This window comes from Neophocaena asiaeorientalis, unplaced genomic scaffold (genome assembly GCF_003031525.2).
Source record: "Neophocaena asiaeorientalis asiaeorientalis breed wild unplaced genomic scaffold, Neophocaena_asiaeorientalis_V1.1 scaffold114, whole genome shotgun sequence".
NCBI classification, from domain to species: domain Eukaryota; kingdom Metazoa; phylum Chordata; class Mammalia; order Artiodactyla; family Phocoenidae; genus Neophocaena; species Neophocaena asiaeorientalis.
In genome coordinates, this window is record NW_020173116.1 from 6,976,236 (window position 1) to 7,036,115 (window position 59,880).

Sequence of the window (59,880 nt, forward strand, 5' to 3'; positions counted from 1 at the left end):
CAATTTGGGTTAAAAATAATTTCCCTCCAATCATCAAATAAATAACAGCTCTGAAATCTTGAATGCAACAGAGCAATGCTTCACATATACATAGCAGATATACATTTGATTATCATTATTCACAATAACTAGGTTCTATAAAGTCACCACAAACACTGGCTTGGTAAATACTGAACTACTGCTCCTAGGATAAATACAGCATCAGGTTCTACAAGCCTATGGTCACTACATTTTCACCAGCTGGCAAATACATCACCTTGTTTTATCTGTGTTTCTGTTTAAAGACACCTTATTTAATGTATTTGGTTGATTCATTAACACTGAATTCATGACGAACAGCACTATAATTCATTCCTGAATGAAGCTTACCTAACACAGGTATTTTCCCCATAAGGCACATTACAGCCTTTTTGCGCTTAGGGACACTAGTCAGCACTAAGTGTGCTGCACTAACTGTACACCATTTTAAAAAGTAAAATCACCAACAAAGAGCACAAAAATGCAAAACACATGGCGCTAAATAGACCGTGAAAAGGATACTTGGCTACAGGACAAGGGCTGAAACACGAAAGCAGAGCACCACCTTGTTCAACCTCAGCCAGAATGTGCACATCAGGCAACTCAAATTCCCAAGTACTCTGCCCATGTCCACAAATGACCCAGAAGTACCATAAGGATCCACTTCAGGGGTAAAATGAATATGAGCAAGTTGGCAAATTCACAGCACAGAACAAATAATGAGAAGCAAGTGTACGTATTGTCAGAGGGATGCATGACCCAAGTTGGATACAAGTCCTTTGTCAGTTATATGTGTTGTGAATATTTGCTCCCAATCTGTGGCTTGTCTTTTTGTTTTCTTTTTCTGTCTTTTGAGAAGCAGAACATTTATTTTTATGAAGACTGGTCTACCAATGTATCTTTTTTATGATTTGTTTTTGTGTTTCTAAGACATCAGTTATTGCCTAAGCTGAGGTCTTCAAGATTATCTTCTAGAAATTTTATTGATTTAACTTTTATATTTAGGTCTATGATCCATTTCGAGCTAACTTTTGTGTGTAGCCTAAAGTAAGGTCAAGCTTTTTTTTTCCATATGAATATCCAAGGGTTCCAGGCACTAAATGTTGAAAAGACTATTCTTTTCCTCCTTGAATTACCTTGGAGTCTGTCAAAAATCATTTGACAATATATGTGTAAGTCTGAAATTGCAGAAAATCAGAGAGTTCCATGATGGCCTAGTGATTAGGATTCCAGGCTTTCACTGCTGTGGCCTGGGTTCAACCCCTAGTTACAGAACTAACATCCCACAAGCCACATGGCCAAAAAAAAAAGTACCCTCTGAAATTTCAGAAAATCAAAGGTAAAGAAAAGCCTTGAGAGAAGCCAAGGGAAAAAATATCTCACCCATAGAAAAGCAAAGATAAGAATTACATCCATCTTCTCCTCAGAAACCATGCAAGTAAGAAGCGAGTGGAATGAAATGTTTAAAGTATTGAGGGGAAAAAAATCTCACCAAACTTGAATTTTGTATCCTGTAAAATTATCTTTCAAAAGCAAGGGAGAAATAAAGACTTTCTCAGACAAACAACAATTAGGGAACTTGTCAAGTAGACTTGCCTTGCAAGAAATGTTAAAAGAAGCTGTTCAGAAAGATGGAAAATGATATAGGCCAGAAACTCGGGTCTGCATAAAGAAAGGAAGAGCATTAAAGAAGGAAGAAGTGAAGGAAAAATAAAAATTTTTTCTTAGTTATCTAACATACAACAGTTCCAAATAAAAATAGTCACAGTGTATCACTGGTTATAAATTATGTATAAGTGAAAAGAATGACATTAAGGGACGAGAGGGAGGAATTAGAAATACTTTATTATTATAAGGTACTTGCACTACCCATGAAATGGTACAGTGTTATTTGAAAGTGGACTTGGATTAGTTGTAAGTTTATGTCGGAAACTCTAGGGCAGCCACTAAAAAAAAAAAGTATAATGACATGCTGAGAGAGAAAATGAAATCATATAAAATGCTCAATTGTAACAACACACACGCAAAGCAGATAGGGGTGGAAGACAACAATAGGAACAGAGAACAAGGGCAACAAGAAAGGGTTCTCAGAACCCTTTGGTTGTAGCAGGCACCAGGGATCGGTCTCCCCATCTGAATAACAACTGTGCTGGCAGAATGTGATGTGACTGTTTGGAACTGTGGAGTCTACTGAAGGTTTCTGACGTTCAGGGAAATGCACGGATGGTGAATTGTGGCTAATTTTGGTCAGCTCCATCCCTCAGCACAGTAGCAGCTCCCCACCCCTGCTTTAAGCCACCCGGCAGGCAGCTGTGCCAGTGTCCTGGGAGCAGCCTGCACACAGCTTGCTGAAGCCAGGGTGAGCAAAAAGGACCCTGTCCCCCAAATACCAGGGATCTCTGCTCTGATCACTGATTGTTGCCTCTGATCAGAGAGGTGTAGACAAAAAGGCTGGTGGCTAATTTTGTTGCACCTCCCACAACTGTTCGAAGTCCCTCCACCTCCAGCTGAAGTGACTTTAAGGGGATTTAAAGGGATGATGCCCTTTTCCCCTTCTCTTTATTTTTCTCTTTTTCACCTTTTGGGGGGTCACACATTAAAGAGTAGGAGGTTCAAAAGGAGCTGCATATACAAGGAACATTATAAAGTGACCATTCATACCCAGGGAAAGGCACGGACTCAGAAAAGACCTGAGAAGACCTTAAGTTTACATCTTGGCATATTCTTGACATAGAGGCAACCTACAACAATATAAATACATACATACATAAATTTAAAACATTTAAAAACATCAAACCCTGGGGAAGGAGGAGAATCTGATTTCTGGAGTTACCACATTATTAGATTAAAATGTCTACTTTTGAATCTGTCCCTGAGAAAGACCTAATGGCAGATCTAACAGACAAAGACATTAAAACAACTGTCTGAAAGACACTCAAAGAACTAAAGGAAGATGGGGACAAAACCAAAAAACACAATGTACGAACAAAATGGAAACACCAATAAAGATATCGAACACCTAGAACGAAGCAAACAAAAAAGTTCTGTAGCTATATTTTAATAACTGAAATGGAAATTTTTATTAAAGGGATTAAAAGGCAGGTTTGAGCATGCAAAAGAAAGAGCCAATTAACTTAAAGAAATTATCAATCTGAGGAACAGAAAGAAAAAGATTGAAGAAAAATGAACAGCGCTAAGGGACCTGTGGGACAGCATCAAACAGATCAACACGCAAATTGTGGGAGTCTCAGAAAAAAGAGAAAAGGGGAGAATAAAACACTTGAAGAAGTAATGGCTGAAAACTTCTCAAATTTGATGAAAGACATGAATATAAACATCTAAAATATAAATTCCAAGTAAGATAAACTCAAAGGGATCCACACCAAGACACATTATAATCAAATTTTCAAAGGACAAGCACAAAGAGACAATCTTCAAAGAGGCAAGAAGTAAATCATCACATACAAGGGATCCTCATTAAAACTACCAGCAGATCTCATCAGAAAATTTGGCTACATCATATGTTAGGCCAGAAACTGTCATACAGATTTTAAAAGATAACTATTATAAAAAGTAACTTATCCAACCACAACAAGAAGTCAGAAATCAATAACAAAAGGAAAACTTGGAAATTTACAAATTTGTAGATATCAAACAACACACTTTAAACAATCAATAAATCAAAAAAGTAATCACAAAGTGAATTAGAAATACTTAGAGATAAATAAAAAAGAAAATACAACATACCAAAACTTATGGGACACAACAAAGCAGTGCAAAGGGTGAATTTCACAGCTATAAATGCTTACACTGAAAACCAAGAAAGATTTCAAATTGAAAACCTAATTTATAAATTAAGGAGCTAGAATAAACTAAACGCAAAACGTGCAGAAAGAACAAAATAATAAAGATTAGAGCAGAGATAACAAAATAGAGAATAGAAAAATAATTGAAAAACATTAATGAAAGCAAGAGTTGGTTCTTTGAAAAGATCAACAGAATTGACAAACCTTTAGCTCGATGGACTAAGAACAAAAAGAGAGAAGACTCAAATTATTAAAAAATTAGAAATAAAACTAAGGTTGTTAATACTGACTCTATAGAAATAAAAAGGATTATAAGAGAGTATACTGGACAATTGTACACCCATAAATTGGGTCAGCTAGATGAAATGAACAAATTCATAAAAACACAAAACCTACCAAAACTAAATCACGAAGAAATAGAAAATATGAATAGACCTATAACTACTGAGGAGATTAAGTAGGTAATCAAAAATCTTGTGACAAAGAAAACCCCTAGACCTGGTGGCTTCACTGTTGAATTCTATCAAACATTTAAAGATGAATTAATATTAATCTTTCTCAAACTTTCCCCCAAAAATTGAAGAGGGGGGAATACTTCCTAACTCATTCTATGAAGCTACCATTACCCTGATAGAAAAGCCAAAGACACTACAAGAAAACTACAGACCAATATCCCTTATCAAATGGAAATTGCAAAAGCAATTTCATTTAAAATGGCATCAAAAAGAATAAAATACTTAGGAATTAATTTAACCAAGGAAGTGAAAGTACAATGAAAACTATAAAACATTGCTAAAAGAAATTAAAGAAGATGTAAATAAGTGAACACATACCCACGTTCATGGAATGGAAGACTTAATATTGTTAAGATGTCAATACTACCCAAAGTGATCTACAGAGTCAATGCAATCCCTATCAATATCCCAAAGATATTTTTTGCAGAAACAGAAATACCCATCCTAAAATTCATATGGAATTTCAAGGGACACCTGACCAGCCAAAACAATCTTGAAAAAGAAGAACAAAACGGAAAGACTCATACTTCCTGATTTCAAAATATCCAACAAAGGTATAGTCACCAAAACAGTGTGGTACCGGCATAAAGACAGACATGTTAACCAATGGGATAGAATAGAGAGCCCAGAAATAAACCTCTGTATATATGCTTGAATGATTTTTGACAAAGGTGCCAAGACCATTCAATGGGGAAAGGACAGTGTTTTCAACAAATGTTGCTGGGAAAACTGGATATCCACATGCAAAAGAATGAAGTTGATCTCTAACACCACACACAAAAACAAACTCAAAAGAAATCAAAGGCCTAAATGTAAGACCCAAAACTATAAAACTCTTAGAAGAAAACATAGGACAAAAGCTTCATGACACTGGATTTAGCAATAATTACTTGTACAGAACACCAAAGATACAGGCAACAAAAGAAAAACAGACAAATTAGACTTCATGAAAATTTTAAAATTCTGTCTCTCTTCCATCTGGAAGTTCATCTGTATCCTTTATCATATCCTTTTATAATAAACTGGTAGGCGATAAATAAACTGTATTCCTAAATTCTGTAAGCCACTCTAGCAAATTATCAAACACAATGAGGGAGTCATGGGGACCTCTGATTTACAGCTGATGAGTCAGAAGCACAGGTGACAACCGGACTTGCAACTGGTGTGAAGTGGGGTGGGGGCAGTCTTGAGGGACTGAGCCTTTAACCAGTGGAATTTGATGTTACCTCCAGGTAGACAGTGTCAGAATTGAGTTAAATTGTAGGACAAGTAGCTGGTATTGCAGAGGACTGCTTGGTGAGGGGAAACCCCCCACATCTGCTGTCAGAAGTGCTGGGAGTGTGGTAGTACTGTGAGAGTTAAGGAGACACACAGGAGGGGACCTTGGCTTTTCCCCACTCAAAATGACAAAAGGACTCTCGGAATATCAGGAAAGAAGAACAACTGAAAGAGCAAAAACATGGGTAAATAAAATAGGCTATTTTTTTTTCTTCTTTAGTTTTTTTGTTTTTGTTTTTTTTTTGCGGTACGCAGGCCTCTCACTGTTGTGGCCTCTCCCGTTGCGGAGCACAGGCTCCGGACGCGCAGGCTCAGCAGCCATGGCTCACGGGCCCAGCTGCTCCACGGCATGTGGGATCTTCCCAGACCGGGGCACAAACCCATGTCCCCTGCACCAGCAGGCAGACTCTCAACTACTGCGCCACCAGGGAAGCCCTGCATATTATTTTTTATTAGGTCAGAATAGAAGCCCTGCCTCCCTAATTTGCTAGTTTAAATGAATATTTAAAGTAGTTTTTAACTAAGATATGTATGTAAAGTTCCTATCACAGTAATTGGTATATATGATGTGCTCAATAAATTAAATCTATAATTATTTGTTATTTGTAAATAAAGAAATGTAAGGTTGGCCTTTCCTTTAAAAAAAAAAAAAGTGACAATCCAAAGTGTGAGGGGTTGAGGGCTTCCCTGGTGGCACAGTGGTTAAGAGTCTGCCTGCCAACGCACAGGACACGGGTTCGTGCCATGGTCCGGGAAGATCCCACATGCCACTGAGAGGCTGGGCCCGTGAGCCATGGCCACTGAGCCTGCGCATCCGGAGCCTGTGCTCCTCAACGGGATAGGCCACAGCAGTGAGAGGCCCGTGTGACGCAAAAAAAAAAAAAAAAAAAAAATCAACAAAGTGTGAGGGGTTGAGTCTCTCTCAGGTGCCAGAAGCAAGAGATACCAGGCTGAGCGAGGCCAGAGGGAGGCCTAGGTGGCGCCTCTCTTTAAACTTGACCACACAGAGCGCTTCATACCCTGGGCAGCCTTCACTTCTTCCCAGTCCAGTTTGATGTTTGGAACCTCATCTTCCGGCTCCGGATCCTTTCTCAAGGCCCCCTTGGGGGAGGCAACCACAATGGGCAGAGGGCCACATTCCTCCCGGAATTCCACAACATGGAGACTCTTCTTATCAGCCAGCTGTTGATGGGTTTCCTGGACACGACCAAATTGAGAACACGGGTTAGATCTATGAGGCTGGTCTAACATGGTCCAGCCCTGATACTTATCTTGCATGGCCAAAACTGTTTTGTTGATTAAAATGTAGCAACTCTTTAAAATTCATTAACTGAGGGTGATTATTACAGCAGGAAACATGGCCCAGGTAATATAATATCAAGTTTAGCTGTTTACTGAATTATTTAAGAGTGATTAAAAACAAGATCTTAGGGCTTCCCTGGTGGCACAGTGGTTGAGAGTCCGCCTGCCGATGCAGGGGACACGGGTTCGTGCCCCAGTCCGGGAAGATCCCACATGCCGCAGAGCAGCTGGGCCCGTGAGCCATGGCTGCTGGGCCTGCACGTCTGGAGCCTGTGCTCCACAACGGGAGAGGCCACAACAGTGAGAGGCCCGCATACCGCAAAAAAAACAAAAACAAAAAACGAGATTTTACTTTAAAAAAAAAACCCACAATAAACTTAAGTCTGTAACTTAAAAAACAGGGACTTGCTGTGGCTAAACTATGGTGACCTGCTGTGGGCGGAATCATGTCAGCCTCATCTCCCCACCCCCAAGTGGGATAAAGGAAGGGCCTTGCCCTCTGGTCTCTTGCCTTACTAACCCTCCTGATCATGTGCCATACTGTGCCCAAAACTGAACCTGAACCTCATCGTGTCCCAGCTCTAGCTACCGATTTATAGGACATGCAGGGAGAGATGTTAAGGATCCTCAGATATTTAGCACCAGACTGGGACAAACAACCTGATTTCTTCAACAATAAAAAAATGCAAGGAAAAAAAAGAGGGGAACTTACAGATTAAAAGTGATTTAAAAGACAGCAAAGATTTAAAATGTATGGACCTTTTCTGCAATCCAATTCTAACAAATTGTATTAAAAAAATTTTTTTAGGTCTTCCCTGGTGGCGCAGTGGTTGAGAGTCCACCTGGTCCCGAATGATCCCACATGCTGTGGAGCAACGAAGCCTGTGCACCACAACTACTGAGCCTGCCCACGTGCCACAACTACTGAAAGCCGCGCGCCTAGAGCCCGTGCTCCGCAACAAGAGAAGCCACCGCAATGAGAAGCCTGCGCACCGCAGTGAAAGAGTCGCCCCCGCTCGCTGCAACTAGAGAAAACCCGTGCACAGCAACGAAGGCCCAAAGCAGCCAAAAATAAATAAATAAATTAAAAAAAATTTTTTAATCTGACAAATGGATACATTTCTATGAACACTGACTAGATGTCTGATATCTCGTTACTGTTAATTTTTTACGTATGATATTACTATTGTTGGGTCCTTTTTAATCCTTATCTTTTAGAGATACATGATAAAATATTTATGAGTGAAATAAATTGATATCTGAGATTTGGGTCAAAATGACTAGGGCTGGTTGGGGGTGGTTTAGAGAAACAAAACTGGCCACGAGCTGCTAACTGTTGATGCTGTGTAAGAGAGCCATGGGGATTCATAACAGAAGGTAGCCATAAAAGTCGGAAAAAGGTGAATAAACTCAATAGATGGTTTATTGATAGTAATTAAAATACCACGAGAAATGTACAATCTCATGTTTCCAGACTTTATGCACACCTTGTACTATTCTAATTCTATATACCTTTGAAATTAGAAAAGAGAAGAGCTGATTCATAAAAAAGAACAACATAAAATAATTTAAATTGGAGTGTCTTATAATCAGTGGCATGTTGCTTACACTGGTGTCATTTTTTTTCTTTGAGTAGCACAATGCGACTTTCTATAGCTGATGGCATTTTAGAACAGGTCTACTTGACCATAAATATGACCTATCTAAAACAAATATCTTAGCTACATCAAACAGTTAAACCTCTTAACAGTAAGTGTAAATTTAGAAGTGCTTTTGAAGGGTGTTTTAGATAGTAGTAACACACACACACACACACACACACACACACGTTTTAGACAGTAGTAACACACACACACACATAAACACAGCTGTTCAGAAAAGGTTTTTTAAGCAAAGCTTTTTCTTTCAATTAATTTTCCTATTTTAAACAGAGACGGCTACAATTATTCCATGGATCACTTTATTCAGAAACAGCCATCACACTCTGTCAGGAAGCCTGTCAAAGTCCTCAGCAAGTGGAGGTCAGCAAATGTCTCTTGAACCTGGCTGTCTTTCTGCTCACCCAGCTCTGCTAAGGTCCACCCATCCTTTCAAGGCACAAGCCATCCCCACCGAGCTGGCAGAGAGGCAGCAGGCAGCCCAGAAGGGGGGGGCCCCGTGCAGCGACAGCCCTTCCTCCCTACCGCTGGAGTGATTGTAAGCCTAGCCGAGGCTGAGGGGGTGAGCTGGGCAGGGGCCCAGAGCTCCCATCTACGTGGAGAAATAACCTGAACTACTAATGTTCGTATTCCTACTGACTCAGATGTCCCTCTGAACTACCGATACAGGTGACATGAAAACTGACTGTGCTTCAGTTGAAGACCGCTCTCGAGTAGAGGTGCCCGAGGGGCTTCACCCCAGTTCCAAAGGAACGGACGAAATTAGGAAAGAGACTTTCTCTTTTTACTTTACATCTTTATGTTGTTGAAGCTTTAGAACAAGCGGGTATTCTTTCCATAATAAAGCAGATTATAATTACTGGCTTTTAAAAATACTTAATTTTAAAACACCCATAGAGTATCTTTTTACAGGATAATTCTCATGAACTAACTCGTCAGCTGGATTAACTAACCTGATGCAGCCACAGACAACAAAGAATGCCTAGTCCTCAGGTGGCCCGAGAGCAACTCCAGGACAGCCCAGGAGACGGTGGTCTCAGAGCACACAAATGACATACAAACTAGCCCTTCTGTTTCAGAGCCCAGGGAAGTTACCTGGCGGGAGAGCCCGTGGAAGAGGCCCCGGGTGAGGTTAAGCATGTTGACGGAGCCAGAGACCTTGGCATACATGTCTTTGATGCCAATGAGCCGGCAGATGGTGATGATGGCCCGGTGGCAGCGGAGGCCATAACCTAGAAAGAGGAAGAACAAGTCAAACACCTGCCCACTGCCCACGGTGCAGGCGGCATCTCACCTCCTGGCTTCGCACAGCTTCCAGTCTGGGTTTAGGGGATGCTGGTTCACATTCCCACTTCACCACTTCCCAGCTGGGGGACACTTCACAACTTACTTAACTTCCACAATGACACTTATTTAAATGAGATGTTATAAGGATTAAAGAAATAATATATAAGTTTCTTAAACATATGGGCAAAAAAAACAGGGCTGTTAAGATTAACAGAGATGCCTGAAGGTTCTTGGTGCCCCATGTCCATGTGAACTAAGACTCGAGGGACACATCTGTTCTCAACCTCCTTGAATGCTCAGCTGCACTGAGCAGAGACATCCACTTCCTCCCGGAAAAACTCTTTTAGCTTCAGGTAACACACCCTCTCCCAGACTTCCTCCTAGCTACTGGCCCATCCTTCTCACCTCCTCGCTGGCCTCTAAATCTTGGGTGGTTTCCCCTCCAGCCATTCGCCTACTCTTGTCTACCTGTAATCCCTTCCCTAGGGAGAGCTTTAAAAACACAAAGCAAACACATCACTCCCTATTTAAAGCCCTTCACTTCCCACTGTCCCTTGAATTAAAATAAGTACAGTTGACCCTTGAACAGTGCGGAGGTTAGGGGAGCCGACCCTCCACATAGTGGAAAATCTGAGTCTAACGTATAGTCGGCCCTCCATGTCCTCAGTTTCTCCATATCCAAGGTTCCACATCCATGGATTCAACCAGCCACGGACTGTGAAGCACTCTAGTATTTAGAAAAAAAGCCAAGTATAAGTGGACCCGAGCAGTTCAAACCCACGCTGTTCAGGGGTCGACTGTAACAAAAAACTCCATGGCCTTCAAAGCCCTCTGTGACGGCACCTCACCGACTTCATCTAGGGACACCACTCTCCGTGTGCTGGCCTTCCCGCCGCAAGGACTTTGCACTCAGTGTTTCCCTCAGCCTGCTCTCCCTGCACAACCCCTTCTTACCTTCAATGTCTCATTCAGATACGTCCTCCTCAAAGAGACCTTCCCTGACCACACTAGTGAAGGTGGCCTCCTTCCTCCCTCCCCACGCCCTCCCCTGCAAACCAGACCCTGATGGCTGCTTTCAAGCACTCAGCCGAACTTGTTATCCGATGTTTCCCCTCAGCAGAATGCAAGTTCCATGAGAGCCAGGATATTGTTTGCTTCCTGCTGTATCCCCAGAGCCTAGATCAGCCCCTGGCAAATGCAGGTGGGAATGATGCAGAGAAAAAGCCCAAATTTAGACTCTTAACATTCTGATTAACCAGGCATGGACCTCAGCACGTGCCTTAAAGGCAGGACTGAAAACTACAGCTTTGATTAGAAGACAGGGAAGATAAAAAAGGTAACTTCTGCAATTAAAATGGTAGCATTCAGATAAAGTAATCATTCAGATAAAGATGTATCCAAAGTGACATGTCTAACAAAAACACGACACAAGCCACAAATGTAAGCCATATATATGATTTTAAATTCTCTCACAGATATGTTTTTTAAAGTTTTTTTAAAAACAGGTAAAACTGATTTTAGTAATGTATTTTATTAACCCAATATGTCTAAAACATTATCATCTGAACATGTAATCAATACAGCAATATTTTTGAGGTATTTCTTATTCTTTTATACTAAGTCTTTGAAATCTGGTGGTATTTGACACTTGCAGGGTCTCTCAGAAGCCACATTTCACATGCTCCATAGCCACACAGGCCGCAACTACCACATGGGACACACCTTAGCACAGGTCTAAACCTTAATGTCTAAGTGTTCAACTCAATACTTTTTCTAATAATAAGATAAATGGTTTTTATCTGGCATATGAATGATTAATTATGACTTTAAAGCAGAAGGCAAGTTCTGGTACACTAATAAATAGGTACTGTATTTGATTTTTATTTCTCTTGGTTTATTTCCATGCCATAGCTCTAGCAAAGTTGTATGAGAAGCTTTGACATGAAAAATTTAAATACTGTTTAATATTTTATCTTCTGATCCAGACCTTGTAAGTATACCTAGAGTTATATGAGATCATTTTTACTGTAGAACCACAGGTGAGACACAAATCAGAATGTTCAAGAATTCTACACCTCGAGACCATTGGGCATGACTGGCATAGCTCCATGACCCTGAACTCTGCCTGCTTGCTCTTTCCAAGACAGGAAGAAGGTCCATCTCTGAAACCTCAGAGCTCAGTGTAGCACCTGGTTCACAGAAGATGTTCAGTCAATACTTGGTGATGAGAATAAATGAGTGAAACTGAACAAGCTGTAAGAAAAGAACCATCTGGGACTTCCCTGGTGGCACAGTGGTTGAGAATCCGCCTGCCAATGCAGGGTACACGGGTTCGATCCCTGGTCCGGGAAGATCCCACATGCTGTGGAGCAACTAAGCCTGTGAGCCACAACTACTGAGCCTGCGTGCCACTACTACTGAAGCCCGTGCGCCTAGAGTCCGTGCTCTGCAACAACAGAAGCCACTGCAATGAGAAGCCCGCACACCGCAACGAAGAGTAGCCCCTGCTCGCCGCAACTAAAGAAAGCCCGCGTGCAGCAACTAAGACCAAATGCAGCCAAAATAAACAAATTTATTTTTAAAAAAAAAATCCACCTGCCAATGCAGGGGAAATGGGTTCAATCCCCGGTCTGGGAAGATCCCACATGCCACAGAGCAACTAAGCCCGTGCGCCACAAATACTGAAGCCCACGCGCCTAGAGCCCATGCTCCGCAACAAGAGAAGCCACCACAACCAAGAGTAGCCCCCAGCTCGCCGCAACTAGAGAAAGCCCACGCACAGCAACAAAGACCCAACACAGCCATAAATAAATAAATTTTTAAAATTAAAAAAAAAAAGAACCAGCTAGTAGCATCAATGAATTGTCTAGGAGTAACCAATGTTCCCACTACAAACCCAACTATTCACTCACTCAGTTACTTTTTTTTTTTTTCAGACGCGGGCCTCTCAGTGTTGTGGCCTCTCCCGTTGCAGAGCACAGGCTCTGGACGCGCAGGCTCAGCGGCCATGGCTCACGGGCCCAGCCGCTCCGCGGCATGTGGGATCTTCCTGGACCGGGGCACGAACCCGTGTCCCCTGCATCGGCAGGTGGAGTCTCAACCACTGCGCCACCAGAGAAGCCCCAGTTATTGTTTCTTATTCATTAAGTGCTCTTCCCACATACAGTCACCCCTGGAAGTGTTTTAATCATGAGAGCCTGGGTAGGATGACTGCTTTTTATTTCCCCAAAAGCCTCAATCTTCTTAAATCTAACTTGGGCCTTTACATTTTGGTGTTTTCAAAATGAGTTCAGGTAAAGGTGAGCAAAAATAGAGGGCAGGATGAAACTGGTACAGTTTCTCTGCTTTATCTTCAACAAATTATGAGTTTTTTTAGTTACCTCTGGTTTGTTTCTTCATCTTGATATGCGTCCTTTTAAATCTTAAAGAAATATCATGGTATACTGGAGGGTAAAAACATAAATATAAGAAGGGTTAGGGGTATAGAGTTAATGCCCTTGCAAATATCACAAAGCAACCAATAATACCCTGAGCAGCCACCACATGTTGGCCAAGGATGAGTAACAAACTCCGATTTCACTCATTACTAATCTTCTCAGGAAAGAAAGTTTGTTTCTACATTTTATATACTTATGTGTAAGAATGCAGTAACAAGCAGGGAAACACAGAAACACCCACAGAGATATACAGCCACACATAAATAAAACAAATATAATCCTGCAAAGTTTAAAAGAAAAGATTAAAACTCACTTGTACGGTCTTCATATCGTTCTATATAATGCAAATAGTGAACTGCCTTGTTCTTTGCCTGAAAGAAAGAAGGAAAACGTTTTTCTTAAATCTACTGTTAGAATTTACATTTCTTCAGGGATTTCAAAAAATACCTTTCATAAAATATTTTATTATGGAAAATTTCAAATTTACACAAAAATTTCAGTATATACTTCTAAAAGCTAAGGATTTAATTAAAAAAAAAAAAAAAACGTAAGTATAACATCACTATCACACCAGAAAACAAACCCAAAACAATTCCTTAATATCTCTGACAGCGTTCAAACATTCCCTGTTGTCTCGTAATTTTGGTAAGCAATTACAAGTCTGATAGAAATGATGCAAGAATACAGGCACTTCTGAAATTGCTTTTTCTGAGGTAAGTAACCTTTGACAGTTAAGTATTTTCTTGTGGTTCCCACAATGTCTAGCATACAGCTTATTGGTCTTTTACTGTTAACAAAGGGAAAATGTACATACTTTTCTGAAAGCATCTGCCCGTTCACTGGCTTTCCCAATGGCAAAACCTTTAAAAGAAAAAGCATAAATATGAAAAGGGGCATAAATTTGCCACATAATGCCTTTTACCACATTTCAGGTTTCAGTTCCTACAACATTTCACAGTAGTTCATCTTTCTTCTGCCCACAGAAAACCCGCTATCCAAAACAAATGACAAAGCATGAGGCTACAGAGATTTGCTTCTTTGTTTTGGGGCATTTTGGAAACATTACATTTGAACGTACCTATGAAATTCAAGGTTAGATGCATAACATTACCTTTTATAAATTTCTAGATAAAACTACACTGAATAAAAAAACAAATGAAAAACCCAAAAAACCCCTAACCATGCTAAATTAATAAGGTAAATGGTTTTCACAAATTCTGAAAACAGATTAAAATAACCAGAACAGCTGGGAAAAAAACATACACTGCTAGACATACACGGAAATAAAAATCAATGATTCCTGAGTTTGTAAATGCTTAATCCTGTGAAATGAGGTTTACCACAAGTTAAGAAAATGTTTGCATTATTTGCTATCACCATTATTTATTTTGAAGAATGTATTTTGTTTTTAAATTATACACAGAAAAGTAACATAAGACAGTACTGTTCCACGAGATATGCAAGACATCTGAGAAGCTGGGGCAAAAGGGGCTGTGGATTACAATTACTAGTTTAAAAAAAATTAAACCATATGAGTCCTTGAGGAATATATGGGTGAACTTACTTGCTATAGAAAGGTATAAAGCTTCTGTGATTTAAAAACTTTCATGTGGAAAAAATTTAAAACTAAGTCAAAACATATGATAGATAAAGGGCTAATGTCCTTAACATACAAAGAGGAAAATCATTGAGGAGAATAATCACCCAACAGAAAGTGGGTGAAACACATGAACTAACAGATCTCAAAAAGGAAATTATAGCGGCCAACAGACATGCAAAATGGTGTCCTAACTCTCATAACTAAAGAAATACAGATCAAAACTAAGAGTTATGTTTCATATCGCCACTTACTTACAGCCAGTAAAGTCTGACTCTATCCAGGCCTGGCAAGGGTGTGTGGGTGCAGATAAACATAAACGGATGCAGCCTTTTGGGAGGGCAATCCGGCAACACTCATCAACATTTCAAATGCATGTAACTTAAGAGGCAATTTCACTGCAAGAAATTTCCCCCATCGATATGCTTGCAAAAGTACAACATGACATGTACAAGAAGCTCACTGTTTTCATAAATAGTAAAAAAAAAAAAAAAAAGTATAAACAACATAAATACTCAGCAATAGGAAAAAGGTTACAAAAATTACGCTATCCATACACTGGAACACGATGCAATCAATACAAAAAAATGAGGGGGAATCCACTTATGCTAATATATAAATCTCTGGGTATAATACTAAGCGAGAAAAACAAGCTATAAAATTATGGATATAATATGACCCTTTGTATAATTTTTTTTAAAAAGATATATGGTGATATTTGAACAAAGAATTTCTGAAAAGATATAAAAGTAACTGTTAAGAGTGGTTTCCTTTGGCAACATACTATCTACAGGTATTAATTGTTTTGAAAGTGTCAGTATGGATTTAAATAGGCAGTTTTCCATTTTTCTTTCCACTTTTCTTTCCCTTTTGAAATGTATTCATGTATACATTTCAAAAACAGATGTTCACTATGGAAACTTTAGAGAAAAGTATCAAGAAGAAATTTAAATGATTGGCAAACATACTAATTAAACATTTTTAATCTTTTCAGTGTATATCCTTCCAATCCTTCCAGTCTTTTCTTTGCATATAAACATACTTGTAAAAAACTGGGATTATATTATACAGTTCTATATGAAGTGGGTTTTTGTTTGTCTGTTCATTTGACTTACCATTATTTTGTAAGTAATTTTCCATAATTCTTTAATGGCTATAGACTATTACAATGTATAGCTATACTCTTCTTGTAACTGTGTCCCTACTGTGGAACATTTAGTGTCCACACCCCTTGTTTTTCACTATTATACATAAACAATAGTGTCTTAAGCCTTTTAAAATATTGTCTTCATGGAAAAAGGCAGATGTAGGAAGATCCTTCTTTTGACTCTAAGGGATTATATGGGTTTACCACAAGGTTTGTGAGCCCAAGCCGCTGAAAGATTTAATTAGTCAAAAAAGCCTGAACCCACTGACTCCACGGCTGAGCCCAGGCCACAGCTGTCCCTCCACCACCAGCTCTCCGTATATGATCACAGCCCCATTCACCTGCAGCTCCTCTGCCATTCCCCACAGCGACCAGGACACGGACTGATCTCTTTCTTCCCTCTTTTGCTGTCATGTTGAAAACATTCCTCACCTAAAAGAAAATGTTTCACAAATATTACACCTTAAGAAAATTCTGAAGAAGGGAACTGGAGTGACCTCCTCACACACACACAGGCACACGTGGTGGATACACACATCATCCCTCAATCCCACGAGCACCAACAGCACACTTTCTCCAATGGGAAACCTCCATCTGGACTGTTTCTTCAGGAGTAAAACGGAAGTAAGGCTTTCTCTTCTTATTTCACAGGCTTGTTAGAAAGTCTGACTGAGAAACCTTTTAAAGGATTTGAAACTGTAAAACTCAATGCACCCTATTTTAATGAACGCACCACAAGAAAGATAAAAAGTTGCCGATTAAACTCTGACATAGTTTATAACTAACTGATTATAAAAGCACATCCTTCGAATTCCCTGGAGGTCCAGTGGTTAGGACTTGGCGCTCTCACTGCTGGGGCCTGGGTTCCATCCCCGGTCGGGGGACTAAGATATAACCAGCTGCAGGGAGCAGCCAAAAATCAATCAATCAGTCAATCAATCACATCCCAATATCACAGATGTTAAAATATGAAAAAATGTGCATCTTAGAAATGATAAAATGCAGTGTATAGAAATAATTAGCACAGGACTGGATCTCTATGGGTTAGGCTCAACTGAAAATAGAAAATTTGGAAATACCTGCTTATTATGAACTACAAGAAAATCTGCATTTTTTGGGCATATTTATAAATTTACCAAGAACTATGAAACGTTAACTAAACTGCTTACATGGCAGCCCCTTTCCCATAAGGTAAGAAAAGGGGGCTCAAGCCCACTCCTGTGGATAATCCTACAGTAAATCACCCAGACAGACAAGAGTTCTTCAAAGGAATTAATTTCAAAAGGGTGTAAGCTAGGACCCAAAGACTTAAAATACTTGTAAATATATCTTAAACTCTGTAATGCAACTGATATTGAAGAAACAATATACACATTCAATCACAAACTCAATACATGATTATTGCATATGGCATTTAACACTAAGTGTGCAGCACTAGCTCAAAGGGAAGCTATTTTAGGAAACACCCTGGAAAGAGTGATTGCAATTTACCTGATACAGGCTTCAGTTTCAAGGGCCTACAAGCAGCCCAGCAGATCATTTCCCCACCAAGAGCTGGACATACACAGTAACTCCAAGCTTTCTACCCTTCCCCATGGCTCCCCTCAATCTCTGCCCGCTGAACTGAGCGTCAGATACACCAAATTCAAGGAGAAATTGCTACTGCAACCTTTGCTTTAAGAAGGAGGAAATTTAAATGCAATCTCCAAATTCTGTTACCAACCATACCACTGAAGTTGCTTTGTCTTGAGACCTTAATGGGTGGCCCCCCAAAAGGGCAGCAGTCAGAAAAGCCAATATGATCAAGTAACTGAAATTAAAGTTTCATTATTTCCTTACCCAAAGCAACTCTGTAGCTCAGAAAAAGTCATGCATCAAAGGCTTTTCCTCACTGTTCCTCTTACCCTCTCCACCCACCCCACTCCATCCATCCCAACTTCTCCGAAGGCTTAACTGGGTATTTAATTCAGCATGCCCACCTCAAGTATTCTGGTATCGAAATCATCATATGTTTCTGTAGGGAGAAAAGAAACAGGTATACAGATAAATGTGTCTATATAATTAGTGTATGAAAGTTTTTTTTGTTTTCTTTTTTGTTTTGTGGTATGCGGGCCTCTCACTGCTGTGGCCTCTCCCGTTGCAGAGCACAGGCTCCGGATGCGCAGGCTCAGCGGCCATGGCTCACGGGCCCAGCTGCTCCGCGGCATGTGGGATCTTCCCGGAGCGGGGCACGAACCCGTGTCCCCTGCATCGGCAGGCGGACTCTCAACCACTGCACCACCAGGGAAGCCCCATCACTGACTTTTAACTAAGAAAGAATCTCAGATATTTTGGTGCCACTATCAAAGCAACACCCTGGTCCTCCATCATCACCAGAAACTGTTCTACCACTAAATTCATAAACTCAACCATTATCTCCCTGACTGCATCCTCCCACCTCTCCAGCTCTCACTCAGTGACTGAAAGGTGATGGTCCTTGGGGCTTCCCAGCACCTCCAGACTCTTCACCACTGTTCCCCTTCCCCATCACCCCTCTGGTCTTCCAGTCTCTCCCACTCAGTCAAGACACCACAGTCCAACACTTCCACCAGGTCTTGTGAATATCCTCAACTCCCTCACCTCTTCCCCTCTCCACCACACTATCCAGGATGGAATCAATGCAGCTGTCTGGGCACACCTGACCTGCCAGGTGCTGCTGTAGAGAAGTCAAAGCATGGGACACACTTGGGCCACTAAAGACTCATGGTCTCCAACTCAGTCAAGTCCTCCCTGCTGCCTGCTGGCCTTTTACATCCTTTTAGTTAGGTCCCTCTCCTCTCACCACAGCAGCCATTTCAAACACTCTCTGTGTTCTTTTATTTTTAATGACTTTTTACTATAGAAAATTTACATTCATAGGCAAAAAAACACCCCCAAAAACAGTAAAACGTGAGCTTCTGTACCATTAGCTAGCTTCAACGGTTATCAACTCACAGCCAATCTTCTTTCCTCTAAACTCTGTCCAAGTCCCACTCCACTGGATAATTCTGAGGCCCGTCGCAGATACCCTACCTTTTCATCAAAATATTCTGGTGGCCATGCTCATCCATGCCCATCTCCCCCTCACAGACTAACTGAAGGCTCCAGAGAGACAGCATTCACACAGGCCCCACCCCCTCCTTCCACTACCAACAACACAGCTTACCTGGCTCTGTCCCCTGCCCTTTCTTCCATCACAAGTTCGTCCATTCATCTACACTCTAAATCTGCGCCCTCCCTAGGGACTTAAGTTCATGGGTTTTTTTCTCTCCCTCCCGTATCTTCATTCTCCCAGTGGAAGCATTCTGCTCAGTCCTAAGCATGCTGGCCTGAGGCTCTCCACCTCAACTTCTCGCCTCCTCTTTGAGCCAAACTACAGAAAGCAGCGCAACCCTTGTCTATTTCTTCATCTCCTATTCATTGACAAGAATGAATATTTCAGATGATTTTTACTTCTTTACGTACTCAGGAAGCAGTGGGGAGATGACTTTGTTTTCTAATTTACTCTGATAAATATTATCAACTTTTATTTCATGTGTACTTTTATGAGGCTTAATGACAACTATTTGGTTTCTTCTGTTATCAAAATAGCACTCCCAAGCCATGCTGCAATGACCAATAGCATTTGGGAAACTGCATCTCACAGATGACTTATATAGAGCCATATGCACACCACGAAGTTCAAATGCTCTGAGAAGCCACACAATAAACACACCAGAACCCAGTGCTTTGCCCCCTATTTGTGGATTACTTCTTGCCTTATAGGCCTCTAGTGCTCCATAAAATACATTTGGGTAATAATGTGAAGTTATTTCAATGATGCTCAAATCCTTTTTAGGAAGAAGGCAATCTAAACAGACGAGTAAATAAAATCATATCAAAGAATTTCAGAAATAGGAGTGCTTTCTCTGTCACAATGTAAGCAAAACCAGGACTCTGCTACCTCCATTGGGACCAGGGTCAGGGGGGCCAAGACTGACGCCTCCCCATGTGTTTCCGCTCCATCCTCGCTCCCGTTTAACCTTTATCTTCCTCTTCCAGTCCCACTCTTCTCTCTGCCGGACCATATCCGCCTCTACCTTCTCCTGCTCTTCCTTGCTTCTTTGGGCAATGGTCTGCACAGCTCCATTTCTCATAAGAGGGACATTCAGACCAGGCCATAGGAAGCCATAACGCCCTGAAGGTTTAAAAACATACATAAATAAGGATTTTTAAAAAGCATTCATTTCTTGAGTATTAAAATGCCAGGCAATGTGTATATAGATAATGATACCGCTGGTGGGAGCTTAAGCTAACATAATCACTCTACAGGCCACTTGGCATTGTTTATTAAAATTTTAAACATACCTACCGTTAACAGCTAGTAATTCTACTTACTGGTATTGCCTAGAAAAACACTCCCATGCAGGTATGAGGCATATGTGGGCTTGGACAAGGATGTCCACTGAAGTGTTATTTGTAAAGGCAAAAAACAGAAACAATCTAAATGTCCAGCAATATTGGAACAGTAAAATGAACTACGGCATATCCAACCTATGAAATACTCTATACTAAATTCAAAGAATAAGTTAGCACTATAGGTTCTGATATAGAACAATTTCCAAGACCTATTATTGAGTGAAAAAAAGCAAATAAGACAATATGTACCATATGACATAATCTATTTTTAAAAGAAAATATATACTCCTTTTAGGGTATTTATATATATAAAAGCATTAGAAAATGTCAGAAGGAAACACATCAAAATGAAATCAGTGGTTTCCTTAGGGGAGGCAACTGGGATTGGGGGAGATAAAAAAGGCATCAAGGGGGACTTTAGGTTTCTCTATTTTTTTTTAATTGAGAAATTTTTTTTACTGAGAAAGTATACATATATGATTGTTTAAAATGTTAAAAAAATAAATAAGATATAAGGTAAGTCATGGAGAAGAACATCCAAGTAGACATGCAACAGCTACAAGTGCAGTGAAAGGTGTTTTCTTTACATCCAAAAGGCTATTACTATCAAAGATAATTTGTCAGCAACCACAGTAAAGAATGTTGATTCAAGTATACTATTTTTATTCTTTAAAAAACACAAGTATAAACAATCATGTGTTCCAGAAGTTGGCAAAGTAAGGCCCACAATCCAAATCTACTCCACCACTTTTTTTTATTTTTAACAAATTTATTTATTTATTTTTGGTTGTGTTAGGTCTTTGTTGCTGCGTGCGGGCTTCCTCTAGTTGTGGCGAGCAGGGGCTACTCTTCGTTGCGGTGCGTGGGCTTCTTATTCTAGTGCCTACTCTTGTCGCGGAGCACAGGCTCTAGGCGCGCAGGCTGCAGTAGTTATGGCTCGCAGGCTCTAGAGCGCAGGCTCAGTAGTTGTGGCGCACGGGCTTAGCTGCTCCGCAGCATGTGGGATCTTCCCAGACCAGGGCTCAAACCCGTGTTCCCTGCATTGGCAGGCGGATTCTTAACCACTGCCCCACCAGGGAAGCCCTAGCCCACCACTTACTTTTGTAAATAAAGTTTTATTGGAACACAGGTATGCCCATTTGGTTATGTATTGTCTATGACTGTTCTTGTGCTACACAGCAGAGTTGAATAGTTGGAAAAGAGACCATGTGGCCCATAAGGCTAAAAAAGTATTTACTACCTGGCCCTTCAGAGAGAAAGTTAAGCCAGTTCTCCAGTTATTCCACCTTCTACCTCTGAATCGTAAGTTCTTTGAGGATAGGGACTTTTGCAGCAGATGCCACACAAGGGCATTTAAGGCTTGTTGAATGAATAACTAAATGAATGAATCCCTTTCTATGGGATTTTCCTTTCCCTGAATCATGGGGCAATAAGCCATTTGGCTGGACCCTAAAATCACAGAACCTAATACCCTTCATGAGAAATGTTTTATGCTTCTAGTTTGTAAAATATCTATAAAATTTTGGAGAAAAAAATCTTAGAAAGCACATTAGCTGTTTTTATAAATAAGTTTACCTTCACCGATGATCTGACCCCTGTTCAAATCTTTTCTTTTCTTTTTCTTAGTTCTTTTGCCTCTCCCTTTTCTTGTTCCGGCACCAGACTCTGCTAAGGCACCTTTCCACAGCTCATCTGCTGTCACTATAAAGAAACAGGTTTTAAAAAATTTCTTCAAAAAATGATCTACGGTCTATTGATTTATTCCTGTTGAATACAAAGAGCTGGAAGAAGTCGGGTCACATATCATTACGGCAATGAAAGCAAAATTGAAACATTATTTGTACACATCACATGGTTACATTTGGAAAGCCCAAGAGGAAGCGATTCTACTCCTTTTACAGAATATGGCCTTCCCCCACAAAAGACAACCATATTTCAATCCCTGTTACTTTCCAGTAGATTTGTCTCCCAGACATTTTAACAACTGTGTGACTGGTCTCTTCCCTGCCCTCTTGCCTCCATTATAACTATTGAGATAATCAGTAACTAGACCTCCAAAATACAGATCTCTTAGCCCAAAGTACCAACACTGCAATTTGAACCCAAACATATTAATAATTTGGATTGTTTGTTCTATTCTGTAAATGCCCTAAACATCTCTGTATATCCTTCAAAATGAGATGCCCAAATTCACCTTCAACTCTGATTATAGCCTAACCGATACTTGCAAAAGAATGAGTATGTAGAGGTCTGATAGTTAATACCTGCATGTGTATGTGTGTATTTCTTAAATAATTGTTGTTGTCTTTTTCTTTATATATAGACCCTGACACTGCTGATTTATTTCCATTTGTGAATTTCCAGGGTCCCCAGATCTTTCTCTATCATAAATTGCAAGCAGTATTTTCCCCTTTGTACTTGTGGAATATTCAGATTCTTTACTTTTGACCACTTCTGAATTTTATTGGTCTATGTTGTTTATTAGATTTAAATTGTCTTCACAAGGACTTCTACCTTTCACAGTATCACCAATTGATTTTATGACCACAGATTGTTCTATTACCAATTTAATAAAGAATCAGAGCCATACAAATGTTTTACTAGTCAAAAATCTAAGATACATATATCTACATGCCTGAAATATTAAACATATTCTAGAACTCAAATGAGTATCTTCATTCTTCTCTTCTGAGTTCTTAAGCTTTAAAAGTTCTACCATACCAAGGGGGTAAGAGGGGGTGGGTGGGATGAATTGGGAGATTGGGATTGACATATATACACTATATATACACTATTGATACTATGCATAAAACAGATAACTAATAAGAACCTACTGTATAGCTCAGGGAACTCTATCAATGCTCTGTGGGGACCTATATAAGAAGGAAATCCCAAAAAGAGGGGATATATATTATACATATAGGTGATTCATTCTGCTGTACAGTAGAAACTAACACAACATTGTAAAGCAACTATACTCCAATAAAAATTTTTAAAAATAATAAAAATGAAAGTTCTACCTGCTAGCCTCCTGAAAGGCCTTACACCTTGATCCTTTGGGTAGGTAACATGAAAAGGGAAAAATGCTTTGGATTTATAATATTTTTTAATGCTTTATAGCTATACAGTACCCTGTTTTTAAAAATACAGATGTATTATTACAGATGATCTGCATAACTGAAGCTCACAAAAGTAAGTAAGCTTCCACATCACATGCTGCTTTGTGTATCCCTGATCAAAGCAAAGGGTTAACTTCAAACTTTAGGCTGACACTGATTCTTTTAAAAGAACCACAAAAAAAAAAAAAATTAAAAAAATAAAAGAACCACAGGTTTGAAATAAAACTACCAACCTCAAACTAAAGTCTCACTAAAGACTGATTTTCTTTCCTAATTGCTTAAAAATGATGGTATCTATAAATGCCATCAAAAACTTGAAAGTTCACAGTGAGAGCACTTTTAATGGAGGCATAAGGAAGTCAATCAATTACAGTTTCTCTTAGAATCAGAATAAGCAAATCACTCATTAAGACTAAAAGGGATTCAATTTTAAAAGAAACAATATTAAGATGAAGATTTAAAAGACTCCACCATTTAATGGTGGACCCTCTATGGCAGAGGGATAGATTTACAAATACAATGTTAAACATTTTTAGGAAATCTTAATGAGCTTTGAAAAAATTATGTTTTTTTTTATTTCTTGGAAGAGATTTAGAAAATCAAAGACTATTTCCTATTAAAACAGCAAAAAGGGCTCCCCTGGTGGCGCAGTGGTTGAGAGTCCGCCTGCCGATGCAGGGGACGCGGGTTCGTGCAAACTAGCCCCATGCTGGTTTCAACTGAGTTCACCCCCACCCCGCCCTGACTTGGGAGCAATAAACTCATAAGGGTACAGAGTCCTATGACTGAGGAAGCAGGGAGGCTAATGGAGAGTCAGAGGCAGGTGTGAGTGGTCTCAGAGGGCAAGGGGCACCTCTAGAACAAGAAGAGCTAGAGAAAAGGCCTTTCAGGGCAGGGAAAAGACTATTTTTAAAAAGGCCTGTAAGTCTGATATACACCCGCCCAACACCCCCCAACCACCACCATCAAAGCACAAAGTCAGCTCTTAGAAAACACTGGGGCTGTAAGTCTGATATACACCCGCCCAACACCCCCCAACCACCACCATCAAAGCACAAAGTCAGCTCTCAGAAAACACTGGGGCTGGGGGCACCAAGAGCCTCATGGCTCCAACTCTACCCACCTCTCTTTTCTCTTTACACCAAAATCCTCTGATACAAGGAAGACTGCGTTACTTGCAATTCCCCATCATCTGGTCCTCTTTTGTGCATAGCTACACAAATGACCTAGTAGGTCAGTATTTAATTTAATCCAAACTAAAGTGATCTGTACCCACACAATGAAATATTCTACAGTTATGACACTGTGCTGGAGAAGCCCACGTACTGTCATGGGAAAATGTATAGCGTACTGCTTGCTGCATGAAAAAGCAGCAAATCCAGGATTTCAGGGTAGTAGGATTACAAGTGATTTTTTGCTTTTTGATTCTGTATTTACCAAGTAGTCTAAAATGGACTGGCTTTATAATCTTAATTTCTTTTAATTTGCCTAATGCTGAATTGTGGATTCAATCTCCATTTCTTACAAGCTAATTTCAGTTCAGACTGGACTCTCAAATACTATCTCAGATAGGAGTAATATTAGTAAAACAATATCTACTTAAAATTAACTTTTCCTGATTAGTCCTATCTCCTCAACTAAAGTGCAACTGAAAACAGATTTTGAGTATATTCTTGGTGTGAATCTAAATCAGCAGGGATTTGGGCCACTATTCCATCCTGGAATTCCAGGGATTCCACAGGTCCTTTAGACCTCAGGTGCCCCAAATGAGGGGATTAAAGTAACCTAGTACTCCCAAAAGTGTGTATAGTACAACTGGTAGCATGTAAGATAATTCTAGGAGGTACATGGAGGAACATTTTTATTTGAATAGCACAGGCGTACCTTGGAGATATTGTGGGTTTGGTTCCAGACGAAGCAAATGTCACAATAAAGTGAGTCACACAAATTTTTTGGTTTCCCAGTGCCTATAAAAGTTATGTTTATACTATACTGCAGTCTTAAGCATGCAATAGCATTATGTCTAAAACAACAATATATATACTTTAATTTAAAAAATATTCAAAAAAATAAAATAAAAAATACTCTACTGCTAAAAAATGTTAACCTTCAGCCAGTCATAGCAGCAACATCAAAGACCACTGATCACATATCACCATATCAAATAGAGTAATAACTAAAAAGTCTGAGATATTGCAAGAATTACCAAAATAGGACACAGAGACGACACACAAATGCTGTTGGAAAAAATGGTGCAGACAGACTTGTTCAACACAGGTTGCCACAAACCTTAAATACATCAAAAACGCAATATCCACCAAGCACAATACATATATTAATCTCTGAAGTGTTAATTCATTTAAGGAGGAAAAAGAAAAAGAAGAAAAATTAAGATACAAATCCACCTTTTATTTTCCTGTTTCATGAAATGGGAAGTTTGTGGCCAGTCTACGTACATTTAGTGAAGAAACTATAGAATCTATACTGTTGGCCCATCAAGTTACTGGGAGAAGAAATACAGCACTGTGTCTGTAGCGCACGGGTCAAGCTGGTAAAATGACGGTTGTCTCTGTTTCCTGGAGATGACAAAGGGCCTGCAGGTAGATGGAATAAAACTTTGTTAGATGCTCCACACCTATGGAGAAACACTGCCAGCACCAAAAAATTAACTGTTACTAATAAAAATAAGTCACTAAAATCCTGAACTTTTAAGAATCTTTTTTTTTTTTTTGCGGTACACAGGCCTCTCACTGTTGTGGCCTCTCCCGTTGTGGAGCACAGGCTCGGGACGCACAGGCCCAGCAGCCATGGCTCACAGGCCTAGCCGCTCCGCGGCATGTGGGATCTTCCCGGACCAGGGCACGAACCCGTGTCCCCTGCATCGGCAGGCGGACTCTCAACCACTGTGCCACCAGGGAAGCCCTAAGAATCATATTTTGAGGACAGTCTTTCTTTAAAAAATAAAACTTCTGGAGGCTGGCTCAGATGACATAGTGAGGTCTCTCTGGACCTATTAGCTTACTTTGTAAATTACTCAAAAGTAAATAGAAAATACTGGCTTTTCATGTTAAATAAATTCAGATCTTCAATAATCATTCTAAATCCCATTATGCTGGACACATTTTAGTTTTTCTTGTAAGCTTCTCAGGCTTCAACAAAATATCAAGTGCACATGAATTTATTCTTGTAGTTTAGAACTATAATCCTTGACATACTTTAAGAGTGTAAAAATCACTACCATCAAATTTAGAATTCTTTAATCTTTTTCTAAAGACCAAAATACTATTCACAAGTAGTAATGCAGTCAGCTTACAAAGGTCCAACTGTCAAAAGTAAAGAGAAATCAACTTCAGAATTCAGAAATAATCTCTTTCAATGTACTGTTGCTACAACTGAGTTTGCTCAGATTGCATTGTGCTTTTTAAAACAGGAGGTGGCAGCAGCTCATGCTAAATCACATTTGAAGTCCAATTACAGATTATCATCCACCAACGATCAATGAACAGTTCTGCTCTGATCCCTTGAATGCTTATTAATTTCAGACCATGAAGTCTTCATCTCAGGAATAGCATGGAGTCCACAGAGGGCCAAGCCCAGGAAGCTCCCTTGGGTGGACTTCTTCAAAGACAGAGTCTGCCCTTGAAGGTTTCACTTCAGTGTTTAACTGTTTTCACCATGAAGAATTTCTTCCTTCTAATTTAAATCTCTTCTATTAAATCAAACTGGTTAATTAGTGATGTGTTTCAGGGATTTTAGAAAAATTATTGCTATTTCTGACCAACCTGTTGCAGCCTTTAGGAAAATACTGCAATAGGTACAAAGAATACAAAGCAATTTTTTAAAAACAAGGCAATTACTAACTCTAGGGAAAAGAAAATGTTGTAGGAGAAAGGAAACATAATAAGAGAATACAGCTGACCCTTAAACAGCGTGAGGGTGATGGGCACTGACCCCCCCGCCAGTTAAAAACCCACGTATAACATATAGTTGTCCTTCCCTATCTGCGATTCCACATCCTTGGATTCAACCAACCTCAAATTGCATGGTACTGTAGTACTTATTTCTTGAAAAAAAGCCACATATAATTGGACCCGTGCAGTTCAAACCCGTTCTGGTTGTACAGGGTCAACTGTACTACCTAGCTCGGCTGTGAAGAACATATACATAACTGCCTACAGATTCGACCAAAACTGTGCTTACAACTATGCTCAGAAAAAGCAGGGATGGTGCCTAATTAAATCTTCAATTAGCATAACGACATTAACAGAGAAAAGAACAAGTATATACACTATCTGTTTAGAAATATAACCAGATGGAAGTTAAAGTGTCACTGGAAGATGAGAAGGCCTAGAAAAGGGAGGTGGTTTTAAGATATAAACCTTTTAGTACTCTTCGGAAGTACAATGTCTCAAGATAACAATCTTTAAAGTAGGAACTACCATCCTCATTTTATAGAAGAGGAAACTGAGGGTCCAAGGGGTGTCATTAGTTCATGGTCGCACAGGCAGAAAGTGGAGGAGCCGAGAACTGTGAGGTCATTCCACCAGTCAGCACTCTCCCCACCCCTTCTACAAACACTGTGTTTCCAGAACACATCACAGTATCCGAGACAGCTCAGGACCCAGTCCTGCCATTACTGGCTGTGTGACCTTAAAGCAAGTCGCTTAGCCTCTCAGAGCATCTGTAAAATGGGAATAACAACTTCAGCATCTGTAAAATGGGAATAACAACTCCTCATAAAAACTGGGGTGAGGATTAACCAAGATAACATACTATTAACCTGACACAGTCATTACTCAATAAATCATGGCTATTATTTTTTAAAGCCTTGAATTATAACAGCTGTAATCATTAAAAATTTGAAAACTACTCTTTAGACCTTATCCATTTCTATTACAAAGAATGTACTTCATTCCTCTACATTTTAAAAAAACTACATAAAGTACTCTTAACACTAGCTCTTATAAGAAAAGGTAGTTAGATAAATAAATCTCACCATTGCTGGGAACAGTCTTCAATGCCAAAATGGAAGCTGTTGGAAAGCTGTTTAGGTAAAGCTGCCTGGCCCATAGATGACCTATAAATTAAAAAAAAAAAATTAAGATCCATTTCTACATGAAAAGGAACATTTTTTAACACCTAAAGAATAGTATTATCTATAGAATAAAAGAACCAAGACAAGTAAATGAGTAATTTCTGGGCTCCATGACCACTTGCCCAAGTAAATGAAATTACATCACATCGGCTCCTTCACTCACATCTGACCTGTTACCAAGCCCTAGAGATTCTCCTCAAAAATCAATCCACCTCTCAGCTACACACCCTCCTACAGTCTCACTGCCCCTCTTTGTTCAAGCTCCATCCCTCAGCCACGTGGTAAGGACAGTCTCCTGTTGACAGTCTCCTAACAGGTCTCCAGTCTCCCTCTAATTCACCCATCTGCTGTCAAGCAGGCTCTTCTCTCTCTCTTTTTTTTTGCTTATTTCAAACTCCTAATTTACCCCCCTCCCCTTTTCCCTTTGGTAACAGGCAGGCCTTTCTAAGACTACAAGTCTAGTCACCGCACAGCCCTGATATATCATTCTTTGGCTCCCTACTATCTGCAGAACAAATTCAAAACTCCTCAGCATCACCTACAGGGCTGCGACTTGGCCCCAACCTTCCACGTCAGTCTCATCTCCACCACTCTCCTCTCCATCCCCCTCTGGCCACACCAGACTCGCAGTCAGTATGGAACACACTCAGCTCTTGAATCCTTTACTGTGTCTCTGACAGGTTCTCCTGGTTTGCCTGAAACACCACCTCTCGGTGAAGGCTCCCCAATTCCCACAGCACTCTGCTCCCCTCTTTCACCAGGAGCCCCTGCAGCGCCAGGCTGTAACCGTACGGTGTACCACTTCACACCGTACAGTACTTCAGAACAGGCTCTGACAGCATTCACTGGACACTAATTATTGAAAAGGGCGCCAAGAAAAACCAGTGGAGAAAGAATAATCTTTCCAACAAATGATGCTGGGACAACTGAGTATTCACATGCAAAAAGAATGAAGTTGGAGCCCTACTTATACCACACATAAAACTTAACTCAAAATGGATCAAAGACCTAAAGGTAAGAGCAAAAACTATAAAACATTTAGAACAAAACATAAGGGTAAATAATTATGACCCTGGATTTTGCAATGGTTTCTTAGATATGACACTAAAAGCATAAGCAACAAAAACCAAAAACAGGTGAATCAGACATTATCCAAATTTAAAACTTTTGTGTTTCAAAGGACACTATCAAGAAAATGAAAAGACAACACACAGATGGGGAGAAAATTTTACAAATCACTTATCTGACAAGGGACTTGTATCTAGAAAATATAAAGAACTCTTACAATTCACTAATAAAAAGACAGCCCAGTTTAAAAATGGATATAGATTAGAACAGACATTTCTCCAAAGAACATATAGAAATGGCCAAGAAGCACAAAAAAAGATGTTCATTAGCCATCAGGGAAATGCAAATCAAAACCACAAATTGATACCACTTCACACCCACTAGGATGACTACAGTCAAAAAGACAGAAAAGAACAAGTGTTGACAAGGATGTGGAGAAATTAAAATCCTCATGCTGGTGGGAATGTAAAAAGGTGCAGCTACTTTAGACAACAATCCAGCAGTTCCTCAAAAAGTGAAACATGGAGTTGCCATTTGATCCAGCAATTCCACTCCAAGGTGTATACACATGAGAAATGAAAATATATGTACATACAAAAACACTGCACACAAATACTTACAGCCACATTAGGCATAATAGCCAAAAGGTACAAACTACCCAAATGCTCAATAGATAAACAAAATGTGGTATATACACACAACAGAATATTATTCAGCCACAAAAAGGAATTAAGTACTGATTTATGCTACAACATGGACAAATTTGGAAAACATTATGCTAAGTGAAAGAAGCCAGTCACAAAAGATCACATATTACTTGATTCCATTTATATGAAATATCTAGAACATGCAAACTATAGAGAAAAAAGTAGATTAGTGGTTGCCCAGGGCTGGGGGCAATGGAGGTCTGGGGGGATGCTAGCTAAAAGAGTACAGGGTTTCTTTTTGGGGTGACGAAGATGTTCTAAAATTGACTGTGGTGATGGTTGCACAGCTCTGTGAATACACTAAAAACCACTGAACTGTATGCTTTAAAAAGATGAATCCTGTGGTATGTAAATTACATCCCAATAAAGCCACTACCAAAAAAAGTTTATACACTAGAAAAAGAAAAAAGAAAAATACAAAGAAGGAAAGAAAGAGGCTCTGGAGCCAGGTGGTGTGGGTGCAAAAACCTGACATCCTCCCAGTCTAACTCTGAACAAGTTTCTCAACCTCTGTGTGCCTTAATTCCTTCATCTGTAAAATGGGAATAATAAAGGCATCTATCTCATAAAGGCATTGTGAAGATGAAGCAAGGAAAAAAGCATAAAGAGTTTAAGACAGTCCCTGCTACACATAAGAGCTCGTGAAAGAAAGCTACACATGCTAAGTGCTATTTGATCGGGGCTTTGGAAAAGGAGGAGGTGGTCACAACATAAACAAAAGTAAAAAAATGCTCAGGTCAGATTTTCCTACAAACGATTGCAGGTCAAGTTTCCCAACAAAATGAGTTACTAAAAAGAACTTTTCTATTTTTACAGATCTTTGGATTTCGGAATTACGAATGCTGGATTGTGGGTTTACAATAAAATAGAGGGAATAGAGATCAAATTAATTACGAAGTTGTTCCTGGAGATAAACATCAAGCTGGAGGATAGCATATTGCCTTTCCTCGGGCTGCAAACAACCAACTAGGGGTTGGGGAGGACAATAAGAGCAAAACTACTGACATTCCAAACATCCTTCTTTTTAATAAAGGGCACTGATCAGCCCGGAATCTAAAATAACTGACACTAATCCCATCCGACTCAAGCTGGAGGACAGCCTATTTCCCTTTCGAGCTTCGCTGGCCACCATTCACCTCGAACCCCACATGAACATCACCAAATGAACCTGTGAATCACGCCTGCGGGGAAAGCGATGCTCGCCTGCCACTCCGCTGCCCCTTTTAACCGAGCATGCACGAGCGGCCTGGTGAACTGGAAGAGACTCTGTACCGCGTCCAGTCCACCCTCAATTTACAGACCCGGGCCCTGCGACCCAGAGAGGATGCGGACGCGCGCAAGGTCACACAGCAGGTCCCAGCGGGACAAGAGCCGGGCGTGAGAGGCCGGGGCTGCGGCTTCTCGCTTCTTTCCACCCGGGTGTCTGCAGGCCCTGGGCGAACCCCCACTCCCGCCCCGCTCAGAGCCCCTGCTCCCAGCGTCCTGGCTCTCACCCGCCGACGCGCCACACAGCACAGGGAGAATTCCCGCAGCGCGCACCGTCGCCGCCATGGTGGAGACCCACGAGCGCCTCCGTCCGGGCAGCCTTCCCACCGCCTGCCGCGACTGCTCCTCGTCCAACGGCCGCGGACCTCGGCCCGAGACTGAATTTCCGAGGCCAGGGGGCCGCCCCGCAACGCAGGCCCGAATGAGGGGTTGTCTGGACGGGAAGCAAAGTAGGATGAGTACGGCGCAGCCTCGGACAGCCCCCGCGGGGGACCTCGCGTTAGGACCCAGGGGCGGGGCTTGGGCTGGCTGCCGGTGTGGGCGGGGCTGGCTCACGGTGTTCTCTCCAGGGACCCGGCGGCACCGTCGGGATCTACAGGGCGGCGGGACCGCGAGCCGGTGACATCCTCCTCTCTCGGAATGGAGCTGATGCTGCGGACTCTTCCCAACCAGAAGTGCGAGGTACAGACGAGCACCGAGAGGGTCTCAGTGAAGGTCCGAGGGGGGGAAATAAATAGGAGAATGAAAAAGCTATTCATACCCAACTCCAGCAAAGCTCTGGATAGTTGTTTTGGGAGAAGCATTGCGGGCAATGAAGACAAATCCATATCCAGAGTGTCTGTTCCAGTCAGAACAAGGTGCTGCCCCTTCCATGATAGAACTGGCCCGCTGTAATCAATCTGCAACCAGATAGCTGGCTAATCCTCGGGAAGTAGTGTCATATTGGGGGCTCAGTGTCGGTCTCTGCTGTTGGAATATTGGGCACTAAGCAGTGGCTGGAGCCCGATTGGCCCTGGTGAGTGGAAGTCCATGTTGCTGAGCCCAAACGTAACCTCCATCCCTAGTGCTTTGTTCTTGAGTCCATTTCTGTGGAAGGAGGCTGACTGACATTCACAGGTTGGTTATTCTGTCCACCTCATTAAAATCCTCCTCTGTGGAGGTCACCCTTTGGTAAGCATTCATATGGAACATAATTATCTTAACATTCTGTGCCAAATTACAGAAGTCTGTCGACACACCTCTCCCCAGACTCCTTGTCAGACCTCCTTGAATTTTCTAATCATACTCCTTTCAAGTACCTGACCATCCAGCCAAGCCATTAGCCACAGCGCATGAAAAAGTATGGCTCTGTGCTTCTGATCAGGCAAAATGAACAACGAGGTGCACTGCTCAAATTTCTGCCCACTGAGAGGATTTCCCTTCATCACTGTCCCGCAGAGCCTTCCCAAAGTGAGATGTTGTGCAGCTGTGTCCTTTTAGGTGATGCTTGCATACCATGCAGAACCCAAGAGTTTTCCTCTTCAGGCAACTGGTCAGAGGGAGGTTACCGTGAAGCTGTAGGTAGGGGTTGGAGAGAGAAGATAATGTCGCAAGAGTAGAGGCCACGGTCATGAGGAAATCAGTTTCTTGTGCCTCCAGGATCTGCTTGAGCCCAGCTTCATATATACCACTTCCATTTGATGATGGCGTGCTGCTGTGTGCCCAGCTTTATGGCTTGGTGGGTCAGATGGCACCCACTTCATGATGGACAGCTCAGGTCACAAGGGAACTTGCTGGCCCATGGCCAAGCAGTCAAGTTCTGGTTTGTTTGTTTTTTCTAACTTGTCATTTTGAAATAATTACAGACTTATAGGGAGCTGCAAAAATAGGACAGAAAGGTCCCATGCACCACTCACCCAGTTTTTCCCAATCGTGACATCTTATACAGTCATCTCTCAGTATCCACAGAGGATTGGCTCCACGGATACCAAAATCCATGGGTGATCAGGTCCCATAGTTGGCCCTCTGAATTCGTAGTGTTGCATCCATGGATTTAACCAATCGCATATCATGTAGTACAGCAGTATTTATGGAAAAAAAATTTGCATATAAGCGAACTCATGCAGTCCAAACCCATGTTGTTCAAGGGTCAACTGTATAACTATAATACAGTATCAAAACCATTGTACACATTGATACAATTCACAGAGTTCATTTGGATTTTATCAGTTTACATGCATTCTTGGGGGTGGTGTGTAGTTCTATACAATTTTTATCACGTGTAGATTTCTATAACCACCACAATCACCATACAGAACTATCATCACAAAGATCCCTTGTGCTTTCTCTTTAGAGTCACATTGTCCCTCTTCTGTCTTCCCCAACCATCCCTAACCCTTGGCAACCACTAGTATGTTCTCTATATCTAAAATGCTGTCATTTTGAGAATGTTATATAAATGGAATAGAGAGCTTGGCTTTTTTCACTTAGCATAATACCGTTGATGTACATCCAAGTTGTTGAATGCATCAGTAGTTTCTTCCTTTTGTTCCACCATTCATCATTGTAGGATAGGTAGTTTTTCTCCAATTTTTGGGTGTTCCAAACAAAGCTGCTTTGAATATTCATGTGCATTTTTTGACATTTAAAACATTTCAAATTGTGCTAAAATACACGTAACATAAAATTTACCATCTTAACTATTTTTAAGTGTACAGTTCAGAGCATTGAGTCCATTCATATTGTTGGCAACCATCACTACCATCCATCTCCAGAACTCTTTTCATCTTGCAAAACAGAAACTCCCTATTCCTTTCTCTCGCCAGTCTCTGGCAACCACCGTTCTACTTCCTGTCTCTATGAATTTGATTAACTATCTCCTATAAGTAGAATCATACAGTGTTTGTCCTTTTGTGATTGGCTTATTTCACTTAACATAATGTCCTCAAGGTTCATCCTTGTGTAGCGTGTGTCAGAATTTCCTTCCTTTTTAAAGGCTGAATAGTATTCCATTGTATGTATATACTGTATTTTGTTTATCTGTCCATCTGCCAATGGACCGTTGGGTTGCTTCTACCTTTTTGCTATTGTGAATAGTACTGCTATGAACATGGGGTACAAATAGATTTTCAGGTCCCTGCTTTCAATACTTAGAGGTATATACCCATCATGTACATGTTTTTGTGTGGGCATAAGCTTTCATTTCTCTGGAATGAATGCCAAGCAGTGAGATTGCATGGTAAAGGTATGTTTTGTTTTTTAAGAACGGCCAAACTCTTTCATAGTGGCCGTACCATTTTATATTTCCACCAGCAATGTGTGAGATCTACTTCCTCTGATCCTCACTAGCATTTAGAATTGTCACTTAAAAAACACTTTTTTAAGCTGTTCTAATAGCTGAGTAGTGATAAATCATCATGGTTTTAATTTACATTTCCCTAATAGGTAATGATGTTTGAATGTCTTTTCACGTGCTTGTTTGCCATCTGTATGTCCTCTTTGGTGAAATGTTTGCTCACTCTCTAGTTGGATTGCTTGGTTTCTTTTACTATTGAGTTTTGAGAGTTCTTTGTATATTCTAGATGGGAGTACATTTTGAAGTAAGTTGTCTGCAAATATTTTCCCCCAGCCTGTAGCCTGTCTTTTCATCCTCTTAATAGGGTCTTTCACCAAGCAAAAGGTTTCAGTTTTGATGAAGTCCAGTTTATCGGTTTGTTTCTTTTATGGATCATGTATGGAAATATTATTGATTTTTGTATATTGATCTGATTGTATCCAGAAACTTTGCTGAATTCATTTATTCCAATAGGTTTCTAGTGTATTTCTTAGGATTTTCTACATATCAGATCATGTCATCTGTGAAAAGAGGGAGTTTACACTGTCAGCCTGCTAATTAACATCTTACTATGTTATATTCTGTTACTCTCTCCCTCTCACATTGCTGTTCACTACTGCAGCACCCTGAACCCTGCCCCACTCGTGCCCCTCACAGGAGGAGAACCTCACGATTGTTTTACCTTAGTTAGGAAACTTTCTGTACCTTGCTCAGATTTACTAGAGACTCCAGTTAAGAATTCTGAACTAATATTTTTTTGTTGATGAAGCATATCTCAAATATGAAACCAGAGGTTATCAAGAAGGATATGGTGTCACTAATTTAAGTTCTCTTTAGAATGTAGCCCTCTACCTGAGTTACAGTCAGCCCAGATGGCAGAACTTATTGCACTTACTCTATACAGTTAGTCGACTGGCCAAAGACCAGAGGGTAAGCACACACACAGATAGGAGAGATGCTTGAGATCAGAACACGACTTTGAGATGCTTTGAAACAAAGAAGGTTTCCTAACCTCTCCCAGAATCCCCATCAAAAACGGACAACAAGAACTTATGGATTCACTCCTGTTTCCTGGAGAGGTGGCTATTATAAGGGCTGAGGCTCATATAAAAGAGATAATATGGAAGTGAAAGGAAATGCACTAGCAGATCATCAGGCCAAACAAGCAGTCTTAACCCAGGTGAGGTTCCTAACTAAACCCTCAAAGGATAAATCTCTGGAGGAGTTCAAAGAGGCCACTATAGACTATCAATGTTTAGCCCCTGACTCTGAAAAAGAAGAATGTTAAAAAATGTAACCTTCACTCAGATCATCACTGGTGCTCCCAACATGGCCACTTGGTGGTGCCAGATGACTTCAGATGATGGCTAAATTTTTCCATGAAACTGCACATCATGATACAAATTGGTTACAATCTTAACACTGGTAAATAAACTTTAAAAAGAAAACTTTTTAACAGGTTATTTTTAGGTCACGTGTCACCTATAATCATAATCTTGAGAAAACTAAAGGTGGGACATGGCCTGGAACCAAAGCCTCCAAGATCCTTGGACACCTTCAGATGGATTTTATCCAGCTCTTACCCTTCATGAAATGGGAATGTGTTTTAGTTTTTAATATGTCTATTTTTATGATGGACTGAAGCATTTAGCTGCTATGAAAAGCTATAGTCCTTACTAAAAGCTGCTCGATTTTGTGTATCCAACCCATCACATCCCATTTTTTATATCAGGTGATCAAAGCACACACTTTACAGGAATCAATGACATCCTTAACTTAAAATTAGCAAAAATCTCAGAAACCCTTTAGCTCCCTGGCCAAGGGTACTCCCAGAAGCCCTTATGGCCATATGGTTCACTCCCTTGGGGATACATCAGTTATCTAGGAACTGAACCCATTTATTTAGAGATTCCACTTCCAATACTAGACTCTACCCTGCTGCATGCAGACATGGCAAAATATTACAAGGGATTCATGTACTCTACCCAGTCCTATCATCAGCAGGTTAAGGACATCTTCCCACAGCATCTTCCTAAATAGCCTCTTGGTGATCTTCAACCATGAGATTTTTGTCTGAGACATCAGAGAAAAATTGTTCTTGAACCTTATTGTATAGAACCTTATCGGGTACTGTTAACAAATACAGCAGTGAAACTCCAGGGGGTCAATTCTTCAATACATATTTTACAACTAAAGAAGAATTTCCGAATTGACACAACTGGAAGCCTATTCCAGTAGAGGACTTCAAACTGAGGATTCTCCCAGATGCTCTAGAAGCAGCTGGTCTTCAGAAGTATACAGCTGACCAAAGACCTTTGGAATAAACAGATGACTTCAGATGATAGATAGCTTCTGCCCAAGATGTCAGACCAAGACCTGTGTCAAAGCCCTGTTTTGCCTAACACAATACTGTATCAGCTATACTTCAAAAATAGTCTTGTTTTGTTTTTCATCTGCTTGCTTATAGTTACTCTTCTCATTTCTATTGATTCCTGGTTGTCGTCCACCCATAACGACCCGTTTTCTCTTTTCTTCCCTCTTCCTTATAATTGTTAGGTCAGAGCGTACTCATTCTTTTTTTTTTAAAGTTTTTTATTGAATTTGTTACAATATTGCTTCTGTTTTGGTCTTTTGGCATGTGGGATCTTAGCTTCCCAACCAGGGATTGAACCCACACCCCCTGCGCTGGAAGGCAAAGTCTTAACCACTGGACCGCCAGGGAAGTCCCCAGAGCGCACTCATTCTAATGCCATTCTTAGATTATCCTAAATAGTAGCCACTGCTCTAAATCTCACCAACTGCTGGATATGCCAGCCATTGGCAGACCATCATGATAAATATATGAACGGTTCTGGTCTCACCAAATGAGACTATAGAGAATTAAAGCCAGTGGTTTTTCCATTAGCACCTACAGGGACAAATGACCTTAAACAAAGCAACCTGTGACTTTGCTAGTGTCCCAGAGAAAGAGCCAGTTATCACAATCTGTTGATCAGAATCCAGGTAATTCTGAATTCGAATTCAACAACCTTCATTAGGGTAGTAGGCCAGTTACTTATCAGCTGGAAGACAGTAAAGGGATCCAAATATATAGCAGAGCTAATGTGAGGCTTTGGCTCCAATCTCATGTCATGAACGACTTTTTTCCTGGATCTCTGTGTGCCCTTACTGGATTCTACTTCCTTGGTAACCAGGTCAACAGGTCTCGTTTTCCTCAGACTAAAAATTCATGCACTTTAGGAATAGCATCCCAAAACTGTCTGTATATAGAAATCCTAACTTTATACATCACCAGTGCTGGAAATTCCAACCCAGGCAAGAGCTCTGCAAATGTAATTATTCATGCACTCTGCCTTGGGGAATTGCTGACTCATTGTTTATGTGAACAATCAGAGCAGTATTTCCAATGGTGGGAGACAAAAAGACTATAAGAGACCTATCACTCACTAACTGCCACAAGTTATGACATCACCTCTTCCCTAGATTGAAGATCTGTAGATTTGTCTCAGCTCATTGGCTCAAGTAGTTATGGGCGATTGCTTTGCACTAAACTTCTTACTGACTGATCATGGGGGCATCTATGCCATTGCTATAGTTGGCTCAATGAAACAGGAGTGGTAGAACAGGCAGTACATCACCTTAAAGAAAACCCTACTTGGCTCAATGCTTCTGCACAGCTTCTCTCTCATCAGATCTGATTGCCATGATGATACAACAAGAAAAAGATCAAAAAGATCTCATGATAAGTTTACTGTGGAGACAACCAAACAGTCCTCCGTAAAGATCTGGCTCTCTAGCATCTCCGAATTGGTCAACCTCTCTCAAGCAAGAAAGTGACCAAAAGGGAGAACTGAGGGACTAAATATACCAGTGGACAATGGATACACCTTATATGACAGTAGAACTCTGTCCCACACCTTTGCAGCAACCAGCCTGGAAGCCAGACCACAGCCTCTGCAGCAATCAGCTCAGAACAGCCAAATGACTGCTACTTCCCCCCTATTCTTTGCCCTCACTTCCAACTTAGAACCAACCATAGAAAACCAAATATGCTGCCCAAACCAATCACATAAGATATCCTGCTCCGACTCAGCCCCCCTCCGGTTTTCCCATGCTGACAACTTCCAGTCAGGGCATACCTGAAGCTTTCACTTTTTTTCTTCTCATCGTAAAGCTTTCTTAATCCCTTCATGCCTTTGGGTCTCTGCCAGGTGCAGGTGATAAGTGGCTGATCCTTTGCTATGGCAAGCTCTGAATAAACAGCCTGTTTCTTCTCATTTGGGTAGTCTTCATTTATTTCCACAAGTGCAAAGCCCTTCATCTTACAGAGGAGAAGACTGAGACCCAGAGAGGATCATGGATATGATCTCATTCCCAAATGGCTTTGAAGTATTGGGGTCTTCAGGCACAGATTCCTGGTCATTTGTCAATATCCATCCTCCTCTTCTTCCTTAGTAATAGAATCCCCCAATTTTCATTGGCCCCATTGCTGCCCAGGACAAAGACTTCCATTTCCAGCCTCCCTTGCCATCAGCCATAATCCTATGTCTAAGTTTTTGCCAGTGGTCTGCAAGCAGAAGTGGTATATTGCAATTATTTGATAAGGAATGTTTAAAGTACAGTCTTTATGTTTATGACTTATTTGAATAATAATTGAAGAAGCATTTTTACATTGATTTGAATGTGTGTTAGGAGGTAACCTCTAAATCCTTGGAACTTCCTGAGTGATAGGATATCTCTGTTATTCATAGTGACCCCCCAAGGACCATATCTGATACTTTATGCTAATGAAGTGACTCGTGGTTGGCCGCTAGTTTACTCAAATGAGATGACTCAAGATGGGGACTGGCCATGCCTGACAGATCAACCAAGTGATTAGAGGGTTGGGGCTTTGAGCCACATGGTATCAGCCCAACCTGGGGGTGGAGGGCACTGGAGATGGAATTCAACTGTGTGGTCAATTGATCACACCAACGTAATGAAACCCCAATAAAATTCTGGGCAGCGAAGCTCAGGTGAGTTTCCTGGCCTGGAAGCACTCTATGTATTGTTGTTACACATCAATATGCCAAATGGGTAATGTGTTCCTGGGGAAGCCTCACATTTGTGCTGTTCCCAAACCTTATCCTATGTGTCTCTTCCTTAGGCTGGTTTTGATTTGTATCCTTTTGCTATAATAAAATTATCATAATAAATACAGCACTTTTTTGAGTTCTGAGAGTAGTTATATAGAATTACCAAGTCTGAAAGAGTAGTGGGAACTCCCAAATTTGTAACCAGATGGTCAGAAGGGTGACCTAGGGACCCCCAATTCATGGCTGGTGTCTGAAGTGAGAGCAGTCTTGCGGGTGACTGTTTCCTTAACCTGTGAAGTTTGGCCCACCTCTGGGTAGCTGGAATGAGAAGTCATTGTAGTGCTACAAAATAAAATAGCAGTGAATTTTCATATACGCATACAACAACTCCAAAAGATGGAACAATGCTAATCTATATTTGAAATTGAAAAGTAATTACAGGAACAATGTAGTATTTTTCTAAGAAAATATTAGTGTTCTAGAAGGAAAGATTTTCATCTAGTAGAAAGTGCAGTCAGAGCACTGAGAAAACTTGGGCAATACAAGTTGTTTTTCAAATTAATACGTGGTTAGTGAGGACTTACTGGGTGCTCATTTCTGAGAGGAAGTATGAGAAATGACCTGAAGCAGCTGATAATCTGGTTCAGGAGACAAGAAAGTGGCAACATGATAAACAACCCGTGACTTAAATAGATCAAGACAGTGATAAGAAGTATCCCTATCTATATGTTCATTTTTAAATACTTATGGATACAACAAATGCTTTTACAATTGCAAATGAATAAGACCTGACTTCTCATCAGTGTTCAAGAGAATTATTCCCCAAGGAGTGGACCTTTGAACAGGGTTCTGACTGATTATTAGGCTTTAGACAGTGGAGGGGGCATTCCAGGCTGGTGGAACGGCCCAGGCTGGGAAGTGCAGAGGCATGTCTTAAATATATATGGCAGGCTGGGAAGTGCAGAGTGAAATAGAGGTTCTTGTCAGGAGCAGCAGGAGATTAGGGCAGACTGAAGAGGGCAATAAATGCTAAACTGAGAGGTGAGCATTTATCCTGTAGGCAGTACAAAGGCTTTCAGGGGTGCGAATGGGTGCACACTGATGAGAATGTTTAACGTGGCCAAGATACAAAAGAGGAAGGGACAGATGTTAGGCAAAGACCAGCTACAAAATTGTTGCAGGTATCCAGGTATATAAAGTGACCTGGGCGGGGTTAGAGAAGGGCACTGGAGGGAAAGAATGTGTGATAGAGCAAACTAAGCTGTTACTAATATAAAATATTTGCTATTTCTGCTTGTGAACTTTGAATCTCTGGGAAGAATTTCCCATGATTTTCAGGCTCCTAGGCTGGCATCATGATCTTAGCTGTCCAGATGCCTCCTGTGCCTTCTACCTGCCTACTCCCCTCTGCCAACCTCTTGTACCCCTAGATCCTGCTTGTCTGCATGGCCCCACTTTGAGCTTGTTCCCTGAATTCTGGGCTCAGCTAACTCATCTGGACTTTAAATGTTTGAACGACTGTCCTTAGTGCAAGCTAATTCCTTTAGCCAAGACTCCTCTGGCCTACGACAGCTCTTAGTCTTGGCTTCTCCACATAGGTTGCAGAGACAACATGATTTGAACTTGAGACCCAGTAAGCTTAGGAATAACCATTACAGAAAATAGAAAGTGATAGCAAAGACACACAGATGGCTTGAAGTAACAGACGAGATAGGAAAATTGGTTTAGCAATAGTTGGTATGTCTGTATATTTGATTTTTGAAAAACAGTTGAGGTATAATTTACATACCATAAAATTTAATTTTATTTGCACATTTCAGTGAATTTTAGTAATTTACCAAGTTGTTCAGCCATCACCATAATCCAGTTTTAGGACAGCCCCACCACCCCAGTGAGATTCCTTGAAATATTTGCAGTCACTCCCAGTTGCCACTCCCAGCCCCAGGCAACCACTGATCTACTTTGTCTCTGAAGATTTGCCTTTTCTGGCCATTTCATATAAAGGGAACCATACAATATGTGGTCCCTGGCATCTGGCTACTCTCACTTAGGATAATGTTTTTGAGGTTTTGATTTTTAAAATACCCATATTTTAATTGATGTTTAAAATTTTTTTATTTCAAAAATCCCAAATATAATAGCATAAAGATCTATTAAAATTGCTTTTTGCTCGCAAAAACTATAATAAGAGTACTCTACTGCCTCATAAAAGTAACATTACAGAGAAACAAGTGCATGGAGCTTTTGTGTAGAGAAGGCCTTCACTCTCTCAATCCCCAAACTATAGCTATAAACCAGGAGGAAAGAAGTCCAGCAGTTAGGTGTATAGACCAGGGCATGGCACTCTCTGAACCTCAGATTCCTTAGCTGTAAAATATGGCTGGGCTAGGTCACTGGTGCCTCCACCTTCCTCAGCCTTCACTCTCTTCACCCACACAGCACCCCCTCTCCCATCAGTAACAGGATGGGGAGACAACACAAGTGGTTATAAAAACAACCCCCAGCAGGTAGGAAATCACCAGACTAGGTGGTCTCTTAGCTTCCTTTCAGCTCTAGATTTATGAATCAACTTTCCTCACATTCATTAAGCTCCCAGGGTTTCCCTTTTGGGTAAAGCCTTAATGTATGCTGAGGGTTTTGGATTTGGAAAGGCTTTAGTTAGAGAACACACATTATTACTAGTGGAGTTCATATAAAGGGAACTATACAATATGTGTAGTTCTGGCTTCTGGCTAGTGGGCTTTCCCAGTTTCACTAAATTCAGAGAGTCACTCTAGTACGAATTCTCTGATGGGCAAAAAGGGCAGAACATCCACCAAAGCCTTTCCCACATGCTTTACATCCCCAGGGTTTCTAACCAGTGGGGTGAGCTTGCTGATGTTTATAAGGGGAAGAGGTTTGGCTGAAGGCTCTCCCACATTCACCATGTCCACAGGGTTTTTCTCAAGAACGAATTCTCTGATGCTTAATAAGGGATGTGCTGTGATTGAAGGCCTTCCCACATTTACTGCTTTCTCAGCGATTCTCTTTAGTATGTATTCCTGCTGCTTAGTAAGGCAAGAAGAGAAGTATTACTGACAGCTTTTACTGTACTTGAGTTTCTCTCCAGTATGGTTATCTGGTTTGTTTGTGTTTTTTTTGGAATAATATGTGACTGAAGGCTGTGCTATACTCATTACACAGATAAGGCTTCTCCCCAGTATAAATTGTCTGATGTTGAATAATGTGTGTCCACTAACTGAAGCCTTTCCAAATCCATTATGTTCACATAGTTTACTAGTTTGAATTCTCTGGTGTTTGATAAGGGAGGAGTTGTGACAAAAGCCCACTCCCTCTCTTGATATTAGCAGAGCTTCAGTTTAGTATGTCCTGTCTGATGTTTAACAAGACAGGTCCTCCGACCAGAAGCCTTCCCACATATATTACACTCATATAAAATATATACATACATACATATATATATATATATATATACACACACACACACACACACACACACACACATATATGTATATTCTCTGAGGTTTAGTGGTGTGTGTACTCCAACTGAAAGCCTTCCCACATTGTCTGAATTCATAGGGTTTTTTCCCCAGCATGACTTTTCTGATGTTTAATAAGGGATGCAGTGTGAGCAAAGGCTCTTCCACATTCGTTACATTTGTAGGGTTTCTCTCCAGTGTGAAATCTATAATGTTGAGTGAGAGAGGAACTCTGGCTGAAGGCTCTCCCACATCTATTACATTTGTAGGGTTTCTCTCCTGTATGAAATCTGTAATGTACAATGAGAGAGGAACTCTGGCTGAAGGTTCTCCCACATTCTCTGCATTCATAGGGCTTTTCTCCAGTGTGAGTTCTCTGGTGTTTAATAAGGGATGAAGTATGACCAAAGGCCCTTCCACATTCATTACATTTGTAGGGTTTCTCTCCAGTATGAAATCTATAATGTAGAACAAGAGATGAACTCTGGCTAAAGGCTCTCCCACATTCGCTGCATTCATAGGGCTTTTCTCCAGTATGAGTTCTCTGATGTTTAATAAGGGATGAAATATGACCAAAGGCTCTTCCACATTCACTGCACTCATAGGGCTTTTCTCCAGTGTGACATCTCTGATGGCGCCTAAGTTCTGACTGGAAATGGAAAAACTTCCCACATTCATTGCATTTACAAGATCTCTTCCCTGGATGGGTTCTCTGAGAGTTATTTCTCCCTGAAGTCTCTCTGAAATCTGTATCACATTTATAGTATCCTTCTCCCATGAGCACACTGTGTTGGTTAACAGGGACTGATCTTAAACCCAAACTTGTCCCAAATTCACTCCACTCATGATCTCTCCTAAGGGTGGTAGTATATTTGTGAGTGAGTGACATTTCTTTCAGATGTCTCTCCTGCTTTTTTGGATGCATCTCTAACTGGTCATCACAACCACAAGTTGCTTTCAGTTTGGAGGACCAGAGTTCATCTCTAATGTCTTTTTCCACTGATGCTATCTGGAATAATTCTTCTTTGGAAATTCCCTGACTTAGCACTGATTCCTTGGCTTGATGCCTTCTCTCCCAGTCTGGGGAAAAAAAAAAAGACAGTCTGTTATTACCTGTTCTATGTGCCAAGAGGAAGTAAAGTCCTATAATAGATGTAAGATAATTAACCTTTAAAATAATATCTAGGGACTTCCCTGGTGGCACAGTGGTTAAGAATCCGCCTGCCAATGCAGCAGACACGGGTTAGATCCCTGGTCCTGGAAGATCCCACATGCCATGGAGCAAATAAGCCCGTGCGCCACAACTACTGAGCCTGTGTCCTAGAGCCCACGAGCCACAACTACTGAGCCCACGTGCTACAACCACTGAAGCCCACATGCCTAGAGCCCATGCTCCACAATAAGAGAGGCCACCGCAATGAGAAGCCTGTACACCGCAACAAAGAGTAGCCCCCGCTCACCACAAGTAGAGAAAGCCCGCACACAGCAACAAAGACCCAATGCAGCCGACAATAAAATTTTTTTTTAAATTTTAATAAATAAAATAATATCTAAAAGAGGTGTACAGTTTCTTCCAAGAATGGTGTATGTCTGATTTTTTTAAAAATTTTAATAAATAAAATAATATCTAAAAGAGGTGTACAGTTTCTTCCAAGAATGGTGTATGTCTGAACAAAGTTTTGGAGGTGTCAAGAATAAGATACACAGGTGACTGGAGACTAGGAAAACCTGAGAGAACAGTGTCTGGACTCCAGGACACAAGATAAGTCCAAAGATTGTAAAGATGAGAGGAGGGTTAGGAAGATGCCCTCCACAAAATCTTCCCTCAGTCCACACCACACATTATTATGTATTATATAATATACATATACCATGTATTATATTACTGCATGTAATTGTGGTGGGCAGAATAATTATCCCCCAAAGATTTCCATGCTCTAATCCCAGGAACATATGTTACTTTACATGGCAAAAGGGACTTTGCAGATGTGATTAAGGGCACAGACCTTGAGATGGGGAGATTATCCTGAATCATTCAGGTGGGCCCAATCTAATCACAAGAGTTCTCAAAATCAGAGAACATTTCCTGGCTGAGTCGGAGAGAGGTGGTGTGAGAAGGACTCGATCCACCATTTCTGGCTTTGAAGGTGGAGGAAGGGCCCCAGGGGCCAAGGAATGTAGCAGTCTCTAGAAGCTAGGAACGCCCCTCAGCTTACAGCCAGTAAGACAACGAGGAGCTCAGTTTTACAACTACAAGGAATTGGTACTGCCAACAACCCAAAGGGACAGGAAACAGATTCTTCCCTAGACACTCCAGAAAGGAACTCGGCCCTGCTGACACCTTGGTTGTAACACTGTGAGACCCATGCTTGATTCTGACCTATGAACTGTGAGATAATAAACATGTTGCTTAAAGCCGCTAAGTTTGTGACAGTTTGTTTCGGCAACAACAGAAAGCTAATACAATAACAGTGACCCTTCTGAAGAGTAAAATGACTGGCAATGCCTAACCAGGGCTCCCAGAGGCCAGATTCTGAGCCAGTGGGTCTTGTGTGGCTCCTGGGGATATGAATGTTTATCAAGCTCCCCGAGAGATTCTGAAACACAGCCATGTTTGCAGAACATTGTAAACAGACATATTGATAATGAGACTAGATCCAGACGTCAGACCCTTGCCCTCATTCTGGAAGGAAACAAGATCAAGAGAGTACTAAATACAGAGGTGATCAGCATCTTCCCTCTCTCTCCTCTCTTCTAGGTTCCCATGACGAGGCCCAGCCTGTGCTGTCAGGATTTGAGCCCTGCTTTCAGGAGCGTTAGCTCTGGCCTGAGGCGGATTCTGCCTCAGAGATGGACACTGACACAGACTGTCATCTCCAGTATGCTTGGGCTACACACGGGAGTCAGGAGAGCTTTGTGTCCAGAATTCTGCCTACGGGGTAGAAGGGGTGGAGCCTACGGGGTACTCTCAAATCACCTAGGAATAAACAGTTTCAAAGAGGTTCCATCAACAGCTAGTAAGGAGTAGTCTTTGTTCCTGGAATCCCCTCTGTTGCAGCTTAGCTTAACCAAGCTTGAAGTGTCCTCACTTTGATCTTCCTGATCAGGGTGTCCTTGCCAGTAACCCTTTAATTTCTGGGCTACTTAACTGTTCAGTCTGGTCCCTTGCTAACCCTCTTAGCCCTGCTGATACAGGATTGCTGGGCACTTACATCTGTTGATCCTTAGATTCCATCTAATACTGACCGTGTGACATCTAGTGATGATGCACAGCCCCAAGAACCCTGAAGGGTGGGCAGAGATAGGTAACAAGGGAAATAGAAACACTAGAGAAGAAAACGAACATCTCTTCTTTTCCCACCAGAAAAACATTACAAAAGCCTACAAGTATTCAAAATACTGGTGTTGAGGGTTCCTGGCAAGTGACCTCACCTTTTCAAAGAAAAGCCCCCTGTCCAAGGGCTCAGGGGAACTTCCCACTCTCGGTTGGGCCTTATTATCTGCTTTGGTCCAATTCACTCACCTGCGGGGGCACCTGTTGAGATTTCTCTCTCCAAAATACAGGGCTCTTCCCCTTCCTCCAACTGGCAGATCACATACGGTTTGGACATTGGAAACCCTGGTGGAAAGGAAAAGGATCATGACTGTGTATGTCAGAGGTCAAGGCTTGTAGACAGCCTCCAAAGAATAAGCGTTGGGAAGTATCAGGAGAAGAGTCACGAAACTTCTTATTCTGAGTTCATATGGAGTGGGACTTTTCCTAGGAACAAGGAATAGAAATACTGTATCTCTGGGTGCCAAAGAGAATGTAAATGTCTAATTCCAGAATCCCAGGGCAAAAATCAGCCAACAGGCCCAGACACCCCTAGCTTTTAAACACCGAGGAAATAAAGATGGCATGATGGGCAGGCTTTGGGCTTTGGAGGAGCTGAGCTCACCCAGGGAGGCCAGGTTCTTGAAATTCTCTAGCATCACTTCCCGGTACACGTCCTTCTGAGTAGGGTCCAGCTGCCCCCACTCCCACCGGGTGAATTCCACAGCCACATCCTCAAATGTCATCAGGTCCTGAAACACAGAAGACACTCTTGCACCCTCGGGAGCACACTCATGACCCTGGGGAGGAGAGCAGACTGGTGTCTGAGTAGGACCTCAGGATGTACGGGAAGGGATTCCGAGAGTTCCTAGTGACCACGATGCCCCTGTTCTGGGTTTTATCATCTCAAAAATATGTTAAGCTGCTCCAGGGATTGTGTCATCCTTACTACTTGGCATCCCACCCAGTGCCCACATATGTCAACATCAAGCTGCTTAGAAATGTAATCGGGGTCTCAGGAGAATCAGGCCTACAGAGACACTCTGCTTATATGGGAGAGAGAAATACAATCCATTTCCTCAGTTTTCCAAAGGTTTCACTCTCAATCTGGTGACATTTAAATAGAATCAGTTAGAAGTAACAAACTCATATACTCTGCATTCTGAAATGCAATGGTATCAGTAGTTTTCTAATTAAGTATTTTTGAAACTTGTGACGTAGGATTTCAATGACAACTGTTGCTAAGGCCAGATAAAATCGTTTGGGGCTTAGAATAACTTATCCCCAAAACAGCCTGCCGGCACGCAGTTCACTGAAAGTACATCAAGTGGCCTTATAGTGGATCAGTTAAGACTTCTGCGAGTTTGATGAACATAAATCCTCTCCCCCAAAGCCTAATCATTTTTCACTTCCTGAATGTGCAAAGAGACCCTGGATCTCAGGTCCCCACAAGGTACAACCATTCTGTGGGTCCCAACCAGAACTATCCTGTCACTCTCTATAACAGCAACACTCTCATTTGACTTACATTGTACAATAATCCATAAACTATGAACTATAAAGCAGATAAGTGAACGTAGTACTGTTACTTTCCCCCCAAAACGTTTAAAAGTCAAATCCCATTTAGATACTAAGGTTTCCATAGAATAAGCCAAAGTAACAATTTTATATTAAGTTAAAGGCAGTCCAGAATAATCAAATGTGGAAAACTCGCTACTTTAGTAACCTCTTGTGATCGATTATTATATTATTATTATTATATTATTATATTATTTGTTCAAAATATTCATTGGCCCTCCCTACAAAATTGACGGTCCTACCCCACTGTCTCACGTGTGGCCAAATACTCTGCTTTCACAGATGGAATGTGAAGGAAGTGACATGAGCTTCTTAATGAGCAAAAGCCTTCAGGGTCAGTGGAGGTTCTGCAATTGCTTCTTTTTCCTCTGCTTTGAGAACAGCAAACGATCCCAGAGTGAAGATGTGGGGCAAAACCACAGCTTGTGTGTAATGTGGACAAGAAAGAAACCATTGCTGGTGTAAGTCTCTCAGGGTTTGCTGTTGTTATCACAGCATAACTAGCCTAAATTGACTCATTAAAAAAGCTGGTACTCCAAGTAGGGTTCTGCCATGACAAAAAGCCGAAAATACGTGACACTGTCTTCAGGGCCAGGCAGTGAGGAAACTTGTTGGCAAGATGGCAACCCACGTAATTTGGTGCTGAACTGTGGGGTAAAGCTGTTGCTGCAGTAACTTGAAAGATGAACAATGCAAGCATGAGCTTGTGATGTTATGAAAAGAGGAGAGAAACATAGTATCAGTAGTATGAGTTGGTTGTCATTGGCACTGTCATTTGACAGTATTACAGGAAAAGAAAAAATGAGCTCAAGAGTTTGCTGATTTGCAAAATAAAAATGGAAGGCCAAAGAAAGTGTCCAGAAATTCCAGGACTTGCAGGGTTGGAGATTTAACCAATTCTCGTTTCCAGCTGGTCAAAGACAAAATAAATATGGCTTTTGCATGACAGAGGCTGATTAAAACTCAGCCTAATGGCAAGGACCAAATCATGGGTGTGACTGTCAAACCTTTTGTTTAAACCTCTTATTAATTTCAGATGGCTCCCAGTAAATCCTTTCAGTGGGACCAATCTGTTCAGAGTGACTAAAAGTATGGTTTTCCCAAGGAAACCCCAATTAATCCACAATTAAGTCTAAAGAGAGGGGCATATTTCAACAAGAACTGTGGGAAAAAGCTATTGACACAGGGAGCTAATGGAAGGAAGTACACAAAAAGCTGGTCGAGTTTTTGAGAGTCACACTGAATGTTCATGATTTGAAACAATCCTTGGGCCATCAACCTACTCGGGCAGAATGAAAAAGCTGCTTAGCCCTCAAAAGAGTTTATTCTCCAACATCACCTTCATATGTGACCAAGGGGGATACTGCAAAAGGAAGGAACTTCTGGAGGGCAGAGCCAAGAGCCAGGGAGAACACTGGACTGGGGAGCTGTACCCAGCGAGCAGAGCCACTGCATATAACCAAAAGACTTCCCCACTCCCGCGGCCAAGGTCCTCACCAAGTCTGCCCAGTGGAATTTTGTTTTTTTAAGAGATCTTTATTGGAGTATAACTGCTTCACGATTCTGGGTTAGTTGCTGTTGTACAACAAAGCACATCAGCCATATGCATACTCTGCCCGGTGGAATTTCCTAACCGTTACAGACCAGGGACTGCTGGGCTCCTCCCATGGTTCCCCTTTCTGAACAGGGCTGTTTATTGTGGTTATCCCGCCCCATTGTTCCACTGTATGTGGGATATATGGATTCTTTTTTCATAGATCTCCATATCCAGAGGAGAAATATCCAGACCCGATGTCCAAAATATCACACCATCCAGGACTTCAGTCCTGATGCTCTGACTGGATGGGGCTTTTGGGTTATATCTCCCCTGGGGAGAGATTTTGTGTGCAGGAGGGAGGGAAGTGAACATCTGTGAGCAAGAGGACAGACAGTGTAATTGTTTGTTCAGAATGTTTACTGCCCCTCCCTCTGGGCCCCTCACTACGGGAGGCTTATACTTCCCACCTCACGGACATCAGGCATGGCCACGTGACCTGCTCTGGCCAATGGGTTGTGAGCAGAAGCACATGCCAGTTCTCAGCAGAAGCCTGGAGAGCCGTCTCCTGAGCCTCACACTGTACCTTCCCCCAGCCACGAGAACGGCACCCCCCAGAGGAGGGCAGATCCTTCAGCCTGAATCCCAGAGTGAAGAGGGTATGGATGGAGCAGAGTCACGGCCAGCCCCCTAATGACAGGTAACGTATAGAAGAAACACACTTCGTTACCGTGAGCCAGTGAGAGCTGGGGGCTGTGGCTACCACAGCATAACTAGACGAAGCTCTCTGATATACCTCTGAATGGTGTACATCAAGGCCAAAGAGGTTTAAGCTCTATATTACTCTACTAATTACTTGAGACGATTCCTTATTGGTGAGGGTTTCCCCTACTGACTAGAAAACTAATTATGAATGTCTATTATCAAGCCAGAATCCCACTAAACTACCATCTTGGATGCTAGGAAACGATGCAGGCTGGCGTTCACGGCCCTCCACTTGGTTCTCCCTCCACATCCAGCCTCCTACAGCCAAACCTGAATCCACCTCTACAGTCAGTCAGCATTAACCCCAGCATCCCCATCGCAACTGAAGCTGACAAGGACTAGGCAACTCCATGTGCCAGAAGACTCCAAGAGCTACATGAGGTGGATGTGTTACTGAACGGTTGAGTCTGGAGCCAGACCACCCAGATCTGAAACTGGCACCCCCCCCTTCATTAGCTAGATAACCAGGACCACGTTGCTTTATCTCTCTGTGCCTTCGTTTCCTCAGGTTACCTCTCTGTGCCTCAGTTGCCATTCTTCAAAATGGGACTGTTTTAAAGATGCAATTAATTAGTATAAGTAAATTGTGTAGAATAGTTCCTGAGACCTACTTGGTTTTCAGCAAATAATAGCTTTTATTATTTTCATCGTTATCATCCTCATTTTACAGTTGGCAAAACCAGGGCATTGAGAGTTTAGGTGATTCATCCAAGGTCATGCAGCCAGAAGCAGGGAAGTTAAGTGTGTTGCCACACTAATCCGGGAAGATAATATGTGCACGCGGGCCCAGCCTCAAATGACCTCCTCACCTGTCCGAACCCTCAGAACCTCCTTGTCCCCACTTCTCCGTGCACCTTCCCCAACCTCTCCAGCACAGGCTGGTTCTCCTTTTCCCAAACTCTGATGGAAAGGCCTGTCTATGCCATTCCATCTGCCATCAAACCACACACATCCTTACTGTGATTGGGGCTGCATCCCGGGTGCGAGAGTCCTCTCCCCTCCGTGGCTGTGACATCTCCTTCAGGGCCAGGGTGCTCTCACATTACTTGGTACCCGCCACAGTGCCCGTTACAGAAATAAACCAAAGGATCTGAGTGAGTGTACACTGAGCAGAGAGGAGAGGGCCCTGGGCAAGGGGCAAGGAGGCCAGCAGAAGCCTTGATGGGCTCGGCCTCCTGCAGAGCAGGAACTGGGGTCCGTTCCCTTTGGCAAACAAGGAAGCTCCAGAGAAAAGGAGGCAAAACTAGCCATAGTTCAGGCAATTGAGGAAAAATCAAGAGAACCCCAACTCACCTGGGGCCTGGCTTTCAGGAATAAGCTGGCTGTTCCCTTTTCTCCTGGGCATCTCTCTGGAGGAAGAGCAGGGTCCTGAGAAGGGAGAACTAGGAAGGTAAAAGGAGCCATAAGGAAGGCTAACCCTCATGAGATTTACAGCTCCCAGACTCCCCAAGTCAGTGTGTCACTTCCACGGTTCTGGGGACAAGGCTGGGCCAGAGGGAGCTGACGGACGGGTTAGAGGCTGCCCTTGTACACAGCTGCGTGAGGTCCCCACCTGTCCATAGGCCACAGCAAGCTGTAGGTAGCTGAAGTGTGACCACAGTCTGGCCACTCTATCGGAGAGTTATTTACTGGGCCTCCAATAATGCAGGTCATTTACTAGGCCTTTTGAAAATATAAACGTGAATCAGAACTTCAAGGAATTTTAATGTAACCTGAGGATATAAGACAGGTTAACAATACAAAATAAGGCCTAGGATGAGGCCACATAGGGATATAGGACTTTGGGGCAGAAGTTACACCTCTCCCCTTATCCCTGGGAAGCAACGCGGAGGCCAGCTCTTCCTGAGAAGCTGCCCTCTATGTTCTTAAGCACCGTTAGGTCTCTAGAGTGTATTTTGAGAGCCCCTCTATTATAGGCCTTTGTATCAAACTCTTTTTAAATTCTTCAAACAAACAAAAAACTAACCCCAACCATGCCAGAGAAGTGGCTACGGCCACCACCAACCAACGCAGGGAGGTAGGCAGGCAGCGTGGCATAGCACAGGTCAGCACTTTTCGAACTTTAATGTGCACAGGCATTCCTGAGGACCTTGCTAAACAGACTGGGTCAGGGGATGTGGGGTAGGGCGTGAGAGCCTGCATTTCTAGAGAGCTTGCAGGGGAAGCCTGTGCTGCTGGTCTACAGACCACAAGGCATATAGGAAAAAAGAGGGGGTGAGAGTCCCAGAGATTTAGCCCAGTTCTGTCATTGGCCAGTTTTATGACCCTGAGCATGTGCACCGAAGAACTAAAATGCCCACCCGGGACTTCCCCGGTGGCGCAGTGGTTAAGAACACACCTGGCAATGCAGGGGACACGGGTTTGAGCCCTGGTCTGGGAAGATCCCACATGCCGCAGAGCAACTAAGCCTGTGCGCCACAACTACTGAGCCTGCGAGCCACAACTACTGAGACCACGCACCTAGAGCCCGTGCTCCGCAACGAGAAGCCACCGCAATGAGAAGCCCGCGCACCACAACAAAGAGTAGCCCCTGCTCGCCGCAACTAGAGAAAGCCCGCGCACAGCAACGAAGACCCAACGCAGCAAAAATAAAATGCCCACTTGGTGAAGGGCGGGAGATGCTAAACTGAGAAAGGAATGGCTTAAAATCTCCTGGGTCACCTGGATTGCGCTCTCCCCAACACTGGGGCAGACGGTGGTCACAGGAGGTGCCCACCGTGTACACTGCTGACCTTGTACCCAGCTGCTCCGGAAGAACATTATTACTTAAGGAAGTAATAAAGGAAGTGGGTGGCAAGGCTCCAAATGGCCCCACTGTCCTCTGATCCCTGGCCAAGGGCCACTCTCTCACAGGTTTATTGCCGTCTCCCTGCCACAGCAGGAAGAGATCCCTTCCTGCTCTCCCCTCTGTCCTTTGGGATAAGTCTCCCATGGCCATGCCCTCCATGGTCTCTGGATGCTGGGACTTCACGCTCATTAGCCTGGAAGGCACCGCCACAGGGAAGGCGGTTGCAGGCTCTGCCTTTCCAGTGGGATTCCCCGGCCCTTTCCTAGGGCCCTCCTCCTCGACCCAGCACTAACCACCCAGGAGGGGTCTGGCCCGCGGCACCCTCGAGAGCCAAACCTGATGCTGTGGAGTCCATAGCTGGTGCTAAGGGACGATGTCCTTTCACTAGGTCCAAATCTCTGTCCTCCGGCCGGGTCCCTGCAGTCCTCCCGGGGTTCAGGGAGCGGGGAGCAAGCTGGGTGACACCAGGCATTCCCACTCCGGCAGCGACGCCCAGCCAACCCGCAGCGCCCAGAGCAGGGCTGTCAAACCCGGGTCCACTTCCCAGCGGCGCGCAGCATGGCTGCGGGGGCGACGCTCTTCTCCCGCTCCCACTCCCAGACCCCTCACGCGCCCGGCCTCCGCCCACGGGCTCCGCTCCGCCGCTCTCCTCCTAGGGACCAGGCTCTGGAACCCAGCTCTCACGCAGAGCACCAGGAAAAACGGCCCCAGCCACACCTGCGACCTCGGTGCCCGCTCCTCCACTGCCCGGAGGCAGCAGGGATTCTGGGGAGAGCCTCACAGGGAAACGACCGGCCCCGCAACTCTGCGCCCAGCTCCAGGCCTCCTCAGCCCCTCGCAGGCGGGCAGACGAAGGGACACTCCCCACTATGTCACGGGCTCGGGGCGCGGTGCCCAGGTCAGGCCTGCGCGCCAGGAGTAGCTAAACCCACAAAGATCCAAGGGACGCCCGGCTTCCAGCCCCAGCCCCGTCTCCCGAGACCCGTCCTGAGCCTGCGCAGACCGGCCGCCACGCGAGGGGGCGCGGCTGCAGGGCGGGACCCAGCAGCGCCTGCGCCCTGGCAACTGGGGAATCTTGGGTGCTGTGCTCCCGCAGCTGCGGATGGGGGAAGTGGGCATCAGCTAGGTGGATGGAGGTTTCACCCTGCTCCCAGCCACGGGCAGGGAACCGGAAGCAACCCCCATATTGGGAGTGCCTTTAGTACCTGGGCCGGAGAGCCTGGCTTGGGGCTGCTGAACAGAAGTCACTGGAGATTTGTTAAAAAGCCTGGGCCCTACCCTTAATCTGCCAAATAAGAATTTCTAGGAGGCTCTCCAGACATGTGTATTTCTTATAAAGTGCCCAGGAGATCTGATGGCCCATGGTGAGGCAGGAGATAGATGGGTCCCAGGCTGGAAGGGGCCAAAATAGCAGGAAGGAGGAGAAGCTAAGCGCTGCCCAGGTAAGAGACCGCTTATTTCTCATCTCGAGGTCGAGGAGACCTTCCTGACTACACATGCGCAGAAAGGCTCCTTGAAGGTCAAAAAGGGAGGGGCCGCCACCACATAGTAGGTGATGTCAACCTACCCATAGGCCTCTTCGCTAGAATCCATCTTGGCTAAGAGGTGCATGCGCACATATGAGAGGACCCTGAGATAAACCAAATACGAACTCAGAACCAGGCAAAGCAAGATGATCGGCCAAAGGAAACGTGGAAGAAATGCCCCATAAAAGTGATTCAAACTATCACAGGGGCAGGACCCTCTCTGAGCCCACCTGTGTGCCTATCCACACGTACCCTTTTTCCTCCTAATAAATACTTTGTTTCACTACTTTCTTACTCTATGTGGAAATTAATTTCTACACAGCTGATGGGCCAGGGCCTTGCACTGGCCACTGGTCCCTGGTGGTCTGAGGCTAGGATTCAGCACTCTCACTGCCACCGCCTGACTTCAATCTCTGGCTACAAACCGAAACCCTGCTTCAAGCCGCTGCAGGCCGAGGCCACCTGAGATCAATTGCAGGCTACTAACTGCATTCTACAGGCTGTTAACGTGCCTGTCTTTCTCCCACTGCCCCCCGGTTTTGGATTCAGTGAAGGGTGAACTCAAAGAAGGGAGGGCTTTGGACTCCCTCCTCTTCTGGAAACGCGTATCATCTAGGACCTAAATGAAATGGAGAAACGGTCTGGATATTAAAACAGTGGTTCTCTGGGGGCACTCCTCAATCAGAGGGGGGATTTGTGAGGACTGAGAGGTTGATTTATAGACCCTAATTAGGGGTTCAAGGAAGAATAACCTATTAAATCAGGGTAAAAAGTCCACTCTCCTTTTTTTTTTTTTTTAATAAATTTATTTTTGGCTGCGTTGGGTCTTCGTTGCTGTGCGCGTGGGCTTTCTCTAGTTGCGGCGAGCGGGGGCTACTCTTCGTTGTGGTGCATGGGCTTCTCATTGCAGTGGCTTCTCTTTGTTGCACAGCACAGGCCCTAGAGCGCGCGGGCTTCAGTAGTTGTGGCAGGTGGGCTCAGTGGTTGTGGCTCACGGGTTCTAGAGCAGAGGCTCAGTAGTTTTGGCACATGGGTTTAGTTGCTCCACGGCATGTGGGATCTTCCCGGACCAGGGCTAGAACCCATGTCCCCTGCATTGGCAGGCGGATTCTTAAGCACTGCACCACCAGGGAAGTCCCCATTCTCCTTTCTTGTTCTTTCAATCTGTTTCACTTTTCTGCCAGCACTTCTGGTGGCACAGATGGCCAGGGTGGTACAGCAACTGCCTGGCAAGTAAGCCCTCTTTCTCCCAAGCCGAGGAGGTGTGGAAAGGGGGGGCTGCCTGGGAACCATGGCTGGCACAGGAGTTTCTGTTCTCTTCTGTGCTCTGGACCCAAAAAGGGGAGGGTATGGACACATGAGAAAAGAGCGTCATCTCATTGGTGGCTGACATAACTAGAAATAGAACTGCTTCGGATGAACTTGAGGGGCACTGCCTGCCCCTGATACCTTTTCCTTTAGGCATCGGCCTGCTACAGTGCCTGACATTTCCCACTCTTAAATTCCGTCCTTTGGGACAGACCTTGAGCTAGAGGCCCTTGTTACAATGCTCATTTGTTACCCTGGAGAGTTAATCAATAGCTTAACAGTGATGTCTCTTCCCCGACTCCGAGTGCTCTGGTGTGCCATTTGATGCCAAGTGCAGTCAGGGGAGCCCTGGTCCCCAGCAGCCTGATAGGTTTCCCCATTACCCCTGACATTCCCTTTTGCTGCTCCTTTGTTCTCAAACCCTTCTCCCATCCCAACCCTTTGTGACCACTGCTCTATTCTGTGCTGTAGTTTTCCAGAATACCTTATAAACAAGATTATACAGTATGTAACCTTCTGAGAGTGGCTTCTTTCACTCAGAATAAAGTCCTTGAGATCCAGCCATGTTGTCATGTGTATCAGTAGTTCATTCCTTTTTGTTCTGAGTCCAGCTCTCCTTTACGGAAGGTTGTCAGAAGGTGCTGTACAACACATCCACTTACATCCTATTTACCAGAACACATGACCACACCTAGCTACCAGGAAATGTAGTCTTTATTCTTGTGCCTGGCTAAAATTCTATTACCACAGAAAAATAATGGGAAATATCAGATTTTAGGAACAATACTCCTAATATTTTATCCAGAGGAAAATCAGACAGCAAGAGCATCTCCCTAACTCACTTAAGCCTGAAGGAGATGGCTTACTCTAGTTTAAAGAGCCAAAGGAATTTTAAGAACTAATTAAAAGAAACAAAAATGTGAAAGACTGGCTGGTGCTTTTGAAAGGCAGAACTGAAGCACAGAGATTTCTGCGGGTCCAACGTGTGCTCTAGCAGACAGAGCCTCCTTAACTAATGTGGGATGTTAGAGCACCGCCATGTGACTTACCTGGGTAAGGAGTCCCACGGTAAAAACAGGAACCTGTTCACAATTAGGGCTCAGGCATATACAGTCATTTAGGGTGGACTAAAAAGCCAATGGTATCTATTTTGAAAAAAATATATTAAACAAACAAAGGTATAGAAGTAGATTACCAATCTGACCTGGAAACAGACCTAGGCATCAGAAGAAACAATGCTTTTCAGGTATAGTGTAAAATCGTGCCTGAATATTCCTCTTCCACCTCATCTACCCAGCTTCTGATGATACACATGCACCCCAGGAAAAGAGAGGTGGCAGTAGAAAATAAAGAATAGTACTGCTAACTAGCCAAATCCCTTTGCTAGGGGACAAACCATCCTCTACCCCATAGACTGAGTGGTAAAACTGAAAACACTTATCACTAAGGGCCCATGCTCTTCTGCTAAGATAACGCCTCTTAGAAGGCCACATGATATAAAAGAATGGTGTTTTCTTTTGACAGAGAGTTTGGAGAGATGTAGATCTGGATACAGAGTACCAGGTAGTAGCAGCAAAGAGAAGAGACGCTCAGAGAAATAAGGTCAAAGGGTGTCCAAGAAGAGGGGTCTTAGAATTGCAAGAGGGGGCCTGGGAGGAGCTGTTAGAAGCAAACTGCAGCAGTTCAGGAGATAGCAACACAGCTGAGCAAAACAATGAGACACAGCAAAACTGTCCGCTGAAAATAGGGACACTGCAAGGCCACACTCCACCCCCGCCCCACCTGTCTCATAGAGAAACACCCATGAAAGGGGAAGGCTAAAATCCTATGTTGCAGATTTTTTTTAAACGACCATCGTTTCTTTGACATGCCTCCCTTTGAGAGGTGGGCTGTAACGCCCTACCCTTGAATCTGGGCAAGCTTGTGACTGCTTCAGCCAACAGTGTAAAGCAGAAATGACAATTGATCTTCGAGGCTAGGTCATAAAAGGCCATGCAGCTTCTGTCTCGTTCACTGGGACTCTCTCTCTTGGAGCCCTGAGTTGCCATGTAAGAAGTCTGACCACCCTGAGACCACCACGCTGTGAGGAGGTCCGAGTACAAAGAGAGGCTACGTGTAGGGACTTTGGCCCACAGTCCTGGTGAGCCCAGCCATGGATGCCAGTCCATGTACCAGACACACAAGTGATGAAGACACTTGAGTCCTCCCAATGGAGTCAGTGTGAAGCAGTGACAAGCCACCCTTGCTGTGCCCTGTCCAAGTCCCTGACCCACAGAAGTTATTGGCATAATAAACGTTGTTTTAAGCCACTGAGTTTGAAGTGATTTGTTACACAGCAGCAGATAGCCGTAACATCTTGCAATTTGGCAGAGCCCCCAGCTGGCAGGCCTTGTTTTATTCTAAACAACGTTGTTTCTTGGCTGTTCAGCATCCATATGCCCTTCCTAACCCTTCTAAGAAAACTGGCTAAAATTCTCTTAATCTCTCCAGCAGCATGGCAGATTGGGTTCCCTGAACAACCCTAATTGAAAAAAAACTAACTAAAAATGCTGAAAACTTATAAATCGTCTCTCTAAACACACAGGCATGAAAGTAAGGAATTTGCAAAGTTAAAAAAAAAAGAAAGAACGAAAACAAAAAGATACACTCATTCCAATGTTCACAGCAGCATTATTTACAATAGCCAAGATATGGAAGCAACCTGTGTCCAGCAACAGATGAATAAGATGTGGTATAAAATATTCCAGCAAAGAATGGGGGTAGGTTGGGCTGGGTCTCCTTCAATGGGCATCTGCTGCCAAGGAGGACAGTGGACTTGTGTGTGTGTGTACACACACACACACACACACACACAGAGCAATACTACTCAGCCATAAAAAAGAATGAGACTTTGCCACCTGCAACAACATGGATGGACTTAGAGGGTATTATGCTTAGTGAAATAAGTCAGACAGAGAAAGACAAACACTTTACGATATCACTTATATGCAGAATCTAAAAAATACAACAAACTAGTGAATATAACAAAACGGAAACAGACTCACAGATATAGAGAACAAACTAGTGGTTACCGGTGGGGAGAGGGAAGTGAAGAGGGGCAAGATAGGGATCGGGGATTAAGAGGTACAAACTACTATGTAAAAAATAAATAAGCAACAAGGATATATTGTACAGCACAGGGACTATAGCCAATATTTTACAATAACTATAAATGGAGTATAATCTTTTAAAATTGTGAATCACTATGTTGTACACCTGAGACTAATATAATATTGTAAATCAACTATACCTCAATTTAAAAAAATAAGGAAGTGTGAGCTACAGCCCTGAGAGGTGAGTGAGCAGTAAACCCAACTCTTACCCTGCTAAACCCTGGAGAACTTAAGCTCCCACTCTGACAGCAACCTGGGGAGTTAAGGTAGCGATGAAACCCTAAGGCCTGCCCAAGGGTAGGGAACTCTAAGAAACTCACCCAGGACCCACAA

At 42.6% G+C, this 59,880-nt stretch overlaps 2 protein-coding genes and 1 long non-coding RNA gene across 5 annotated transcripts; 1 reads left to right on the plus strand and 2 right to left on the minus strand.

Moving 5' to 3' along the window:
- Positions 1–6,460: 6,460 nt before the first annotated feature.
- On the minus strand, positions 6,461–32,118 carry MRPS5 (mitochondrial ribosomal protein S5). 2 transcript variants are annotated; one of them, XM_024743918.1, is made up of 12 exons: positions 31,944–32,118; positions 28,577–28,657; positions 26,037–26,174; positions 22,037–22,162; positions 20,007–20,240; positions 18,025–18,059; positions 16,387–16,477; positions 14,116–14,162; positions 13,615–13,672; positions 13,245–13,307; positions 9,673–9,809; positions 6,461–6,814 (listed from the first exon to the last, which is right to left on the minus strand). In XM_024743918.1, exons 1-12 carry the CDS (start codon positions 31,999–32,001, stop codon positions 6,590–6,592), a joined length of 1,293 nt encoding a protein of 430 aa, XP_024599686.1. In that variant the 5' UTR covers positions 32,002–32,118; the 3' UTR covers positions 6,461–6,589. The 2 variants fall into 2 exon arrangements, with proteins under 2 accessions (XP_024599686.1, XP_024599687.1); XM_024743919.1 differs by lacking the exons at positions 22,037–22,162; positions 26,037–26,174; positions 28,577–28,657; positions 31,944–32,118 and having other exon boundaries at positions 20,086–20,224.
- A 162-nt stretch (positions 32,119–32,280) lies between these two features.
- On the plus strand, positions 32,281–46,594 carry LOC112399066 (uncharacterized). The gene is made up of 2 exons (XR_003003154.1): positions 32,281–32,397; positions 46,342–46,594. It is a non-coding gene; the product is annotated as an uncharacterized LOC112399066 (long non-coding RNA).
- On the minus strand, positions 43,591–54,509 carry ZNF514 (zinc finger protein 514). Of its 2 annotated transcripts, none has more exons than XM_024744038.1 (5): positions 53,898–54,509; positions 52,067–52,155; positions 47,522–47,648; positions 47,107–47,202; positions 43,591–44,663 (listed from the first exon to the last, which is right to left on the minus strand). In XM_024744038.1, exons 1-5 carry the CDS (start codon positions 54,031–54,033, stop codon positions 43,678–43,680), a joined length of 1,434 nt encoding a protein of 477 aa, XP_024599806.1. In that variant the 5' UTR covers positions 54,034–54,509; the 3' UTR covers positions 43,591–43,677. The 2 variants fall into 2 exon arrangements, with proteins under 2 accessions (XP_024599806.1, XP_024599807.1); XM_024744039.1 differs by lacking the exon at positions 43,591–44,663 and adding an exon at positions 45,231–46,266.
- Between the last annotated feature and the right edge of the window lie 5,371 nt (positions 54,510–59,880).

Coding starts and splice junctions, on each gene's coding strand:
- MRPS5 (XM_024743918.1), bottom strand. CDS start 32,001: ATGGCGGCGACGGTGCGCGCTGCGGGAATTCTCCCTGTGCTGTGTGGC. Junction 18,060..20,006: donor TGACCCTGGTCCCAATGGAG/GTAGCAGAGTCC, acceptor TTCTCCCTACAG/AAACATATGATGATTTCGAT. Junction 9,810..13,244: donor GATGAAGAAACAAACCAGAG/GTAACTAAAAAA, acceptor TCCTCTTTCTAG/GTTATGGCCTCCGCTGCCAC.
- ZNF514 (XM_024744038.1), bottom strand. CDS start 54,033: ATGCCTGGTGTCACCCAGCTTGCTCCCCGCTCCCTGAACCCCGGGAGG. Junction 52,156..53,897: donor TATGGACTCCACAGCATCAG/GTTTGGCTCTCG, acceptor TTACCTTCCTAG/TTCTCCCTTCTCAGGACCCT. Junction 44,664..47,106: donor CTCAACAGGTGCCCCCGCAG/GTGAGTGAATTG, acceptor TTTTTTCCCCAG/ACTGGGAGAGAAGGCATCAA.